The 72,089-nt window shown below is 43.7% G+C and overlaps 1 protein-coding gene across 1 annotated transcript; it reads right to left on the reverse strand.

Annotated features, from left to right (window-relative positions):
* Nucleotides 1–1,277: 1,277 nt before the first annotated feature.
* LOC121549617 (decorin-like) lies at nucleotides 1,278–27,585 on the reverse strand. The gene is made up of 8 exons (XM_041861401.2): nucleotides 27,142–27,585; nucleotides 15,807–16,045; nucleotides 9,484–9,596; nucleotides 7,415–7,628; nucleotides 6,226–6,339; nucleotides 5,088–5,181; nucleotides 3,647–3,785; nucleotides 1,278–3,362 (listed from the first exon to the last, which is right to left on the reverse strand). The coding sequence occupies exons 2-8, from the start codon at nucleotides 16,024–16,026 to the stop codon at nucleotides 3,162–3,164; spliced, it is 1,095 nt and encodes a 364-aa protein (XP_041717335.1). The 5' UTR covers nucleotides 16,027–16,045; nucleotides 27,142–27,585; the 3' UTR covers nucleotides 1,278–3,161.
* Between the last annotated feature and the right edge of the window lie 44,504 nt (nucleotides 27,586–72,089).

Below are 72,089 nucleotides of genomic sequence, written 5' to 3' on the forward strand. Positions count from 1 at the left end.
TTGGTATCTCAGTGTGTGTAGATGACCCAAATCTGCAAGGAATCATGGAGGCTTTACAGACATCTCTTACGCTGTGAATGATATCAATACAAGGAATCATGGAGGCTTTACAGACATCTCTTACGCCATGAATGATATCCATACTGTTCATATTAAAGTAAATATACTATAATCGGGTTTGTTAAATGGTCAAGGGAAGAAACTTGTTTAAAAGTGTATATCTTTGTTGTTATCAGATGGCAAATACCTTCCATTAGTTCATAGGTCCAGGGCATGCTGCCTTGTGTGTGGGAGTGATTCATGAAAAAGACTGAAGAGTGTCCCCTATAGAGCAGACCTGTTTTCGGGGAGAAATCTTTTTTTTTTTTTACCACAGTTATCTGGGTGTCACTGGCCTTGTATCAAATCTGTCAGCTATTAGATTATATACCGTATTTACGATCTATCTTGATACCCAACACTATTCAACCACAACCATAGACAATTTACATTTTACTTGATTGGTTGTCACTTTTAAATATTTAATATCAAATCCAGAAATGTAGCTAATATCCACTGAAGTGATGTGAGTTTTAACAAATCTATTGCCGTCAGCTGTTTGTTGATATAATATTTTTCTGGAGCATCCACATTCCCTCACTCTTACTGTTTACTTTGGATCTTGTTTTGTTTCAGACCACCATTCCCCTCCCTGAACTTCTCTGAAAACCCCACAACAGAGAGCCAGCACAACAATAGTTCTGGCAACGACAGAAAACATTGCCCCTTATAAATACACCTTTCAATTCAGACCTGATAGCCCATTAATCCTCTATAGCCATAGCCTACAGCTGTTGCTTGCACAAAAACACGTATGCCTACTTGTTATGAGTGCCTTTGAAATTTTAAGAGTGTTCTAAGAGTCTCTCCAGCACTCATAGCATTTGGTGTGTGAGTGTAGAATATTACAGTGTGAATACTTTCTCACCTGCTTTCTCCGGTGTCTCACCTGTTCCTCCTCACGACCTTGTTCACCTGGAAACTCTGTCCATCACTGTGAAGTCTATACTGTGCCATAGATATTACAGCGCCATCTAGTGACAGGGCAAGTAGCGCCCTCCACACACCTACCATAGAGTTGGTTAGAGGGCGCACTTGTCACAAAACTAATGCTATAACAGAAGCAATAATGGCAAAGATAGGGGGTGGGCCCTCTTTCCAACTCTATGACAATGACACACACAATGTGGACATACCAAGGGTTATGACCTCTGATGGCGACACCCTCAGAAAAATGCTGCTTTTTAATTGGTATTTTTATTTGGTTCAGGACACCTTAGGCGGAGCCCCTGCTTGGAAAAAAGAGAGGAACATCTTTATTGTTGATATATTAAGTCTGGACTACTGTAAGTGATTGTGCTTTTAAGCAATGAGAGTTTTTTTTTATACAGCATTTATATACAGCGTCTATACATACAAACATTCACACTAACATGGGCACTGAAGGCATGACAGTCCGCCTGCATCCTCCAATACTCTTCAGACTTTAAAAAAGAAAGGCAAAGAAAAATAGAAGAGAAGCAAAACGGGCATTAGCATGGCATTCCAGAAACCACAACCTCGCTTCAAGTCAAAAGAAGAAAAGCATGCGTATATATCTTTGGGCATGGCTTCTGTTTCGGAACGTACATATTGTTTATTCTACATCTTTAAGAGCTATTTTCATCTTGGTTGTATGAGCTGATATTACATGACAGAGGGGGAATGGAATGTGAAAAAGAAGAAAAAAATCTTAAAACTGTTGTGACATTTAGTAAAAACAACAACTTTAAACCATCACTGAAGCAAGCAGGCAATCGACTACAATGTGAAAGAAAGAAAATCGGAATTCTTTCAAAGAGTACGACATATTGTAACGGTACACTTTGAACGCTAGCTACTACACAGGTAATATACTCTAGTACATTCTAGTATCCTAGCTGGAGTTAATGTTATTAAGACACACATTAACCCTTCGCTGCCCGCTCCGCAGGTCAGCTTACCTACTGTAATTGTCACAGAATTATGCACGTAAAGGCTTGTGGCCCAATTCAGATTTTTCGGATGTTTTTACGGCCAATCTCAACAAGTTGACATGTGTGAGTTATTAAAAGGTTAATCGTGTACATATTTTCAAAGTGGTCATAGATATTTTTTGTGTTGTACAAAATATTTTGTTGTCTTTCATAATGTTTCTTTCACAAACAAAATAAAATTCCAGTCATGCAATCTGAGGGTACACACTCCGAAACCATTGCACAGACTTCTGTTAAAGGACGATTCCGCCACTTTTCAACCCCATATTCATTATCTCCAGCACCATACCAGTATCTACATGTGTGGAAACGGCACGTTGTTTTGTCTATGATCTGTGGTTAAAAAAGATAAGAAGAAAGGTCTAAAAAAAGGCTTCTCTGTGACATCACAGGGTAAGATTAAAAGTAAAAATAAAAAAGTGATTTTCAAAACCTGCAACGAGTTTCTAGCCAGAGGGATGTTATTGTCTTGATGATGTCATTGGGTATAACTTTTTAACTTGATATATTTTTTTCTACAAAACGTAGGAATGTGCCGTTTTCACATATGTAGACAATGATATTGTGCTGGAGATAATGAACATGACGTTGACAAGTGGTGGAGAGCCCCTTTAAGTTGAGCTTTTTGACAGATAACTACTGTACCATGATGTAGTGTAACAGTATTTAATGAGTTGACAGTTTATTGTGTATGGGAGACCTGCTACAGGATAATGCCAGTGATTACTGTTTTAGAATATGAAATGTATGTACGGTACATGGACTATTATAAATCAAATGTTTGCATACAGAGCTGGTTTGAGTTATTACTAAGCCATCTAAGGAAGGTTTGGTGCTGAGTATTGTAAATGTTCTGTCTTTTCTCATGAAAACATTAAGTACAGTGACTGTTAAAACTGTATTGGATGTTCGTTATGGTTTTTAGATAACGACTCCAAATAACTTGGTTTGGGTGAATTTTTGTATAAAATGGGGATAAAGTTGCCGATCAGTGTTGTGGGGTGGGTGGGGTGCTGCAGTTCACATACACACACACACACACACACACTTACACACTTACACACACACACTCTCTTTCTCTCTCTCTGGGGGGGGAGTACTTTTTTTCTACTTCTTCCTGTAGTTGCCCAGCTGGATGGCGGAGCGGTCGAACACACAGCGGAAGGTGATGGGCTGCACCTCCCAGTAAGGGACGGGGTTGGAGAACAGGCTGATACCAGAGTACATGGCCTTCTTGGTATTGTAGCCTGGTGGGCAGAAGTCCTCGGTGCCCACCACTCCTATCTTGTTGCTGTGGAGGTAGATCACCTGGGAAGATATCAATCACAATGGGTGGTTAGGGGGATGGATGTATGGGAATGAACATTGCATATATAGAAATGTAATGTATAAAGCTAACACAATTCCTTTTGTTGAATGGATTCTGTGTTAATCAACTTATTTCTATTTTATTTCATCATCATCATCAGATTGGTCTGTAATGGTTACGCCCTCCTGAGAAAACCCTGTGTGAGGTGGAATATTCATGGACATGACGCCTCTACCCATTCTCCCAGGTGTGATGGGACACCTGTGTGTCCGGTGGAACCCACCTGGATGTACTTGTGGTCAGGCAGACCTGCGGGCACGGTGGTCAGGGCATTGTTGTCCAGGTGAAGCTCTCTGAGGTGAGGAACCATGGCCAGAGAACCGTTCTCCACCTGGCTGATCTCATTGTAGCTTAGACCCAGCCTAGGAGACAAACCAGCCAATGGGGAGAGACACAGAATGTGTCAGAGCTAATGGGAAAGAGACACGGTGTGTAAAAGAGCCAATGAGACAGAGGTACAGAAGAGGAGGGATAGAAGAGGGCACGAAGCCCTGAGCTGTCCCTACAAGTCCCAAAGTTTGTGTGGTACAGAATGTATAAAAACAAATTAGAGAAAAAGGAAAGAAAACATCCAATGGGAAAGACACAAACTGGTTTTCAGCCAATAAAAACCATGGGCAGAATGTATACTAGCAAATGACAAAGAGGCTTTACTTGTACCAAGGGACCACCGCCCAACTTCGTCGACAAAATGAAATACACGCTAGTGAACGTGTTGCCGATCCAGAAAATGGAAAATAATATTATTAGTGAATCCTGTAGCTCTTCCAAAATAAACTGCCTTGTACTGCATGAAAGTATTTTTCTGTTGTTTAGTCTCCGTATTTTGGCAGGAATCTTTTCCTACCCTCAAAGCGGTGACCTTATAAACCCAGTTATTTCATTTTCAGAAACCTTACTTTCATATGCATTTTGTTAAAACTCATCACATAATGCCTTGATAAATCAACGTCCTCAACGTTTTAATGAGAGCCAGAGAGAGAGAGAGCCAGAGAGAGAGAGCGCCAGAGAGAGAGAGAGAGAGAGAGAGAGAGAGAGAGAGAGAGAGAGAGAGAGAGAGAGAGAGAGAGAGAGCTCTGACAGGCACAGCCACAGGGAGTGAGAGAGAACCAGGAGTTGGGAGTTGGGTTCTCTGAGTGAGTCTGTTTGGTTGGCTTAGATCTAGTGCTGGTGTATAGCTCTTTCTCAAGCCCTGGCTTCACAAATACAGCAGTGGACTCCAATTGCACACATTGCAGAACTCACTCAGAGTTGAGCAGAGTGGACTACTGAGTGAAGACGAAGGGAGAGAGAGAGAGAGAGCGAGAGAGAGAGAGAGAGAGAGGCAGAGAGAGAGAGAGCGAGAGAGAGAGAGGCAGAGAGAGAGAGGCAGTGAGAGAGAGAGAGAGAGAGAGAGAGAGAGAGAGAGAGAGAGAGAGAGAGAGAGAGAGAGAGAGAGAGAGAGAGAGAAACACATACTAGGGGTTTGTTTGACACTGGCACTGTTGTCTAGAGATGACCCAATATCCCACTACAGGAGGATGTTAATCAGGTCTTTTGACACACTCGTAACAAAGAGTAAAAAATAATACTGTAAGCATGCTTTGTCCTCGTCAAGAGCACTTATGAAATTGTTTTTTAAAACGTTTTTTAAACATTGAGTAGAAGTATGGAAACATCATTACTTAGCCAGGTTCTTGAGGCCCTTCAGGTTGCCCGCCTGCACCTTGGTGATCTTGTTGCTGTCCAGGTGGAGCTCGGAGAGGGAGGGGGGAAGACCTGGCAACCCACAGGAGAGAGACAATGACGAGAGGACAAACAACCGGGGAAACCACAGCAGTTATGGTGAGGGGAAGGTAAGGGGTTCATTTCTATATACAGTATGCCAGTAGGACTGAATCCATACGAATTCTAATGCATCTGAAATGGCACCCTAATCCCTATATAGTGCACTACTTTTGACCAGGTAGTAGTGCACTATAGGGAATAGGGTGCCAGCTCAGACGCAGCCTCTAACATCCAGAGGTTTATCCTTCCTCCCTTCTATTAGTATTAGAGCATTAGATTAGAGGATCTCTCTCTGCGGACTATTCCATCTAAACTGGTTGCCAGATTCCCACAATAGGCCAGACAACATTAGTCTTGCACGCCTTTGAATTAATATGCTGTTTGAGTTTTCCTCTCTTTAAGCCTTTTTGTTCCACACTGTAACCATTTTTCAGTGGAGCCGATGAATCTAAATGTGCATTCTTGCAGTGCAAGATGATTGATGATTTTGGCTGGGGTCGATTGAGTAAGAGATCCTCACTGTTTACTTGAATTCCTTTGTTTTAGCTGGAGTTATTGAGCTGTGAAGTATTCAAACCAGTCCTGGTTGAAAATAGAGATTCAGGCCCTGCACTGTAAAAAAAAAAAAAAAAAAGAGATGTTGATTCAACGTACAATTGTAAGGCATCAAGCTGCAATTGTGAGTTTGCTAAAAAAAAATTCACATACCAACTTATTGTTGTGAGTTTGCTCAACAAAATGTTTGTTGAGCAAACTCACAATCCCATTGCAGCTGGTTGCCTTAGAATTATACAGTATGTTGAATATATATTTTTTTGTTGCAGTGTGGTCAAAATACTTACAGCCTTCCTTCATTGAAATTACATTTTATTTTCCATATTCTTTAGTTGGATCCTTAAAGTGAAATGATCGGAAATTACTGGATAGGTGAAAGCTATGTTATGGATCCCTGCTTATACCTAGCCTTGTGTTAGATTTCCTATGATCCCTTCAAGGGACTGGAAGGAAGGAAGGATGATTTATGATGGGCAGTACCTTTGGGGATCTCTGTCAGGTTGGTGTCTGCAATGCGGATGTAGGAGACCTTCTTCAGGGACCCGAACGCCCCAGCCTCAATCCCTGCACTCTTCAGGGGGTTGGAGCCGAGCTCTGTAAAGAGAAGGAGGGAGAGAGAGACAGAGAGAGAGATAATTAAGAGTCAGAGGAAGCAGAAATAAAGAGAGAGAGAGCAAGAGAGAGATAAACAGAGACAGAGAGGAAGAGAAATAGAGAGGTAGACAATCAGAGGGGAAGAGACAGAAAAAGAAAACAGAGAGAAAAAACAATGATTGACCAGGTCCATTAACCACATTCCAGTCCTGGTGTGTTACGGGAATCTCAACCTGAGTCATGTATAAACATGGTCTGTGGCCGGCATGGGATATTGTCCGTAAGCCCTGTCTCCCTCCTCCTTTAGCCTCGCTGGATTGGCCGATATGTCACATTGGGGATATAATCTGAGGATCAGTGTGTTTTAGGGCATACGGCTCCAGTCCTTTAGCTACGCTGTAATGAGATACTTTACATTCTATGGAACTGGGGGTCCGGAGAGGGAGAAGTTTATCGAGCTGAGGGCCAAGGGAAGCAGAGAGATGGATAGGCGAAAAATTACTGGAGGGGAACTCCAGCAAATATAAATGCATGCGTACACACACACACACACACACACACACACACACACACACACACACACACACACACACACACACACACACACACACACACTCTCTCACCCTCTCTGCTGCTGGCACCCTCAAAAGTCCACTCTCCACTCTGTAAGCAATGAACCAACCCTTCCTCTCTGTAGGCGATTGCTGGCACACTCTAAACACTGACAAGTTGTAATTCATGGTTACGCAAACTTTACATCATCTGTCTCTGACTCCAACTCTGCACTGATTTAGTGTACTAGTTAGCTGTGAACTTGTAAACTTGCTCCTGTCCTATTGCTACTAAACATTCAATTAAGGAAACATGTTCAAGTAACGGTGTGTATGTGTGTGTTAAGGAGTAGACCAGTTCTATCGTATGTAATTTGAGTATCGAACAGGGTATGGGTTGAGTTCATTATGCACCCAACAGAAGAAAACAGACTGGTCATTAAGGCAATCCAGGCAGGCTAAAGCAAGCGCTCAAAGTATCTGAAAGATTTCAAATTGTATTTGAACCCAGGTCTGGTCCATACCCATGACGATGACCTGGGCCATGCCCTCGAAGGAGGCCTTCTTGATCTTAGTGATCTCGTTCTCATGGATGCGAAGCTCCTGCAGGCTCTTGGGCATGTTGGCGGGCAGTTCCTTGAGGTGGTTCTTGGAGAGGTAGAGGCGCTGCAGCTTGCCCAGGGGAATGAAGGCCTTGGGATGGATTGTGGTGATCTGGTTGTTCACCAGGATCAGGGTCTGGGGAGATTGGAGAGAGAACAATCCCTGTTATATCTAAGATAGTGCTAATGTGAATGTTTTGCTGATGATAATTTAATGTGGCTACAACTTCCCGTGGGTGTGTGTGATCATTGTTTATGTGTGTAAAATTAAGTAATTGAAGGCAGACGTTTCATTATATCATAGTGAGGTTGCAAAAATTGCTTCACAACCAGACTGGACTATTTTAGACTATTTTGTACTAGTTGAGAGCATTTTAAATGCTTGACATCAACAAAATAAGATGTTCTAGATTATGTTTGATGACATTTCCCAAGTTTATACTTACTCAATTGAACATACCCAAGGTAACTGAAATTGGAGTTTATTTATTTATTTTTATTACGCCCTTTTTCTCCCCAATTTCCATCTTGTCTCATCGCTGCAACTCCCCAACGGGCACGGGAGGCAAAGGTCGAGTCACGCTTAACCGCGCGCTTAACCCGGAAGCCAGCCGCACCAATATGTTGGAGGAAACATAATTCAACTGACGACCGAGGTCAGCCTACCCACCACAAGGAGTCGCTAGAGCGTGATGAGCCAAGTAAAGCCCCCTGGCCAAACCCTCCCCTAACCCTGACGACACTCTGCCAATTGTGCGCCACCCAATGGGACTCCCGATCACTGCCGGTTGTGACACAGCCTGGGATCGAACCCAGGTCTGTAGTGACACCTCTAGCACGGTGATGTAGTGCCTTAGACCACTGCGCCACTCGGGAGGCCCGTGAGATTGTTTTTTAACGTCTATACAGTAATCACAACACACCCTTGGACCTCGTCTTAAAGAGCACAGGCGCCAGGGTTGTTGTGATTGGAGGCAATTTCGTAGAAATTTCGCAAGAGAAATTGCTGTCTCTCTAGTGGACCATTCTATTCTCACGGCTGCAGATGGGGGTGGAAGAATGGAGAATGCAGAGAATGCAGCAAATGTCCCGCGGAGAGACCAACTAATATACGGGGGTGGAAACAGTGTTGGCCGTTTGACAGAGGTAGGCTATTTATTACAGGTCAGAAAGCTATACACGTGTAGAGAGGTCAGGCGATGGCCCAGAGGAGAATAGTTTCCATTGCACTTGGGGAGTACTGGTACCTGGATTCCTGTGGTTAAAAACAAATGAGTGAAGGTGGATTACAGTGCTATTCCCTTTGGTAGACTATTTTTAGGATCTTTGATCAGAGTTAAACAAGTTAGTTAAACATGTTAGTGTTTTGGAATATGATCAAGAAATCAGCTCTCCAAGAAAAGTATACACGTGGGACACACACACACACACACACACACACCTAAGCTCCCTCTCGTCTCAAGAAAGTCCAGAGATAAATCTGATTTCCACTGCTTTACTCCAGCCAATACTTTTGCGTGTATAATAAGCCTGTTAGGATGTGGTCCAACAAAACATGGCTTCAAGTTCAGCTTTAGTGTTTTCTCTTTAGCTCTCTCCTACCCAAGAAATGCAGGTTTTTACACTCAATCTGGAGTATACTTTGAAGGGATGTTAACATTGCACTCCTTAGAAAAATTATGCATGATTGATACAAAATGGCGAGTTGTGAATCAATGTTTTTTGGAAAATGCAATCGTGAGCTTTGAAAGTAAGGGGCCAATCATTATTTGGTGAAAAGCTGCAACAAAGTGGATGTATTGAGTATTTAGTGGACATTGAGTGTTTAGTGGACATATTGAGTATTTAGTGGATAAATTTAGTGTTTAGTGGAGGGGACATATTGAGTGTTTAGTGGAGGGGACATATTGAGTGTTTAGGGGACATATTGAGTGTTTAGTGGACATATTGAGTGTTTAGTGGAGGGGACATATTGAGTGTTAAACTCTTACGTGGAGTCCCTTCAGAGTCTTGAAGTCGTTCTCCTTGATCTCAGTGATCTTGTTGTTCTGCAGGTCCAGCAGGGTGCTGTCTGCAGGGATCTCATCTGGGATACTCTTCAGCCCTGCAGAGGAAGAGGAAGGAGAGGAGAGATACTCACAGACAGAGACAAAACAGGAAAGGAGAGGAGAGATACTTCTAGGCCAGCCCGTTGAAGCTAGTTTCATAGCTCTATGTGATTTAAATTAATTATTATTCCATTTTTTTAATTCAATTTTACTTTACATTTAATTTCAGAGTTAATGATGTTGAATGAAATGAGGTTTGGCCCAACCCTGCCATGAGCATGTGTGTGTATGATGACGCATGATGAGGAGTGTGTGTGTGTGTGAGAGATGGTGTGCACGCTTGGGCGTGTGTATGGTATGTTTGTCCAGGTGACAAGAAACTTCCTGAGCTGTGCTGCAGCTGTGGCTGCTGGCTGATGGGAAATGGAGTTCGCAGTGGAGCGCGATGGCCCTAGCTCTGGTCGAGAGTTTATGCCGCGTTCACATGCTAGTCGGAACTAGGAAACTCTGAAATTTCAGACTTGCTAACTGGTTGTAGTTATACACAGCATTATCCACATTGAGGCCCCATGGGGAATGGTCACACTACGACCGCCTGCTCTCCAGCTGTCTGCATGTCTACTGACCATCTGACCAGGGCTGGGGTCAATGCCATCTAACGTCAGTTTAGGAATTACAATAAAGAAAAATCCACTAAAAAACTATATTTTGGTGTTTTTTTCATTAGTCCACGGATGATATAGTCCCAAAATGTTTTGCATGTCAGCAGTCAAGTTTTCAAGATATTGGACTTTCAAGAAGCAAAGTGTCACTTGCCACATCATCATGATGATGTGTTTTGCATCAACTACATTGACTTCTACCCTGAAACTGACCACAGAAAGTGAGCACAACAACAGCACTCTGTCTCTGACCTCTGAACTCTAGGCCATCGTCGACCAACCATTATAACAAATAACCCTAAGGAACCAAAGTATGATGTGTTTCATGGTAACAGTCCAGACTTGAGTTGTACCAGATGCGCCATGAGTTAGCATTGAAACAATCTATGGCACACAGTGTGGAAATGGGCCTTGAAATTAATTTCCGCCAATTTCCAGTGTCCACATACCTGGACACTGACCTCATTGCATGCAGTTTGGGTTGGAGAGTACATTGCATTGTTTGGCACTGAGACAGTAAATGGCACCTGTCTATATGACTGGTAAACCAGAACCATATGTTCTGAGGGAGAAGTGTAAGGGAATTATGAGCTGGGGTGAGGTATACACCATGTATATGTATTGGGTACATTATGTATTGTTGTGTAATATGTTATGTTCTATTCTAACTTTTATATTCTATTCTGTTCTGTACTGTTCTATTCTATTCCATTCTATTTTGTTGTGTTCTATTCTATTCTATTCTATTCTATTATGTTATATTCTATTCTATTCTATGATATTGTGTTCTATTCAATTCTATTATATTGTGTTCTATTCCATTCTATTCTATTGTGTTCTATTCCACTCTATTCTATTATATTCTATTGTGTTCTATTCTATTCTGTTGTCTTCTATACTATTCCATTCCATTCTATTATATTCTTTTATATTCTACTCTATTCTGTTCTGTTCTGTTCTATTCCATGGGTATTGTTTTAAATAGAGGGCGAACACAGAGAGCTACCACAAGTCATCTAAACAACACAATGGCTTAGGGTCAAGGTTCACATGGCTGGTTTCCATTCTAGAGGGCGGTGGTTGTCTCTAGAATAAACTGTTTAGTCATTCAGGGCTTAAATGCTGTGTTTTATAAACTCTACATATGCAGACACACTTTGGCTTAAAAGCTTTGAGCACAACCCACTTACACAAACATTCTCTTCAGCTTAGTTGGCTTTTCTATCAGTTTCTCCAACCCCTACCCAGGCCCCACAATCCTCCACACAGCTGTCTGTGGTAGGCTCCCACTGTGCTGCATATCACTCTTGTGCTCCCTCTCTCCATCTCCCACTCCCACTTAATATCTTACATTCTCTCACTCCTCATCTCCTTCTCTCACACTCTATCCCTTCACCCTTCCTTCACGTCTCTTTCTCATCTACTTGCTCCCCTTTTCCATCTCCATCTCCTCTCTCTCTCTCCTTTCTTTCCATCTCCATCTCCTCTCTCTCTCCTCTCTTTCCATCTCCATCTCCTCTCTCTCTCCTCTCTTTCCATCTCCATCTCCTCTCCCTCCTCTCTTTCCATCTCTCTCTCCTCTCTCTCTCTCCTCTCTTTCCATCTCCTCTCTCTCTCCTCTCTTTCCATCTCCCTCTCTCTCTCTCCTCATTTTCCATCTCCATCTCCTCTCTCTCCTCTCTTTCCATCTCCATCTCCTCTCTCTCTCTCCACTCTTTCCATCTCCATCTCCTCTTTCTCTCCTCTCTTTCCATCCCCATCTCCTCTCTCTCTCCTCTCTTTCCATCTCCATCTCCTCTCTCTCCACTTTCCATCTCCATATCCTCTCTCTCTCTCCTTTCTTTCCATCTCCATCTCCTCTCTCTCTCTCTCTTCTCTTTCCATCTCCATCTCATCTCTCTCTCTCCTCTCTTCCATCTCCATCTCTTCTCCTTATCCTCTCTTTCCATCTCCATCTCCTCTCTTTCCATCTCCATCTCATTTCTCTCTCTCCTCTCTTTCCATCTCCATCCCCTCTCTCTCTCCTCTCTTTCCATCTCCATCTCATCTCTCTCTCTCCTCTCTTTCCATCTCCATCTCCTCTCTCTCTCTCTCCTCTCTTTCCATCTCCATCTCCTCTCTCTCTCCTCTCTTTCCATCTCCATCTCCTCTCTCTCATCTCCATCTCCTCTCTCTCTCCTCTCTTTCCATCTCCATCTCCTCTCGCTCCTCTCTTTCCATCTCCATCTCCTCTCTCTCTCTCTCCTCTCTTTCCATCTCCATCTCCTCTCTCTCTCCTCTCTTTCCATCTCCATCTCCTCTCTCTCTCTCCTCTCTTTCCATCTCCATCTCCTCTCTCTCATCTCCATCTCCTCTCTCTCTCCTCTCTTTCCATCTCCATCTCCTCTCTCTCTCTCCTCTATTTCCATCTCCATCTCCTCTCTCTCCTCTCTTTCCATCTCCATCTCCTCTCTCGCTCTCCTCTCTTTCCATATCCATATCCATCTCCTCTCTCTCTCCTCTCTTTCCATCTCCACCTCCTCTCTCTCTCCTCTCTTTCCATCTCCATCTCCTCTCTCTCTCCTCTCTTTCCATCTCCATCTCCTCTCTCTCTCTCCTCTCTTTCCATCTCCATCTCCTCTCTCTCTCCTCTCTTTCCATCTCCATTTCCTCTCTCTCTCCTCTCTTTCCATCTCCATCTCCTCTCTCTCTCCTCTCTTTCCATCTCCATCTCCTCTCTCTCTCTCCTCTCTTTCCATCTCCATCTCCTCTCTCTCCTCTCTTTCCATCTCCATCTCCTCTCTCTCCTCTCTTTCCATCTCCATCTCCTCTCTCTCCCTCCTCTCTCTCCATCACCTCTCTCTACCCCAATCCATCCTTGTTATTCTTCTCTTTCTTTTCCTCTAGCAGCGTGAGGTGAACACATGGCGTTCTGTCAGAGTCAGAGCTGACGTGGTTGGTACGGTAAACAGTTTGGAGAGAGCGTGTCTGTGTGTAGGAGATGGGGGCAGGGGTGAGAGGTCAGTTACTGAGAATCAGGTGGCAGGAAAGTCTGGTTGAGATGTTGTTTAGTCTCAGGGTTTTTGGCCTATGGAAGGATTGGAAGAGAAAGACTGAATAGCAGACCACAGACTTCTGCTATGAGCCACCTGTGTGTAATGGATGTATTTATAAAGGCCTCTGGTCACACTCACTGGTCCCAACCTTTGATAACAAAGGGCTGAATATTCAATATAAAAGGGCTGAATCTTCCATCAAAAGTAAAAACATCTCTAAAAATAAATAATTAAGTGAATTAGTTTGTTCAAACTTGGGAGCATTTCCATAGCAACGTCATAGATAAAATGGCTGGTCAGATCGTCTCAGTGCTCTGCAGATTATGTTTTCATTTAAGAAAGTCGGCTTGGCTGATTCATAAGTAAGTGAGAGGAACCAGAAGCTGAGATAGTACGCTCTGTTCTTGTTGAGATACTGGCATGGTAAGATGACCTCTTGGCAAGTGGAAGACTAGAAAAATAGGAGCTGAATGCAAACATAGTCCCTTTATTGTAGTCATAATTTCAATAAAAGCCGAATGAATGTGATATCAAGGGTATGATCGCCCTCATGCTTTCAGCACATCCAAGCATTAATGGCAACGTTTATGCAATTTCCAGCACTGCAATCCTTTTTTGGGGGGGTCTACTGTAACCTTCGCCCCTTGTGAGGGGAACGTCTGTTCAGTCATTATGGGTCTGATTGTCCCTGAGTTGAGCGTGAGTTTTCCAGTACGTTGTCCATTCACAGCAGACACAATGTAGCTACGCCTGTCAGCAATACTAGTAATGACCCAGTTCAATCAGGGCATTGGGAAAAGGAGTTATTTTGTCATCCACAACACCTGTTGACACATAGGGACCCATTAAATCAAACTGACCTAGACGGGCTAGTTCAAGGTAACTGGGAACATTATATCCCTGTCAGATGAAGGTCTTTGACGACTGTAACATCAACGTGTTTTTAATCTAAACCTTAATGAAACCTGCCCCATGTTCATAAAACCTCATTTCCAAACTCAGCAAGAAAGGAAGCTGTTTTGATAGTACACCACAATGCCTGTAGAGTAATTGCCAAACGTATTTTTAAAATAAATGTACTGTAACTACGTCTGGTGAATGTCTAGACTACTAGCAGTACTTCCTGCTTCATCTCTGCTCTTACACATGTGATAACTGTAGCACGCAGCGCCAGCTGGAAGCCTGCAGAAATAAGGCCTTGTGCTAACTTTTCCTTTTTCTTCCAGGTTTCTAACTGTGAAAGGGGGTGACTTTGGATGGAGAGCAGACCAATCCCCTCCCCTCCCCTCCCCCTCCCCCCCCCTCCCCTCCCCTCCCCTCCCAGGCCTGTGTGTGTGCCAGCAGGTCTGGGGAACAGATGCAGGCTCCAGGCCAGAGGGGCCGGTGCCGGAGATGAGGATCCAGCTCTGGGGCTCTCTCTCCTGGGAGACGTTCAGCGCTAACAGGCCCCGGTGAGGTAATGGAACCAGCCCTTTCCTGATCATCAGTCTCTCCATCTGTCTGTCGGAGTTGGTCTGTCTGTCTGTCTGGCTGTGTGGGTCAGTCTATCTTTCTCTTCCTCCACTGGAACTCACTGTTTTCTTGATCTCTCCCCTCTCTTTCTCTGTCCCTCTCCCTCCTTCTCTTTCACATGTCTCTGTCTCGCTCTGTACAATTTTGTCTGTCTGTTTCTTTCTTTCTCTCTCCTCTCTGTGTATACATCCCAGTCCATCTGTATCTCTCACTCTGTCTTCGTCTGTCTCCAGTATTCCTCCCCTGCTCCTCCCTTTTAAAACAAGAGTAAAGCCAAAAAACGAACCAAACTCGTAGGTGAAGAATTGCAAAGTTATACAAGCTATATAAGATACAGCCAATCAACTGGGTCAGTTACTTCCCTTGGCAGAGCAGTAGGCCTAGAGATGAGTCAGGCCAAAGCTAAAGGGTGGATGAAGCAAACAAACAGGATAATCTCGCAAACAATTAAGAGGATCAAGTAAATCATTTTAATTGTGAAGAAAACAGAGCACTAGGCTAATTCGTGGCAGAGTTCATTTGCCTCCAAAGAGGATGGAGAATGGAGCGATCTGACGGAGAAAAAAACAAGCTTTAGAACATTGGGCTTGTTAAACCGGGGTTAGTTCGAGACTTTCCCAAGCCCCGCTAACCTTTTATATCCCTGAATCTGCAAAAACTATTAGGAAAATGAGAAAAAGGCCAAAGTCACGGCAAAACTATGTCATCGTCGCGGAAGACATGGAAGTTTGCAGCATCTGAGAGCGTTTAAAGTGGTCGGGCTGGGGCGATGTTCTTTTAGGCCAATTAACGAGCTGATAGATCAAACGCCAGACACTCTTTGAACATCCCTCTGAGGATGGAGGGAACACCTCTTGGGGAACGAAGAAGATGTAGCTTGTAAACTAAGGGACTGCCTCAGTTAGGCGAGAGAGGGAGAGAAGAGCTGATGCAACAGGTTGTCCATATTACACTGACAAATTGACCTCAGCTCATGAAAACACATCGAATCACAGAAGTAGAAATGCACTACATACGGTCATGATATTAAATATAATTTATTGGGAGAGTGTCTTACCTAAGTCGGAGCACTGCACCACGCGGAGGTGGCACTGGCAGCGGAAGGGGCACTTGGGTCCTTCGGGCATGGTGGGGACGTCCATCTTGGGCTCGATGGGCACCTCGGGCAGGCCAGAGCCCGCCTCATCCTCCATCATGAAGTCCAGGAAGCCCGACTGGCGGAAGGGCAGTGACCAGCACGCTGTGACCAGGAGCAGAGAGAGACAGGCCGACCTCATGGTGCCTCTGTCCGGGATCCTAGGGGGAGGGAAAAGGTCAGGGCTTAGAGGTCAGAACTACTGTAGAGGGGTGCATGGGTATTGGTGGGTGGTAAAGGATGGGGGCAGAGGTGAGAGGTTGAGGTTCTACTTTTAGCAATAAATAAGCATTTTTTATTGTATTCCTTTGTCCTCCAAGCGTTGCTGACTCTCCCCTCTCCTTCAGTTTGCTCCTCAATTCATGCACCTTGGTTCGAAAGCGAGGTAGTGGCAGTGATCCCTTCCCTAAGATGTCAAGGATAGAAAGAGGCCAACCTAACCTTTCATGCAAGTAACGGGATGTGAGGTGTGTGTGGGGGTGACAGGGTGAGAGGGCAAAGGAGAGAGAAAGGTCTGAGGTGGGAGGCTATAGGCTAGAAGGCCAAGCACCTGGAGTTGCTTTAGTTTGGAACAGGTCAGCAGGGGGAGAATGGCCTAGTTACCTTAAAGTGCAGCTGGGGGTCAAAGGTTAAAGAGGAGAGGTCAGGGCAAAGCCGAGAACATTGGGAAATGTATCAATCTGTAAAATGGAGGACCACCAAGGCTGTACCAAGTGTATGTGCAAATAAAATAGGTCAAAATAACTTCCTTTCACAGGGCAGAAACAGTAAATACATATTCACAATATATGGTAACCATTTGTGAAAAACATCTTGTCAAACCAATGACTGATTACGGTATAATTGTACAGGAAAGTAATTTGTATATATTTAGTGTTTTCCTTGTTTATCTCTCTCCATTTCAAGGCCCACTAAGATTATAGGAAACCAGCCATCTACTCAGTGTGAGAAGTCTTACAGTCTTCTTCTCTGACCGACAAATCATGACCGCAATGGTCATCCATTCCATTCAACTTTGACCCGCTCAAGCCTTCTGGCCAGTCCAGTCACACAGAACACACTCTGTCCAGTGTTATTATTCGGCTCATGATGTTTGTGGTCAAAGTACCACTGTTGAAAGCAAGCAGAGCTACAGACACACACCACCCCTTCAATTACTTTGGGACCAAAGAGAGAGGCGGTTCTGCTGGACCTTTGCATGACAGGCAGATTGCTGGGTAGGTGACTGTGTGTGTGTGTGTGTGTGTGTGTGTGTGTGTGTGTGTGTGTGTGTGTGTGTGTGTGTGTGTGTGTGTGTGTGTGTGTGTGTGTGTGTTTGTCCGGTTCTTAGGGTGGCGTCAGGTCAATGGGAACAGGATCAGGTCTTACGGCGGCTCTCTCTGAACATAAAGGGTAATTATAGGTCTAACCCACACTACAGCCATCACACAGACAGACAGAGCTACAGTACAGCACTCAATGGGAACAGAGTTCTCCAAGCATAGTGTATCATGGTTGGGATCAATTCCATTAAAATTGTTGACATTTTTGATGGATGGATTGAATTCCAACTGTGTGGCATATGGCTCTGCCCATTGTAATATGGGTGGACAAAGACAATAATGATTCAACATGCTGTGACTTCCATTTTCCATGTAGGACTGAGCCTTAGCCTATGGAAACATGTAAGTAAGTAGCCTTGCACAAGCCGGAACTGCTCATAGGGCAGGAGCCTACCTCTTGTTTCTGTAGCGTGAGGCAGCTTGATGTAGAGGTACACCCCCAGGACAGGACACTAGTCTATCACAGAGCCTTACCCCCAATCTATCTCCTTAATGCTGAGTGCCAAGCGAGATGCATCAGGTCCCATTTTTACAGTCTTTGGTATGACTCGTCCAGGGATTGAACTCACGACCTTCCAATCTCAAGGCAGACATTCTAACCACAAGGCCACTGAGTTGTGCTATGCGGAAATGTGTTGAAACACAGAGATAAAACAGATCCAATCTTAGCTTAACAGTCGAGCACAAGAACATGTTGGTCCAATCTTTTCGAACAGGGCAAATCTTGGCTCTAGGTTTAACTTATCTATAAGTCAATATGTAGGGGAATCCATAATGAATACCCTGTCAGTTGTCTTGCCAAGATAGTTAGTATTTTTTAACCTCCATTGGTCTGAGACCTGGAAACCAAATAGAGATAGCAGTAAGGAATGCTGTACTGATTTGCATAAGGGTCATCCCATGAAAAGAGTGCTTTTTGCATCCCTTTGATATTTTAAGTAGATATTGTGCACCAATATTGCATTTTAAAAGCCTGTTATATTAAATGAAGTGCCTTTTACTATAGACCCCATGGAGAATTCAATAAATCAGATTTTTTATATGAATAAAGACTTGCAAATGTGCCGAAATTCAGCATTTTGACATGTCCTTCCGTAAACATAACATGTCAACCCTGTTACCCATAAATAGACAGGCTAGAAATGTTGTAACAATTGCATTCTTTTTTTATGAAGCTTGCATTCAATTGCCACTTCCTGTTGCACACAACACGCTTCCATTCACCCTGTCAGAAGGGGGTTCATGGCTGATTTAAGATGAACTCACACGTTTTTTGGAACAACCCATATAATCCTTGACCCCTAAGCATTGATCCTGATCTCCTCAGTGTTTGGACGTTAGTCACTACTGGAGGTACATGCAGGCAGGCACACACACGCACACGCACACGCACACGCACACGCACACGCACACGCACACGCACACGCACACGCACACGCACACGCACACACACACACACACACACACACACACACACACACACACACACACACACACACACACACACACACACACACACACACACACACACACACACACACACACACACACACACACACACACACACACACAGAGGAATTCATATTAAAAGCAGCCTCCTGTGTGTCCTACCATTTATAAGTGACAATAAACATTCCTGAGACGTGTTAAAACAAAGCAGAGCAGGCTGGAGAGATACTAATCTCCTTGAAGAGGGAGATCTGTCGGTCATGTTTTTATTAAACACTAAAACTATAAGACTGCTAATGAACTCCTATACTGGCACATTAGTAAGAACTGTATAATACTACCTGCTGATTGGTTGGTTATATGGTAACCCAACAGTGACACATCCAATGTGGTACTAGTAATGATCCAAACTGATATACATGTCTAGGTTAGCTTATTTCTTGTGTACAGGCATAGTATGATAAGGTTTTTACACAATTAAGAGATAAATGTGAATAAGGAAACGTTTGAAGCTTGCAAACCATGCAACATTGCCAATCAACATCTTGATTCCAGTTCATTTAATAATAAGGTGTAGTAGCCTAACTGTAATAAATGCATTTCCTTTCTCTAACACATCTGTGTTCTAGAGAGGCTGAGCGATGCCACGAGACCCAGTAATGCAGAAGGGAGCTCGTCATAGTTTGGTTGAACCTGTGCAGGCAGACACATCCCATTAGACATCCCACTGAGCCCCAGGCATTGGCTCTTTATCAGGAGTCTCCTCAAAGATATCCAGGAGAGAGGAGGGGAGAGGAGAGAGGGTGGAGGTACAGCTTCACAAGCATAAAGGAGTGATCTGGCGAGGCACCCCTGGTGCACCTGGAGCATCCATTGGTTAGATCAAAAACGTGCTTCGAAGTGCAAGTCTGTGTGTGAACCTAGAGGGCTGGCACCTTTACTCGTCTTCAATCTCTTCAATCTCCTGTCTTCAGACAATCTCTCTCTCTCTCTCTGAATTCAATTCAATTCAATTTAAGGGCTTTATTGGCATGGAAATCGTATGTTAACATTGTCAAAGCAAGTGAAGTAGATAGTAAAAAAATGTGAAATAAAAAAATAAATATTAACAGTAAACATTACACTCAGAAGTTCCAAAAGAATACAGACATTTCAAATGTCATATTATGTATATATACAGTGTTGTAACAATGTGCAAATAGTTAAAGTACAAATGTCTCTTTCTGTCTGTCTCTCTCTCTCAATTCAATTCAATTTCAATTTAAGGGCTTTATTGGCATGGGAAACGTATGTTAACATTGCCAAAGCAAGTGAAGTAGATACAGTGGGGAAAAAAAGTATTTAGTCAGCCACCAATTGTGCAAGTTCTCCCACTTAAAAAGATGAGAGAGGCCTGTAATTTTCATCATAGGTACACGTCAACTATGACAGACAAAATGAGAAAAAAAATCCAGAAAATCACATTGTAGGATTTTTTATGAATTTATTTGCAAATTATGGTGGAAAATAAGTATTTGGTCAATAACAAAAGTTTCTCAATACTTTGTTATATACCCTTTGTTGGCAATGACACAGGTCAAACGTTTTCTGTAAGTCTTCACAAGGTTTTCACACACTGTTGCTGGTATTTTGGCCCATTCCTCCATGCAGATCTCCTCTAGAGCAGTGATGTTTTGGGGCTGTCGCTGGGCAACACAGACTTTCAACTCCCTCCAAAGATTTTCTATGGGTTTGAGATCTGGAGACTGGCTAGGCCACTCCAGGACCTTGAAATGCTTCTTACGGAAGCCACTCCTTCGTTGCCCGGGCGGTGTGTTTGGGATCATTGTCATGCTGAAAGACCCAGCCACGTTTCATCTTCAATGCCCTTGCTGATGGAAGGAGGTTTTCACTCAAAATCTCACGATACATGGCCCCATTCATTATTTCCTTTACACGGATCAGTCGTCCTGGTCCCTTTGCAGAAAAACTGCCCCAAAGCATGATGTTTCCACCCCCATGCTTCACAGTAGGTATGGTGTTCTTTGGATGCAACTCAGCATTCTTTGTCTTCCAAACACGACGAGTTGAGTTTTTACCAAAAAGTTCTATTTTGGTTTCATCTGACCATATGACATTCTCCCAATCCTCTTCTGGATCATCCAAATGCACTCTAGCAAACTTCAGACGGGCCTGGACATGTACTGGCTTAAGCAGGGGGACACGTCTGGCACTGCAGGATTTGAGTCCCTGGCGGCGTAGTGTGTTACTGATGGTAGGCTTTGTTACTTTGGTCCCAGCTCTCTGCAGGTCATTCACTAGGTCCCCCCGTGTGGTTCTTGTGATCATTTTGACCCACGGGGTGAGATCTTGCGTGGAGCCCCAGATCGAGGGAGATTATCAATGGTCTTGTATGTCTTCCATTTCCTAATAATTGCTCCCACAGTTGATTTCTTCAAACCAAGCTGCTTACCTATTGCAGATTCAGTCTTCCCAGCCTGGTGCAGGTCTACAATTTTGTTTCTGGTGTCCTTTGACAGCTCTTTGGTCTTGGCCATAGTGGAGTTTGGTGTGTGACTGTTTGAGGTTGTGGACAGGTGTCTTTAATACTGATAACAAGTTCAAACAGGTGCCATTAATACAGGTAACGAGTGGAGGACAGAGGAGCCTCTTAAGGAAGAAGTTACAGGTCTGTGAGAGCCAGAAATCTTGCTTGTTTGTAGGTGACCAAATACTTATTTTCCACCATAATTTTTTTTTCTCAATTTGTCTGTCATAGTTGACGTGTACCTATGATGAAAATTACAGGCCTCTCTCATCTTTTTAAGTGGGAGAACTTGCACAATTGGTGGCTGACTAAATACTTTTTTCCCCCACTGTAGTAAACAAAAGTGAAATAAACAATAAATATTAACAGTAAACATTACACTCAGAAGTTTTCTCTCTCTCTCTCTCTCTCTCTCTCTCTCTCTCTCTCTCTCTCTCTCTCTCTCTCTCTCAAATTGACGTTTTGTTTAGGTGGATCCTTGAATGAGTTCTCAGTGCACTTCTAATGACTAATTTCAAAGGGCTTACACTGTTTGTTGACAGCTGTATATGAAAGACTTTGAGAGGGCTGAGGTGCACAATGCAAAGTGTTCAGTGTGCTCTACATGGGTTCTGTTAGTGTCTAGGTATCTAGACCACACAGTGTTGTAGTTGACCCTGCTGTAGGGTAAAGTATCCGGGAAGCAGTTGTTAGAGATCTAAGGACCATTGGATACAGTTAGTTAAATAGTTAACCAAATAGCTACCCGTACTATCTGCACTGACCCTTTTTGCACTAACCTTTTTGTCTCATCACATATGCTGCTGCTACTGTTTATTATCTGTCACTTTATTCCTAGTTACATGTAGCTCAGCTGGTAGAGCACGGCGCTTGTAACGCCAAGGTAGTGGGTTCGATCCCCGGGACCACCCATACACACAAAAAATAAATAATGTATGCACGCATGACTGTAAGTCACTTTGGATAAAAGCGTCTGCTAAATGGCATATTATTATTTAATTACCTCGTACCCCTGCAGATCGACTCCGTACTGGTACCCTGTGTATAGAGCCAAGTTATTGTTACTCACTGTGTATTTATTATTACTTTTACATTTTATTACTTTTCTATTATTTCTCTATTTCTTTCTCTCTGCATTGTTGGGAAGGGCCCGTAAGTAAGCATTTCACTGTTAGTCTACACCTGTTGTTTACAAAGCATGTGATTAATACAATTTGATTTGATTTGATATGATTGTGGTTATTTTACTTGTGTATACTGCAAAGTAAAACATGTATTTGACATCGATAAGAATTATTGTTGTGGATATTGTTTGATGGTTTAGGGAGCTTGAATGGGCAGTATAGCGTGGTACATTACAGTTTACCACTCAAGTTGAGTTAGTCTCATTGACGTACCGTGCAATGCCCACCAAGATGCTTTCGCACATTGGCATATGTTTCTTGAACTCTCTCACCATTCATGCTGTTCCGCTGATGCCCCCATTCACTGAATATGCCCCCAATCATGACAGAGACAACTTTTTGTCTGCTTGTTACAGTAGCAAAGGTAACGGGGCCAGATACTGTTCATAGGCACTCAAGTGGACCTAACCTATCTATTATTTGTCTTTTTAATGAGGTGACAATTAGCGTACGTTAGTCAACTTGTGTCATCTTGTCAACATCACCGTGATTACTAGAACGAGATTGATTAGTGACACCATTGACAACAAACACGTAAATAGCGACACAGTGACGTCTATCCGGAGCAGATTTGACGGTCAACTATAAACTGGCACATATTACGGTGACCTTATTTGGACAGCCTCAGTCTCAGCAGGACACCGTACAGGAAATGCACTGTAACTAGGTGTAGTGCTAGCTGTGAGCGAAGTCTTTAATGTTGCGGATGGCGTAACGTGAGACATGTTATTTAGTTCCCGGATCAGTAGGGAACCCGCTGCAATGAGGGCCTAGAGAGTTTTAACAGTTCTGAGATCAGTGGTTATTTTCCAGCCTTCAAAGTTTGTGTGCTCCATAAAATGTGTAAAAGGAGATGTGTCTTCATGCTGTGTATGTGTATGTGTGTATGTGTGTGTGTGTGTGTGTGTGTGTGTGTGTGTATCTGACTGCCTGTGGTGTGTTCAATAATCGAAATGTGGAAAGGTAGGAGCAGTCAAAAGACTCCCTCTCCTCTCCTCTCCTCTCCTCTCCTCTCCTCTCCTCTCCTCTCCTCTCCTCTCCTCTCCTCTCCTCTCCTCCTCCTCCTCCTCCTCCTCCTCCTCCTCCTCCTCCTCCTCCCCTCCTCTCCTCCTCCTCCTCCTCCTCTCATTCTCTGTAAGGCCTGAGGCCTGTGTTTTGTCAGAGCAAGTCTGATCTTTCTCTCTGAGCGGAGGGGTGGAGTTTGACACTTCCTTTCGTTGCAGCAGCCTTGTCAACCCCCTCCCTCCCTCCCTCTCATCCCCCTCTCCTTCCCCCCCTAACCACTTTCTCAGAAAATCTAGACACACTTCTGACAAGTCTCAGGCAGCAAGCAGATTACAGTAGAGACACCATGTAACATCTCTGACTCATTATTCCCTCCACACCTCTCGCTCTCTCTCTCTCTCTCTCTCCCCCTCTGTCTCTCTCTCTCTCCCCCTCTGTCTCTCTGTCGCTCTCTTTCCATCTCTCTCTCTCTCTCTCGGACACCATTCAGCTGTATTCCATCCATGCCACATGTACAGTATGTAGGCCATCATCAACCCATGCTCATACTTTTCCACCATACCTTTCCAAACTTGTGCAGCATTTGAGAGAGGATGACATAGACGGTATGTTGTATTTGTTTTGTGTCTGAGTGAGTGATAGGAGACAGATCTCAATACAACCATTCCAACCCTCCTAGCCTCCTACCCCCTACCACTACCTCTACCCTCCATGACTCCATTCTACTCCAACTCCCCTTGACCGGGGTCTCCATCTTCTGTCTCCAGAGGGCCTGTCAGTAACGAATCAAGGGGAGGTATTTACAAGGCTACGGGATGTCTGAAACTCATCAGCAACTCAACGTGTCAACCCCTCCCCAACCAGACCCAGATACCCAGACAGTTTTAACCATTTCCAGTCCTCAAGACCCAGTTTGTCTGTCTGCGTGATTCGTCTGCCTTTCCATATTGAAATCCTACTAACGGGTCTCCATTTGTCATTGTTCTTGCCCTAAAGACATTTCCAAAGACATCTGAGTTCAAGAGAGTTTATATATACGTGGAGAAAACCAGAAATCCATCCAATAAACAACTTTTATGTGAAATTATGAGCAGATTGGGCACTACAGATAACGTACCAGAGCTTTGTCAACAGGAAATGCCTGCACCACTAACCCCTTCAGTGGTCACAATACTTCCCTAACAGAGTGATTTCCCCACGTCAAACCCAGAAACTCTCTCTGGACCCATTACAAGACCAACGTCTGCGAGCATTGCATTTATTTTGGGAGAACTCCAAAGAAGTTCAGAAATTGGGTCATAAAACCACATATATCGTTGACAGACCGCAGAGACCACAGAAAGCCCTGAACCGTCTGTGCTGTTTTGGACCGTTGTATGAGAAAGCCAGTGAATGGTTAAACCGCGTTTGAACCGTTCCATGAGAAGTATTGTGGTCCTCTGTAGCTCAGCTGGTAGAGCACGGCGCTTGTAACGCCAAGGTAGTGGGTAACGCCAAGGTAGTGGGTTCGATCCCCGGGACCACCCATACACAAAAATGTATGCACGCACGACTGTAAGTCGCTTTGGATAAAAGCGTCTGCTAAATGGCATATTATTATTATTATTATTGTATGGATGCCATTTATTAATCACACTTGTATTATCTACAGCCTGTATTGAACAGATGCCTACTCTGCTGACCATCCTACTCTTCTCTTTCTCCCTTTTTCTCTCTTTTTCTCTCTCCCTCCAACTCCCATAGGGTAAGACATTCTTTCTTTGACCCTTTGGTAATAAAATAGCTTTTTGGACAGAGCACTACAGGAGAATGGAACATTATATTATTCCAATGAGGAAAATAATCGTTTGTGGCTAACGTCCATCTTTCAGCTTATTGTTCTCTCTCGGCCCGGACAGTTACAGTGAGTCCAGACGGGAAAATGTGGCCCCTGGACTCAAACCTGGGCCTTGCTTCTAAAGACCTGTCTCTCTGTTCTCACACAGAGCTAATCAAACTACACTGTACAAGTTAGTCCAAACAAACGAGACTTAAACATCAACGACTCTATCAACATGTCACAACATGTTTAGGTTGAGGTTGTCAAGAGCACTGGGGGTGGACTAGGAAAACAAGTCCATCTTCCACCTCATATCCCCTTCCTCTCCACTCTGTAACTCCAGTTCAGCCCTGTAAAAAAACTCCCTCTGTGTTGGAGGATGTTAGGAGTTAGCTGGGAGTTTTGCGGTGGCTTGCAGGGAAGTCAAACCTCTCTGTGATAGAGGAAGCTAATACTGTTACTGGATTAATAAGGCTTTCGGTTGCCAGGTACTGTTTTTTCTTTTCCCCTTTCTTCAACTTCAAAGCAGGTCCTCCCTTTAATTTTGGTTGCCCTGGGCGATTTGGGTCTGCAGCGCTTCCATCAAAATAGAGTGCTCACGAGGCAGGCTGAAACGGTGCGTTAACGTTGATGTGAAACAGAACAGCAGTACAACAAGTTAAATAAACCAATTCAGATCGATTTGTTTTAGTCTAAAATGCCCTGGATGGGTTTATTCTGGCATGAACTGCTGCAAGTGAACGGCAATGGCTTGAGGCAATACAAAGAAATCCTTGTTGTTGTTGATGTGTTTTTATTTCGCTTGTAGGATCTCCAAGAGCCAGAGGGAGAGTACAAAAGAGAAAAAGCAATGAATTAAAAGTGCTACAACTGAAGAAAAGGACACTGGTAAACTGAATGGGTTTTCCACCAGGGCCAGTAACTGAGAAGAGAGGACAGAAATCCCTCCAGGGACTTCACATCAAAGAAACACCTCTTTCTCTCTATCCCTCTGCCCTGCTCACACAGAGACACAACACATCTGAATGCATGTCAAACCATAAACTAACACCACTGGACAGTTTGATGTAAGGGAAAACCACATGTACAACCACAAACCAACTAACTGACAAAACAGCTCACTTGCCCAAGCGCCTTGACCGCTAGCCAAGGGATAAACCAATAAAGCACAGGAAAGATAACATGGTATCCTCTTGTGGATGAATAGGGTAGGGTTTTTTAATACATTGGCATGGGAGTGAAGTGCTAGCATCAAAAGTACTACCACACCCCCTCCCTATAGCTGGTGCTGTCTTCATCATACTGTAGGCTATCACATGGTCTGGTATGGGAATGATTAGCTATGGTCTCTCATCCCTGAGGCAATCCTGTTGTGACTAAGACCTGGCAACGCATCTAGCTTATAGGGAGCGCGCACACACACACACACACACACACACACACACACACACACACACACACACACACACACACACACACACACACACACACACACTAACCCTACGCACACACAAAACAAATGCGCAATATCATGTACAAATGCATCACTTTCATGATATGCCTGGGATGACTCATGTCGTACATTCTAATTGCCTGTATATGCCAAAGCATCGAAATGAACAACCGTTCATGACCAGTTCAACCACAAAATCACTGCACACAGAGTCTGGCGATAGAGTTAAGGAATGAAGGAACATCAAAAGAGCATCCACTTCACAGAACCTACCAAGCCATTAGAAAACCTCACACCACAAGTACAGCATCACCACTTTACTAACCAAGTCTGCACGTTTGAGACCCCCGAAACTCAATAACCCCAATTTCCAATCCCTCTCAACAATTCCCCTCACAATCCACCTCTCTTCCCACACTCCCCAGAGCCTATAATCCAGTCTTTTCTGGGTTTTCCCCCCAAGATCCATCCCCTCTATCCATCAGTGGGTTATCCTACCTGTGCTCTTTAGAAGCGTGTGAGAAAGAGCGAGAGAGTTAGAGTGCGCCGAGGTCAGATGTTCTTCCAAATATCCAGTTGGGGCTAAAGGCTGAAGCAATTTGAGCCTTCTGCACTGTGCTGCGAGGGCCGGGCGATAATTGCACTGAGAGCGCGTGCAGCCAAGACCAAGCAGGTGTGCTCTGTCACGACCGAAGGGGAGGAGGAAGGGGCTGAGAGAGGAAGAGAGAGAGGGAGGGAGCTCCTGTTAAATTGAGACACTTGGTGGAGAAAACTTCCCGCTCCAAAAGCAGCTGGAAATAGAGGGAGAGAAAGGGGAAGAAGATTTAAAAATGAACAGTCACAGAGCGAGGGAGAAAGGAAGAGGAGAGTGGAGGAAAGAAAGGAGGGAGAGAGAGGCAGGGTTAAGGCAATAAGCAGTGACTAGGCTGGCAGGCTCCCATTCAGAGCCATCTGGTAATGATAGGTCCTCCAGAGCTCAGTCCAAAAATGCTAGCTACTCTCTCTCACTAACTTCCCTCTCTCTCTCTCTCTCTCTCTCTCTCTCTCTCTCTCTCTCTCTCTCTCTCTCTCTCTCTCTCTCTCTCTCTCTCTCTCTCTCTCTCTCTCTCTCTCTCTCTCTCTCTCTCTCTCTCTCTCTCTCTCTCTCTCTCTCTCTCTCTCTCTCTCTCTCTCTCTCTCTCTCTCTCTCTCTCTCTCTCTCTCTCTCTCTCTCTCTCTCTCTCTCTCTCTCTCTCTCTCTCTCTCTCTCTCTCTCTCTCTCTCTCTCTCTCTCTCTCTTTACTTTGGGGAAATTCTAACTAATTTAACACAGCTGACTTCCCCTCTGCATTTGTTTAACCCTGCACAAGCATTCAGTCCACCCTCCGCCTTCACCCCTGTCCCCAAATCTTGATTGGGTCGGTGTATTCATTTACGCTTAACCAAAAAGGGACAGGGGGAACGTTCCAATTAGGAGGAAGAGGAGGGGGATCTTAGATCTTAGTTCTCCACATCCCCTGGTTTACCCTCCATGTGTCACATCTACTTTAGGTCTATAATTTCCCCCTCTTTCTGGGCTCAGGGTTGGTCTGTCCGACTAACATGTGTGTTATTTTAGTCCAAAGGCTAATGTGAAGGATTTAATACTCTTTCAATAGTTCAGATTACTGCCCCAGACCTATGAAGTGCAGTCAGAACCGAGCGCTTTAGAGCTCTGTGGAGCTTGGACTGGCTCTGCTTAGTTACTCTTGGGTTACACTTACAATGAAGAGAGAGAGAGAGAGAGCAAGAGAGAAGGAGAGCTTTCAAGAATACTTTCTACAGTACAGAGATGAGTACAGAGAGAAATATGACTAACACATTATGAATGCATTTGAAGACATGTAGGTTGTTATAAACAGCTACAGTGGGGGAAAAAAGTATTTAGTCAGCCACCAATTGTGCAAGTTCTCCCACTTAAAAAGATGAGAGAGGCCTGTAATTGTCATCATAGGTACACGTCAACTATGAAAGACAAAATGAGAAAAAAAAATCCAGAACATCACATTGTAGGATTTTTAATGAATTTATTTGCAAATTATGGTGGAAAATAAGTATTTGGTCAATAACAAAAGTTTCTCAATACTTTGTTATATACCCTTTGTTGGCAATGACACAGGTCAAACGTTTTCTGTAAGTCTTCACAAGGTTTTCACACACTGTTGCTGGTATTTTGGCCCATTCCTCCATGCAGATCTCCTCTAGAGCAGTGATGTTTTGGGGCTGTCGCTGGGCAACACGGACTTTCAACTCCCTCCAAAGATTTTCTATGGGTTTGAGATCTGGAGACTGGCTAGGCCACTCCAGGACCTTGAAATGCTTCTTACGAAGCCACTCCTTCGTTGCCCGGGCGGTGTGTTTGGGATCATTGTCATGCTGAAAGACCCAGCCACGTTTCATCTTCAATGCCCTTGCTGATGGAAGGAGGTTTTCACTCAAAATCTCACGATACATGGCCCCATTCATTCTTTCCTTTACACGGATCAGTCGTCCTGGTCCCTTTGCAGAAAAAACAGCCCCAAAGCATGATGTTTCCACCCCCATGCTTCAAAGTAGGTATGGTGTTCTTTGGATGCAACTCAGCATTCTTTGTCCTCCAAACACGACGAGTTGAGTTTTTACCAAAAAGTTATATTTTGGTTTCATCTGACCATATGACATTCTCCCAATCCTCTTCTGGATCATCCAAATGCACTCTAGCAAACTTCAGATGGGCCTGGCTTAAGCAGGGGGACACGTCTGGCACTGCAGGATTTGAGTCCCTGGTGGCGTAGTGTGTTACTGATGGTAGGCTTTGTTACTTTGGTCCCAGCTCTCTGCAGGTCATTCACTAGGTCCCCCCGTGTGGTTCTGGGATTTTTGCTCACCGTTCTTGTGTTTTGACCCCATGGGGTGAGATCTTGCGTGGAGCCCCAAATCGAGGGAGATTATCAGTGGTCTTGTATGTCTTCCATTTCCTAATAATTGATCCCACAGTTGATTTCTTCAAACCAAGCTGCTTACCTATTGCAGATTCAGTCTTCCCAGCCTGGTGCAGGTCTACAATTTTGTTTCTGGTGTCCTTTGACAGCTCTTTGGTCTTGGCCATAGTGGAGTTTGGAGTGTGACTGTTTGAGGTTGTGGACAGGTGTCTTTTATACTGATAACAAGTTCAAACAGGTGCCATTAATACAGGTAATGAGTGGAGGACAGAGGAGCCTCTTAAAGAAGAAGTTACAGGTCTGTGAGAGCCAGAAATCTTGCTTGTTTGTAGGTGACCAAATACTTATTTTCCACCATAATTTGCAAATAAATTCATAAAAAATCCTACAATGTGATTTTCTGAATTTTTTTTCCTCAATTTGTCTGTCATAGTTGACGTGTACCTATGATGAAAATTACAGGCCTCTCTCATCTTTTTAAGTGGGAGAACTTGCACAATTGGTGGCTGACTAAATACTTTTTTCCCCCACTGTAAAAGCTGTTATGAATGCATTATGGGTGTGATAGATAAGGCACTACGCATTCATAATGCTTTATACAACTTTGGTCCATAGAAAGTTTTAGCGAGCATTATTACAGAAATGATGGAACTGGATAAGTTAAAGCTAATTGGAGGAAACCTTGCTTCCACCCATCCAGTTCTTTCATTGATCACTGTGTGACAGTGAAAAGCTAGAAGGATGTATTGAAGGAAGCATCCTGTACATTTAACAAGGACTTAGAAATGAATGATATGTACCTAATGATATGTACCTCTTGGGCTCCCGAGTGGCGCAGCGGTCTAAGGCACTGTATCTCAGTGCTTGAGACGTCACTACAGACCCCCTGGTTTGATTCCAGGCTGTATCACAACCGGCCGTGATTGGGAGTCCCATAGGGCGGCGCACAATTGGCCCAGCGTCGTCTGGGTTTGGCCGGTATTGTCACGGTTTCGGCCGAGGCTGCCTCTCTTCCTTGTTCGGGCAGGCTTCGGCGTTCGTTGTCTCTGGAATTCTAGCTGCCATCGTTGCATGTTTCTATGTTCGTTTGCTTTTGTCTGTTTGTTGTGACACCTGTTATCGTTTAGGTTAATTAGCGTCCTATAAGTTACTCGTTGTGTTTGTCCAGTGTTGTGTGTGATTGCTTTATTGTCTGTCGTGCGTTACTGGACGTGTTTACATTATTCGCTCGGTTGAGCTATCTCTCCACTGTGTTGGAGCGTTTTACGCACCTGTGTAGTGCGCCCGTTTGTTTTGTCCGCCTACGTGCGGAGTTTCGCCTTCGGGCCAGTTTGTTCATTTTCCCTTGTGGAATTTCACTAAAGTATTTTGGACTGTACTTCGGTGTCCTGCGCTTGATTCCACCACTACACCCACCTACAGCATCACTGACAGGTATAGGCCGTCATTGTAAATAAGAATTTGTTCTTAACTGACTTGCCTAGTTAAATAAAATTGTTTCTTGAGGAATATAACTTAGAAATGTCTCATGACCTTAGTTCAACTGGCGTACCTCACCAGAACCCAAAATATAAGCTTGTTTTACTCAAATGTTTGTAAACAAAGTAAATGTAAACAAACACTATATTGCCTTATTTTTGGATTTCCCCTTTATGGCCTGGGGACAGGCAAAGCATTGCAAAGTTCATGCTAGCTACTGACCTAAAGCCATAGTGTTAATGGTACATAGACCAACGATGACCAAAGTCAATTTATTCTACAAGCTCCATAAAGCATACATGAATGATGATGTATCCAGACTCCCACTCTAAGAACTACACCGTAACAATAGCCATGAATTATTTCAACAACATTGTATTTCAACATCTCATGCTGCAGAGATCTCAGAGTTGGGGCTTATGGTCATTGATGAGTGACTGTATAGAGGGAACGTGTGGTAGAAACAAAGAGCAGGTCAAATGAATGACAGAACAAGGAACATCTACAAAGGACTGCTGTATCCTTCCTGAATTCAGCCTCCACCGAATGTATGCTAGCATTAGATGCTCTCTCTCTCTCTCTCTCTCTCTCCCTCTCTCTCTCCCTCTAACTCACTTTCTTTCTCTCTCTCTCTCCCTCCCTTTCAGCCTCTCATGCAAGGCTCAGATCAAAGGGATCTGATAAAATGGCTGAACTTTAGCTAGTAAGACTTCCTCTCTAAAGGGAAGTACAGCATTCCAGCCATATCCCATCTCAATAATCCTTCTCTTTCCCAAGCTAAGGAAAGAAGGACCACCCACATGGACATTGGTCATGACTAAGGTATCAGTATGACTGTCTTAAACACACAATCACTCAGAAACCAACCCAACAAACTGAACCCTAAAAACACCCATTCTCAAAATACAAAGCAGGTAACATTGAAAAGGTATTTTTACTTGTTGAGTTAAACGACTTGTTAAATGGTCGTCATTGTACTGTCTTGGATTCAGATTTTGGTCGAGTTTCTTACTTTTTTGTAGGGTCAGGTAAGGTTCAACTGAACTACAGAGCCAGTTTTTCTAAAGTTATCTATCTGGATTTCGCCTATCGGATAGGATTAAATGCATAGAAATATGTGGTCCTCTGTAGCTCAATTGGTAGAGCATGGCGCTTGTAACGCCAGGGTAGTGGGTTCGATCCCCGCGACCACCCATACGTAAAAATGTATGCACACGTGACTGTAAGTCACTTTGGATAAAAGCGTCTGCTAAATGGCATATTATATATAAATATAATGAATAGAACAGTCGAATCATTGACTTGAATGGGGACTCCCGTTCTATTCATTCTCTTTCTATGCATTTAATCCCATCCAAAAGGCAAAATCCAGATAGATAACGTTTGAAAAACTTCTCCCAGGAATCTAGGGGGAGGAGGGGGCAAGAGAGTCAGACAGAGATATAGGAAGAGTGGATCATGGTCTTTGGCATTGTGTGGAGGTCTTGGACAAGGCCTCTGGATGGAGAGGGCCACGAATACAAACACTGAGATCATACCTTCTGTGAAAAGGGGCTCGGAGGGGAGAGGGATGGAGGGGAAGAGAGTGAGTGGAAAGGAGAGGGGTGGGGATGGAAAGAGGAGTGGTGGATGGTGAGAGAGGGAGGAGGGGCAGAGGGATATAGGGAGAAAACTTAGAAGTGGAGGAAAGAAGAGGAGAGAACTGTAAGCAGGTCATTATTTTTGACCTTCAGTGAAATAGCTCAGTTCATATGGCCTCCAGATGGTCTTAAGGTTAAAAATGACTGAGTGGCTCAAGGAAGGATCTATACCTGTAGTCACTGATATAGGGGTTGTACTGGGATCATCAGGGGTTGTCACAAAAGTCTCTGTTTTTTGTAAACCTACAGCTTCTCACTATCAAACCCCAGGGATAACGTTTGGTTGGACAGTAGAGACCCCTAGTCCTCTGAGGAGTCAACTCCAATGTTCCCCTACCTCTGCTACAAGACCATGGTGCTTGCCTATGGAGCTGTGAGGGGAACGGCACCTCCGTACCTTCAGGCTCTGATCAGTCCCTACACCCAAACGAGGGCACTGCGTTCATCCACCTCTGGCCTGCTGGCTCCCCTACCTCTGCGGAAGCATAGTTCCCGCTCAGCCCAGTCAAAACTGTTCGCTGCTCTGGCACCCCAATGGTGGAACAAGCTCCCTCACGACGCCAGGACAGCGGAGTCACTCACCACCTTCCGGAGACATTTGAAACCCCACCTCTTTAAGGAATACCTGGGATAGGATAAAGTAATCCTTCTACCCCCACCCCCCCCCTTTACTCCAACCCACCCCCCCCAAAAAATAAAATAAATAATAATAATAATAATTGTAAAGTGGTTATCCCACTGGCTATAAGGTGAATGCACCTATTTGTAAGTCGCTCTGGATAAGAGCGTCTGCTAAATGACGTAAATGTAAATGTAAATGTCTACTTTTTTCTGTGTGGTGTGTGTGTGTTTACGTGTGTGTGTTTACGTGTGTGTGCGTGTGTGTGACCAGGCAGGTAAGGTTTTGGCCGAGGTCGATTCGTCCTCGCTCCACTGCAGACAGATAGGCTCTAAATGATTTGGAAGAGAACTCGGGGCTAAACGAACACCTCTCTTTCCATTACTCAACATTCTCCCTCCCTCCCCCTCCCTCTATCTCTCACATTTCTCCCTCCCTCCTTCCTTTTATCTTTCTGTCTCTCATTCTCTCCCTTCAGTCTTCTCTTTCTTTCTTTCTTTCTCCCTCCCTCCCTCTTCTCTCCACCGCTTCTTCCCTTCTTTGTCCCTGTCCCTGTCCCTCCCTCTTCCCTTATAAAATCACACTCTTTCCACGCCAGCTTGCCATGACACTGCGAGGCTGTTGCCTCCATCAAGCCCAGACTCCCTTCAGCCTCAATCCTCGTCTCATTCCTCTTGATTAGAACAGAGCAGGGTTGGAAACTGACTCACTACAACATGGTTACCCTCTGTGGGTCAAATCATTTACCACAGCAAAAATATGACAAGATACTATTAAAAGAATATCTATTAAAGACGATTGTGATGTTAGTCTCTTGAGAGGCTACTGTCTGATGTTGGGAAATAACCTTAGGCAAGAAGGAAGTGGAGTTCAAAATGGAGGCTTGATTGGGTATCAAAACAGGGTTGGAATATTGGCTTTGTGAAGACTACCTGTCGAAACAGGTTCATATACCCTTTTCTCTGTAGCTATTTGTTTTATTCATTGCTTTGATCTTCAAGTGAATCCTTTTAATTAATACTTGTCAATGACACCCACCCACCATCACTCCCAACCTGACAGTAGTCTGGATCTTTGTGATTACATCTACTTTAAGCCATCGATAAGCGTGACAGTGCCAAGATTGGTGTTTGCGTACATTAGTCCTGGATGGCATGCTTCCTGAGTCTGGCATGTCTTCAAATCAAGTTATTAATGATTCGTTATTAATTAATTCAGGTATGTGAAGACATTGGTGAAGCATACCAACCCAGCCTCTTTTGGGCGTCAATTAGGTAATTTAGACCCAGTTAGCTTGATATCCTGACACCTGCGTGCCCTGAAGGATCTGCTGTGAAATACAGGCCCATATCACGCCTCAATAATCACTAAATGGGTGTGATATAACTGTGATAAGTGGTAAATATCACACAGGAAGTAAGAGATGTATGTCCTCCTTCAGCAGAACTTTATAGGGTGTTTGGGGTATGATGAATGTGGATGCTCTGTTTTGCAGATGGTATGGTTACAGTACTGACAGTGCAATGATGATTAATTGACATTACGCTAATCTGTTGCACATCTTTACAGAACAAGGGCCTTTCCAGGGATTGGCTGAGGCACAACATCTTGGTGGGATCATTGTGTCCCTATGAAGGTGGTTTATTGACCTCTGACATTTTGTGGTCAACTACGTAACCGCTCTCAGTCGCTAACAGGAATGACATGACGTTTCACTTAGAGCGAATAAAAGAAATGTCTGATGGGGCTAGATTTCCACTGCCAGTAGTGATGGTCTTTGAATGACTGCATCTGGGTGACACATTTACATTTGACATTTTAGTCATTTAGCAGACGCTGTTATGCAGAGTGACTTACAATAGTGAGTGCATACATTTTTTAAAATTATTTTTTTATACAAAGACAAATTATTTCTAATGGACTCCACAGGGCAAGGGCTTCAAATTGGTTTCCAGTTTCTCAACATCTCAAGGTGACTGGGAAATTTTGATTTAGGTCTTTATACATCTCTATTCATGTAAATAATCGCTATAGACACCAAAACTCTCCTACGTTATCATTCTGGAATGAGGTGTTTGCAATACACATACTACAGTACTAATTGATTAACAATGGGAACCAAGCAGAGTTTTCAGAACTGCAACAGAAGCTTCTTTCAGAAATCCCATCTTTGACTTCTTAAGCATTATAACAGGAGCAATGCAGAGGAGCTCTGTCAGACTCATCTCTAGACCCGGAGAAAGTCTACTGTGATGGGCTTAACTGACGTCAGAAACTCACCAGGGAAGAGAGGGACAAAAAACAGACTCTGCAAACCAATGGTAGGAGCTGTAGTAGCAATGACAGTCCATCGGCGTGGCGATAAAAAAGAGAACAATCAAGTTCCGAGCCAAAAGTACTGTGGGAAGTGACCTTTTTTGGGCCAATCGGAGTGGCGCTGTGCGACACAGCATTCGTATGCTAATCACTCCGGAGGAATCCCGTCCCGTTGGGTTCATAACTAGAGTAAACCTCCTGAGTCGTGCACACACACACACAAGCACACACACACACAAACACACACACTGTCCCTGGCATTGTACTAACTGCTGGCATCGATGGCTACTTTTCACGGACGAAGAGGCGAGAGTGCCGAATTCACAGTCTGATAAACCATTATGGTGAAATAAAACGCACCAGCTATGTCATTAGTGGCCTAGTGAAAGCTGCTCACTGAAATGTCTAGGTTTTGAAGGCCATGCCGTTCCCATTAAAATGCATTCATTGTCTTGTATGTTCATACACACATTAATACAGGCCAGTGAACTTGACCCAGAGAAAGTTTCATCGATGAATATCCTTGTAAAATGGATGGTGTTGTTACCTTGGCTAGAGTTGAATTGTATTGACAACTTAACAATAATAGAACGTGAAAGACATGCTGATGTCATCTACAGTATGTCTTCAACAAACATAATATAAATGTTCTTGTATGTTCACATACATGAATATAGAACAATGGACTTGACCCCAAGAAAGTTTCAATAATGAATATCACTGTGAAATGGAGGCCACTGTTACCTTGACTTACTTGACTTCTCAAGTGTAGATTCACTATCTGTATTCATTAGCAAGGTAAGCGTTTGTCAGCTGTGTGTTAGGTTTTTACACAAAGGGCCTTTCAGAGAGACCGGCCTGGCATTCTGCCTCTCCTCTCTCGCCCCACACAGCGTTGAAACACACAGGCCACGGAAACACTCGCTTCGAGCGAGTGCTGCTGTGCTATAAACTTGCCCATTCAATGTGCGACAGAACTTCTCCTTGCCATGGCAACAGGCTTTCGAAGTGAAGGGGGGGCACTACTTCTCGATTGGCAAAGCTTCCCTCACACCCTCTATTAACCAGGAGGACAACGAGGAGGAAAACACAGCTGCTTGGCTGGAGAGGTGCTAGCTGAGGCATTGATTGTGAGGGAATGAGTTTAGAGGAATATTACTTTAAATGCACCTCTCCTTGAGCTAGCTTACAAGTAGCTCATCATGCCTCAATTAAAGGTGTTACACCTAGGATTTGTTTGAATTTTTGCATTGTAATTTCAGAAAATGTCCATAATACATCTGGAATGATAGTTTTCACTATTGATTCCTCCCACCGAAGCAGCGTCTGTTGTCAAACTGGGAAAGCTGTTCTGACTTTGTGGCTGTGTTGTCTAGTGGAAATTCCTGGTTGCTAGAATTCTACAGTGTTGGATCAATTTGAGTAGTGTAGGGAATCATTGTGGACCACCAACTTCAAACAGCAGTTTTGGTAGACCACAGTGGGCACTAAGACATTTCACAGCGATTTAGATGGTACAATGATTCCCTACATTATTCAGTGAATATTTTTTTAAACTGAGCGAACAGTGTAGAATTTTAGCAACCAGGAAATTAGTGATTTCCACTAGATACCACAGCCACAAAGTCGGAACAGCTTTCCCAGTTTGACAACAGATGCCGCTCCGGCGGGAGAAATCAGTAGGCGAATATCACAGCCAATCACAACACAGGCGGGTAAGTAATACTGTGAAATCATACCACTATTAGTGGCAGATATATTATGGACGTTTTCTGAAATTACAATGCAAAAATTCAACAACAAAAAATCCTGTGTGTAGCACCTTAAAGTTGAGGGTTCTTAACTTCACCATAAAGGTTTTCATTGCAAAATCCATAAAAGCTCCTCGAGGTAGCTTATAACATCCAATCAGCCTGTTACCAACCCTTAGTAAACTTTTTGAAAAAATATTGTGTTTGACCAGATACAATGCTATTTTACAGTAAACAAATTGACAACATACTTTCAGCACACTTATCGGGAAGGACAATCAACAAGCACAGCACTTACACAAATGACTGATGATTGGCTCTGAGAAATTGATGATAAAAAGATTGTGGGGGCTGTTTTGTTAGACTTCAGTGTGGCTTTTGACATTATCGATCGTAGTCTGCTGCTGGAAAAATGCATGTGTTATGGCTTTACACCCCGTGCTATATTGTGGATAAAGAGTTACCGGTCTAACAGAACACAGAGGGTGTTCTTTAATGGAAGCCTCTCCAACATAATCCAGGTAGAATCAGGAATTCCCCAGGCCAGCTGTTTAGGCCCCTTACTTTTTAAAATCTTTACTAATGACATGCCACTGGCTTTGAGTAAAGCCAGTGTGTCTATGTATAATGATGACTCAACACTATACACGTCAGCTACCACAGCGACTGAAATGACTGCAACACTTAACAAAGAGCTGCAGTTAGTTTCAGAATGGGTGGCAAGGAATATGCTAGTCCTAAATATTTCAAAAACTAAAAGCATTGTATTTGGGACAAATCATTCACTAAACCTTAAACCTCAACTAAATATTGTAATTAATAATGTGGAAATTGAGCAAGTTGAGGTGACTAAACTGCTTGGAGTAACCCTGGATTGTAAACTGTCATGGTCAAAACATATTGATACAACAGTTGCTAAGATGTGGAGAAGTCTGTCTATAATAAAGCGCTGCTCTGCCTTCTTAACAACACTATTAACAATGCAGGTCCTACAGGCTCTACTGTTCAGTAGTGTGGTCAGGTGCCACAAAAATGGATTTAGGAAAATTACAATTGTCTCAGAACAGTGCACCACGGCTGGCCCTTAAAAGTACATGGGGAGCTAACATTAATAATATGCATGTCAAGCTCTCATGGCTCAAAGAGGAAGAGAGATTGACTTCCTCACTACTTGTTTTTGTAAGATGTGTTGACAAGCTGAATGTACCGAGCTGTCTGTTTAAACTACCAGCACACAGTTCAGACACCCATGCATACCCCACAAGACATGCCACCAGAGGTCTCTTCACAATCCCCAAGTCCAGAACAGACTATGGGAGGCGCACAGTACTACATAGAGCCATGACTACACAGAATTATATTCCACATCAGGTAACTGATGCAAGCAGTAGAATCAGATAAAAAAACAGGTAAAAATACACCTTATGATACAGCGGGGACTGTGAAGAGACACACACAAAGGTACAGACACATGCATACGCACACAAGCGCTATCACATGCACTCTACACACACATACATTGTATTGTAGATATGTAGTGGTGTAATAATGTTATATGATGCACAGTTTTATCTTTTGTTTTGTAATGTAAGTGCCCAGGCAGCACCTAATGGGGATCCCTAATAAATACAAATACAAACACAAATCATGCCTCAATAAAGTCCAGGGCTCCTGACTTCAACATGAACTGTCTTGACTTATTGACAAAATGTGTACACTTCTACTCATACATTTATATTACATCTGCTCCGTTTCAATGGTAGGAGTTTACTGTATGATGTAGGGACAGAACACCCAATAAAACTCACAATGGATCTGATTAAAGCACTCGCTCAAAGAAACATCTCAGACGAAAACAATCAATCAATTACCGGATCTCTCAGCTCCTCACAAACCTCTTTATTCCCAGTCCAAGACACAGGACATACTACTGGCAACTTCCGACCACTGTAAACAAGTGCGTTTTTCTAATCAACCTTTCTTTTACAGTCAATCTGTCCTCGGCATGTGGATCACTAAAAGGGGTCCGGGCTGAGAGTTGTCCCTCACATTGCCTTCTGGTGCTTTGTAGTCAGGCAAGGAGTGTAAAGAGCTAATACAGACCAGGTCAATAGCTATGCTCAGTGTTTCCCCTACAGTGAGGGAAAAAAGTATTTGATCCCCTGCTGATTTTGTACGTTTGCCCACTGACAAAGAAATGATCAGTCTATAATTTTAATGGTAGGTTTATTTGAACAGTGAGAGACAGAATAACAACCAAAAAATCCAGAAAAACGCATGTCAAAAATGTTATAAATTGATTTGCATTTTAATGAGGGAAATAAGTATTTGACCCCTCTGCAAAACATGACTTAGTACTTGGTGGCAAAACCCTTGTTGGCAATCACAGAGGTCAGATGTTTCTTGTAGTTGGCCACCAGGTTTGCACACATCTCAGGAGGGATTTTGTTCCACTCCTCTTTGCAGATCTTCTCCAAGTCATTAAGGTTTCGAGGCTGACGTTTGGCAACTCGAACATTCAGCTCCCTCCACAGATTTTCTATGGGATTAAGGTCTGGAGATTGGCTAGGCCACTCCAGGACCTTAATGTGCTTCTTCTTGAGCCACTCCTTTGTTGCCTTGGCCGTGTGTTTTGGGTCATTGTCATGCTGGAATACCCATCCACGACCCATTTTCAATGCCCTGGCTGAGGGAAGGAGGTTCTCACCCAAGATTTGACGGTACATGGCCCCGTCCATCGTCCCTTTGATGCGGTGAAGTTGTCCTGTCCCCTTAGCAGAAAAACACCCCCAAAGCATAATGTTTCCACCTCCATGTTTGACGGTGGGGATGGTGTTCTTGGGGTCATAGGCAGCATTCCTTCTCCTCCAAACACGGCGAGTTGAGTTGATGCCAAAGAGCTCCATTTTGGTCTCATCTGACCACAACACTTTCACCCAGTTCTCCTCTGAATCATTCAGATGTTCATTGGCAAACTTCAGACGGCCCTGTATATGTGTTTTCTTGAGCAGGGGGACCTTGCGGGCGCTGCAGGATTTCAGTCCTTCACGGCATAGTGTGTTACCAATTGTTTTCTTGGTGACTATGGTCCCAGCTGCCTTGAGATCATTGACAAGATCCTCCCGTGTAGTTCTGGGCTGATTCCTCACCGTTCTAATGATCATTGCAACTCCACGAGGTGAGATCTTGCATGGAGCCCCAGGCCGAGGGAGATTGACAGTTCTTTTGTGTTTCTTCCATTTGCGAATAATCGCAACAACTGTTGTCACCTTCTCACCAAGCTGCTTGGCGATGGTCTTGTAGCCCATTCCAGCCTTGTGTAGGTCTACAATCTTGTCCCTGACATCCTTGGAGAGCTCTTTGGTCTTGGCCATGGTGGAGAGTTTGGAATCTGATTGATTGATTGCTTTAAGAGTGTGCTCCTAATCTCAGCTCGTTACATGTATAAAAGACACCTGGGAGCCAGAAATCTTTCTGATTGAGAGGGGGTCAAATACTAATTTCCCTCATTAAAATGCAAATATATTTATAACATTTTTGACATGCGTTTTTCAGGATTTTTGTTGTTGTTATTCTGTCTCTCACTGTTCAAATAAAACTACCATTAAAATTATAGACTGATCATTTCTTTGCCAGTGGGCAAACGTACAAAATCAGCAGGGGATCAAATACTTTTTTCCCTCACTATATATTATTTTAGCAGCGGCAATACAGTGGCTTGCGAATGTTTTCACCCCCCTTTGCATTTTTCCTATTTTGTTGCCTTACAACCTGGAATTTAAATGGATTTTTTGGGGGTTTGTATCATTTGATTTACACAACATGCCTACCACTTTGAAGATGCAAAATAAAAAAAATTGTGAAACAAACATGAAATAAGACAAAAAAACAGAACCCCCCCCCCCCCAATTACAGCTGCAAGTCTCTTGGGGTATGTCTCTATAAGCTTGGCACATCTAGCCACTGGGTTTTTGCCCATTCTTCAAGGCAAAACTGCTCCAGCTCCTTCAAGTTGGATGGGTTTTGCTGGTGTATAGCAATCTTTAAGTTATACCACAGATTCTCAATTGGATTGAGGTCTGGGCTTTGACTAGGCCATTCCAAGACATTTAAATGTTTCCCCTTAAACCACTCGAGTGTTGCTTTAGCAGTATGCTTAGGGTCATTGTCCTGCTGGAAGGTGAACATCCGTCCCAGTCTCAAATCTCTGGAAGACTGAAACAGGTTTCCCTCAAGAATTACCCTGTATTTAGCGTCATCCATCATTCCTTCAATTTTGACCAGTTTCCCAGTCCCTGCCGATGAAAAACATCCCCACAGCTCCCACCACCATGCTTCACTGTGGGGATGGTGATCTCAGGGTGATGAAAGCTCAATTTTAGTCTCATCTGACCAGAGTACCTTCTTCCATATGTTTGGGGAGTCTCCCACATGCCTTTTGGCAAACACCAAACGTGTTTGCTTATTTTTTTCTTTAAGCAATGGCTTTTTTCTGGCCACTCTTCCATAAAGCCCAGCTCTGTGGAGTGTACAGCTTAAAGTGGTCCTATGGACAGATACTCCAATCTCCGCTGTGGAGCTTTGCAGCTCCTTCAGGGTTATCTTTGGTCTCTTTGTTGCCTCTCTGATGAATGCCCTCCTTGCCTGGTCCGTGAGTTTTGGTGGGTGGCCCTCTCTTGGCAGGTTTGTTGTGGTGCCATAATCTTTCAATTTTTTAAATAAATGGATTTAATGGTACTCTGTGGGATGTTCAAAGTTTGATGTTCAAAGTCTTTTAGAAGGCTTTCCATTAGAAGTTGGAACATTTCTACAGGGACTTGTTTCCATTCAGCCACAAGAGCATTAGTGAGGTCGTGCACGGATGTTGGGTGATTAGGCCTAGCTCACAGTCGACGTTCCAATTTATCCCAAAGATGTTCGATGGGGTTGAGGTCAGGGCTCTGTGCAGGCCATTCAAGTTCTTCCACACCGATCTTGACAAACCGTTTCTGTATGGACCTTGCTTTATGCGCAGGGGCATTGTCATGCTGAAACAGGAAAGGGCCTTCCCCAAACTGTTGCCACAAAGTTGGAAGCACAGAATCGTCTAGAATGTAATTGTATGCTGTAGCGTTAAGATTTACCTACACTGGAACTAAGGGGCCTAGGCAAAAACATAGAAAACAGCACCACACCATTATTTCTCCTCCACCAAACTTTCAAGTTGGCACTCTGCATTCCGGCAGCTAGCATTCTCCTGGCCTCTGCCAAACCCAGATTCGTCCGTCGGACTGCCAGAGGGTGAAGCGTGATTCATCACTCCAGAGAAGGCTTTTTCACTGCTCTGTAGTGAGTGTTGCAACTGAGGACAAACAATTTTTACACACTACGCGCTTCAGCACTCGGCGGTCACGTTCTGTGAGCTTGTGTGGCCTATCACTTCGCAGCTGAGCAGTTGTTGCTCCTGTTATTGTTTCCACTTCACAATAACAGCACTTACATTTGACCGGGGCAGCTCTGACTTGTTGGCATCCTATGACGGTGCCACGTTGACAGTCACTGAGCTCTTCAGTAAGGCCATTCTACTGCCTATGGAGATTGCATGACTGTGTGCTTTATTTTATAAACATGTCAGCAACGGGTGTGGCTGAAAGAGACGAATCCACACATTTTAGGGGTGGTAAAACGTTTTCAGTGGACACTTAAATGAGTCAAAAGATTTAAGCCATCCCGTGTAGCTCAGTTGGTAGAGCATGGCGCTTGCAACGGCAGGGTTGTGGGTTCGATTCCCACGGGGGGCCAGTATGAAAAATATATATATATATATGCACTCACTAACTGTAAGTCGCATGACGAGGTGTGAAGGAAGGAGTCAGGCACAGGAGGAAAGTCCAGAGTTTATACCATTTGCATAAATCAAACGCTCCAAGCGTCAAAACGAAACTAACAAGGGAAAACATCCACCTTGGCATAAACACTAAGAATAGTAGCTCAACCGAGCTACACGCTCTCACAACAAACAATCACTCACAAAGACAAGGGGAACAGAGGGAACACTTATACACATACTAATTAGGGGAATGAGCACCAGGTGTGTGTGATTGACAAGACATGACAAGTGGAGTGATGAGAATGGGATCGGCAGTAGCTAGTACTCCGGTGATGACGAACGCCGAAGCCTGCCCGAACCAAGAGGGGGGGCAGCCTCGACGGAAGTCGTGACAGTCACTCTGGATAAGAGCGTCTGCTAAATGACTACAATTAAAAATTCAAAGCATGTAGAAAAGACAATGGACCTATATATTTTTTAAATAAGATCATTGTTGAGAACTAACAATCACCAAAATAAAAACTAGACAGTCAGGGAAAATAAAAAATTCCAAAAATATCATGGACATTTTCCTCTCCGCCACATGGCAAAATGTGTAGAAATGCAGGAAATGTGCTTTGAAACAGCTAAATGTTGTCTATGCAGCCAAGAGGAGTGCCTCGAACAATGTTGGTCGGAGACGAAGCTGTTGACCACGCCCACTAGTATGTTTGAATCACTCAGATAGCATAAGAACACTGCATAAGCAACATGGCATGGCAAAATGTGTAGAATTGCAGGAAATTAGCTTTAAAACTGCAATTCTTTCTCAGCCTCAGGGCAAAATGTGTAATTTTTTCTCTCATCTGTCAGCCCAATGACAAAATGTGTTGAATTGCAGGAAAATGGCTTTAAAACTGTAAAAAGTTATCTCCGCCCCATGGCAAAATGTGTAGAATTACAGGAAAGTAGCTTTAAAACAGCATCATTTTGTCTCTAAAAATGTTGGTCGGAGACGGCGCTGTTGGCCACGCCCACTACCAATGCCCCCCCACGCTAACTTTGCCACCGCTTCCTAGGGGAAACACTGCTAAGCGCCCAGTCTTTCAGATATTACACAGGCCTTGTACCTCTCTAACTGTAGTGGAATAACATATGTAATAACAGAGTAATAAGCCTTTAAGTAAATACAGTTCTGCTGTAGCTTTTTAGGATATATTGTTGCTTTATGCTTGGAATGCAGCATTAACACTGGTTAGTACTGTAATTGTGTATATGTGTGCTTGATACAATGTTATTCCATAATTCTATGGACACTTCAATTTGTCTCGAAACACGCTACTCTATATTTCAAATAAAGATTTGCTTTCTCCTCATCTTAAGTAGTCATTACTCTGTAACACTCCTTTACTATAGTATGAGTATAAATGTGTTGGGTGCACAATCTGCTCTCCAGTCGAGTCTGTTTTTGATTTGTTGGGTCGAAACAGAGCCAGTAGCCAGACAGCAGTCTCTCTGCCAAAGAGGCAGACTCAACACGCCCAGAACCATTTGGAATGATAAAATGAGTTTCTAATATAGCCAGAGCTTCAGAGTGCCAAACTCTTAAACAAAAGAGCTTTCAGACATATCGATATTTTCCCTGTGTCTCATAATGAGATGTCATGGTTACCAAAGTGAAGTCGTAAGTTCACACAATGGACGAGGTACAAAAAGAAAGATGACCTGCATCAATGTTTGCTCAACCTATCACCTACAGCATGTGATCATGACCTTATACTGTAGATCTACTGATTAACACATTTCTGCCTGTTATTGAGTTACAGTAGTCATTACTGGTCCTCATCACATTTATCCAATAATAGGCTAAGAAACAGATAGGAGACTGGAATGAATGGAAGACCTCGCCTCCCAGACCGTGCTCGACAGTAACAAGCATCACTGTGGTCGACGGTCTAACAACAGAACATTAATCATTGGCCTATTTCCTCTTCAGGAGGGATAGGAAGAGGAATGGGGGTGTTTTGAGGGATTCGCGACATCTGGGTTGGAGAGGGTAGGAGAGGTTTATCCATGGGAGGACGGATTCGGTGAACCAGAGAGACAAGAGAGTGCTTTGGCTCTGTACGGCGAAGCGTCCTGTGGGCTTTTGGGAACTCGGGCCACGTGTGATAAATATTAGTTTGTGCTCCTACTACAGAACATCGGTTGGCCATGTTTTATGCATTCCTCCTGGCTAGTACTCCAGAGGCCGTTGCTCTGCAAGGACAGCACACTGTTTGATTACATTGAACCACGTTCAAGGAATGCCTGTGTTTTTATTAAACGCAACGTGTATTCTATCTAATCATGTTGTTTGAAAGAGAATCAGAATTTTAAGTCAATTGTTTCGTTTTTTTGCCTATTGCTTTTTGCTTTTTACCATGAATTCTAACATACATTTTTTTTTAAACCTAGCTAATACATTTTGTATCGTGAAGACAGCAGAGACATATTCCACAGTTAAACTGATTTGTTACATCTACATTCCTTCTGCCTATTGAACCAGTGATTTCCCCAAAGTCAGCAGAAACCAGACTCGGAACAGACTCCAGTGCTAATGATGCTAGCTAAATCAACGGCATCCTTCATATGTGAGTTGCATTAATCCCTTATGAGGCCGTACGTGCTGTGAGATGCTGTGACCTGTAGTCAGCACTTTCTGGGGGGTGGGGGGAGGGAATCCGCCTGGGCTGCTCTAATCATGACCAGGCTTGAAGAGCTAGCCAGGAGGAAGGCAGTGAGCCGTGTCAGTCAAAATGTGATTAAATGGAATGCAATGCACAAGCTAGCCCACAACCCCATACATTGAGCTAAAATAGTATCTGTTTTGATGGACGGAACTATCATAAATCTGTTCATTGATGATATTAGGTAATTAGCCTATATCATCAATCTGGTATCTGATATTAAATGCTCCTAGATAAGTGGTTCAATATGGTACAACACTGGCTTGGTGTCATTTGAGATGTAGGCTTGGTTGGGGATTGGATTACCATATCCAGAGACTGCTAAATACAACATGCTACTTCAGACTGGATTAGGGGGAAAGGGTTTGGCAAATGTATTCCCAGGTGTGTCTTCAGAACTAGTGTTCCTACCTTCAGCTATGAGAAAGAGGCAGGAGGGGGGCGAGGTGAAGTTTCAGGGGTGTGGATAGGGAACGGTTCTTTGGACCAGTCTTCAAACACCCAGCCATCAGAACACCCTGGATGGGTAAAAAAACTAACAGGTTACATCTATGCAGTGGATTCAATAGTTGTAATGTAAGGCATGTAGTAGTAAAGTATACTGTACATAATGGACAAGGAGCTCAAACTACTGGAGTCACTGTTAATTCCAGATCATGGCCATTGAGTTTATTCCCGTCAGAGTATTTCCAAGAGACCCTGTCTGTAATATTGTTTAGCAGTGCTCTAAATTAGCCTTCAACAAGTGGCAAGCCAGGTGACATTGTCATTTCCTCAATGGTGGTCGGTCCTATGTAAGAAGCAAAGTATCACTTGCCACATCATCATGAAGTGACACTTTGCTTCTTGAAAGTCCAATATCTTTAAAACTTGACTGCAAAACATTTTGGGACTGTATTAACAGTGGACACATATATATATTTTTTAATTGTTAAACAAATCAAAATATATTTTATATTTGAGATTCTTCAAATAGCCACCCTTTGCCTTGATGATAGCTTTGCACAATATTGGCATTCTCTCAACCAGCTTCACCTGGAATGCTTTCCAACAGTCTTGAAGGAGTTCCCACATATGCTGAGCACTTGTTGGCTGCTTTTCCTTCACTCTGCTGTCCGACTCATCCCAAACCATCTCAATTGGGTTGAGGTCGGGGGATTGTGGAGGCCAGGTCATCTGATGCAGCACTCCATCACTCTCCTTCTTGGTAAAATAGCCCTTACACAGCCTGGAGGTGTGTTGGGTCATTGCCCTGTTGAAAAACAAATAATAGTCCCACTAAGCCCAAACCAGATGGGATGGTGTATCGCTGCAGAATACTCTGGTAGCCATGCTGGTTAAGTGTGCCTTGAATTCTAAATACATCACAGACAGTGTCACCAGCAAAGCACCGCCACACCATAACACCTCCTCCATGCTTTACGGTGGGAACTGCACATGCAGAGACCATCCATACACCCACACCGCGTCTCACAAAGACAGCGGTTGGAACCAAAAATCTCCAACTTGGACTCCAGACCAAAGGACACATTTTCACCGGTCTAATGTCCATTGCTCGTGTTTCTTGGCCCAAGCAGGTCTCTTCTTCTTATTAGTGTCCTTTAGTAGTGGTTTCTTTGCAACAATTCGACCATGAAGGCCTGATTCACACAGTCCCCTCTGAACAGTTGATGTTGTTGAGATGTGTCTGTGGCTTGAACTCTGTGAAGCATTTATTTGGGCTGCAATTTCTGAGGCTGGTAACTCGAATGAACTTATCGTCTGCAGCAGAGGTAACTCTGGGTCTTCCATTCCTGTGGCGGTCCTCATGAGAGCCAGTTTCATCATAGCGCTTGATGGTTTTTGCGACTGCACTTGAAGAAACTTTCAAAGTTCTTGATTGACTGACCTTCATGTCTTAAACTAATGATGGACTGTCGTTTCTCTTTGCTTATTTGAGCTGTTCTTGCCATAATATGGACTTGGTCTTTTACCAAAAGGGCTATCTTCTGTATACCACCCCTACCTTGTCACAACACAACTGATTGGCTCAAACGCATTAAGAAGGAAAGAAATTCCATAAATTAACTTTTAAGAAGGCACACCTGTTAATTGAAATGCATTCCAGGTGACTACCTCATGAAGAGAATGCCAAGAGTGTTCAAAGCTGTCATCAAGGCAAAGGGTGGCTATTTGAAGAATCTCAAATATAAAATATATTTAGATTTGTTTAACACTTTTTTGGTTACTACATGATTCCCTATGTGTTATTTCATAGTTTTGATGTCTTCACTATTATTCTACAATGTAGAAAATAGTAAAAATAAAGAAAAACCCTTGAATGAGTAGGTGTGTCCAAACTTTTGACTGGTAGTATATATATATATATATATATATATATATATATATATATATATATATATATATATATATAGTTTGAGTGGATCTTTCCTTTAAGTGTTAGCGAAAACTCCCAGGTCTCTCCAAGGAGGGATGGGGTAATTCTACAAAAATAACCCAGTTTCTGCTCACCTTGGCTCCCTAATCAACCACAGCTGTGCTTTGTTAGTTTCACTAATAACACCAGGTGCTCTACTCCCACCACAACACAAAATGGCTGCCCACCCTCCTCCATGGTGAATCCCTCACAGGAAGTCGGGGGAGCAGTCAGGAAGGGTGAAAATGGGACAATAACACACAGTGATTAATAGCAGTAGGGTTGAGGTCAGTTACCAAACTAAGGTATTTGTTTCTCCCAGTTACAGTATTTCCTCTTGATCTGTCTTGGATTTAAATAAAGGAATATCTTTGTCGTGCTTTCATGGAACTTCATGATATTCTCACCAAAGAGAGTTGATGAAGTATGGAAAAAAAAGGGAAACAAAGACAACCAATATAATCTGAGGATTTTGATTATACTATCCGCTAAACTAAACAACTGTGAAATATATTTCAATATACTGATTCCACAAAAAATGACAGAGAATAACATTACTTGGAGAGCGCTACTAAATTCCGGACAGTAATAATATAATATAATATGCCATTTAGCAGACGCTTTTATCCAAAGCGACTTACAGTCATGCGTGCATACATTTTTGTGTATGGGTGGTCCCGGTGCCAGAAGTCTTCAGGAAGAGTATAAATTCTAGCAAATCACCATGGAAAGGCTCATGTTACAATTGCAGCTAACCGTGTTAAAAAAAGCATACACATATTTATTTCACCATTTAACTACAGTGAGTGCAGATTTATCTTAATGGCAATAGGAGGGAAAGAGAAGAGTTCTTTGGTGGAAAAAAACAGGCAGACTGTTAAAGTGTGATGTCTTTAGCAGGCCATCCAGGCTCTCGGGTGTCTTTTGGTACGTCTGGGGTAGAATGTGTGTGAAAGACATTAATGGTGGAGAGCCCCACCATGCCATCAGCAATAGTCCTGGAGAGGAGGCTGCCCTGGCAAGGTGACTCATCACTAACAAGAAGTGGTGTGTGTGTGTGTGTGTGTGTGTGTGTGTGTGTGTGTGTGTGTGTGTGTGTGTGTGTGTGTGTGTGTGTGTGTGTGTGTGTGTGTGTGTGTGTGTGTGTGTGTGAGTGAGTGAGTGAGTGAGTGAGTGAGTGAGTGAGTGAGTGAGTGAGTGAGTGAGTGAGTGAGTGAGTGAGTGAGTGAGTGAGTGAGTGAGTGAGTGAAAAAGTGAAAAAGTGAGAAAGAGTGTGCATATGAGAGAGAGATGAAGAGAGATATAAAGAGAGAGAGAGAGAGAGAGAGAGAGAGAGAGAGAGAGAGAGAGAGAGAGAGAGAGAAAGAAAGAGAAAGAGAGAGAAAGAGAGAGATAAAGAGCGATAAAGAGAGAGAAAGAGAGAGAGAAAGAGAGAGAGATGAAGGAGAGAGAGAGAGAGAGAGAGAGAGAGAGAGAGAGAGAGAGAGAGAGAGAGAGAAAGAGAGAGAGAGATAAAGAGAGAGCTATAAAGAGAGCGGAAGAGAGAGAGAGAGAGAGAGAGAGAGAGAGAGAGAGAGAGAGAGAGCTATGAGAGAGAGTGAGATAGATGAAGAGAGAGATATATATAAAGAGAGAGAGAGAGATAAAGAGAGAGAAAGAGAGAAAGAGAGAAAGATAACGAGATAAAGAGAGAGAGAGAAAAAATACTTGAATCAGTTATAGAACCCATTGCCCTTTATGGTTGTGAGTTCTGGGGTCTGCTCACCAACCAAGAATTCACAAAATGGGACAAACACCAAATTGAGACTCTGCATGCAGAATTCTGCAAAAATATCCTCAGTGTACAACGAAAAACACCAAATAATGCATGCAGAGCAGAATTAGGCCGATACCCGCTAATTATCAAAATCCAGAAAAGAGCCGTTAAATTCTATAACCACTTAAAAGGAAGCAATTCCCAAACCTTCCATAACAAAGCCATCACCTACAGAGAGATTAACTTGGAGAAGATTCCCCTCAGTAAGCTGTTCCTGGGGCTCTGTTCACAAACACAAACAGACCCCACAGAGCCCCAGGACAACCACAACAACAACACAATTAAACCCAACCAAATCATGAGAAAACAAAAAGAGAATTACTTGACACATTGGAAAGAATTAACAAAAAAACAGAGCAAACTCGAATGCTATTTGGCCCTAAACAGAGAGTACACAATGTCAGAATACCTGACCACTGTGACTGACCCAAACTTAAGGAAAGCTTTTACTATGTACAGACTCAGTGAGCACAGCCTTGCTATTGAGAAAGGCCACCGTAGGCAGACCTGGCTCTCAAGAGAAGACAGGCTATGTGCACACTGCCCACAAAATGAGGTGGAAACTGAGCTGCACTTCCTAACCTCCTGCGAAATGTATGACCATATTAGAGACACATATTTCCCTTAGACTACAGAGATCCACAAAGAATTTGACGACTCGTCGACTGATACAGATGATATATGCTTTTCACCACTGGGTCTGGTAAGTGTGGAAAGCGACCTGTTGAAGTCGATAAATGACAAATTGGGTATACTAGAATTGGTCAGTAAGGACGTAAAATAGTTGAAAGCGATTCTTGAAATGAGTGACGAAATGAGCAGCGATAATGGAAACAGAAACCAAAAAATTTAAAGTGACAGTCACTAAGATGGAAACGGAGGTTAGGGAACTTAAAAATGAGAACAACCTTCTGAGAGAAGCCTTACTAGACATCCAAACTAGATCAATGAGAGAAAATCTAGTACTTATGGGTATTCAGGAAAAGGAGGGAGAAATAACCGAGAATATTATGAAGGATTTCCTGCATACAGTGCTTCAAATTCCACTCGAGGCTGTCGATAAAATCCAACTCGAACGTGTACACCGTTTCGGACAAAGAGGACAGAAATATGATCGCCCAATCGTTGCCAAATTTGCATTTTTTAAGGATAAAGCAATGGTTAAAAGCCTAGGAAAAAGACTTGCTGGCACGAAAATAGGCATGAATGATCAGTTCCCGAGGGAGATTGCAGAAAGGCGCAAAGTTCTGTATCCAATCTTCAAGGAAAATAGATTAAAAGGGAAACGTGTGGCACTTGTGGTCGATAAACTATATATTGACAACCAAATGTTCAGAGACACAAAGACTACTCCATGGCTATTCTAAAAGTTGTAATAGAGGAGTCGAATAATGGAACACCCAATACTAGCAATGATAGGGATTGGAATATTAAATAACATTTATAGTAAGTATAGTATTTAAAAAAGGATAAAACGATATAACAAGAAAAGATAACAAGCAGAATAATACATCTTCAAATACAACTAATTAGAACATGGCTTTTTTGGCGGGCAATTGTTGTTTTGGCGGACGGTTGTTGGGGTTGGTCCTGTGTTCTCCCTGGCGTCCTTTCCCCCTTGCGGCAGGTGTGGGATGTGGGTGCATTTGCACGCCCGGCCCATTTCCTCCGCAGTCAACCATGTGGTGTGCATTTTTGTGTTTGGAAAGGTGCGGTGTTAATTGAGTGAGAGGGGAAATGGTTGCATATCCTAGAGCCGACGGGTGTCAATGAGCAGGGGTAGTGAGCGAGAGCTTTCAATTTTGTGTAGATGAGGGATATAAATTTTTAAATATAGTATACATCTAATCAAATGTTTTATTATCATGATGGAAAGATCCCCAACCCTATATCCTGGACACCCACCTGAGTGACCCATACACCAAAGAGAAGTTCCCATCTCTTTTATGGACCTGCTGTGAGTATGCCGCCTAAACAGAGAAATAAAATGCGGTCAGAGACCTACTTGAGCAGCACCGCCCCCTCAAGATTCTGAGCCTGCCTGGCAGGGTTGGTCCTACAAAGCCAGAGCCCCCTGATGGGAGAGCATTATATACAAGGAAATTCTCAAAGCTGCTAATGAGAACCTTGACAACCTTTTGCCTAGCCAGTGGGGATTCTGGTGGGGTACCCCCACCCAGGTAGTGGCAGTGCTGGCAACACTGGCTGCAGTAACCCATGGGGAGGGGGTCACACTCGGACAATCAGGGTTTATCATTGTGGTCCAGGTGGCACAAAATAATCAAAGGTCTGACTGCACGGAGATGCTTGGGAAAAATGGTTACAACGGGGGACCAGAGTGTTTGTGTCTCAGGTGAAGAGCTTGGATCTGATCTCCATCACCTAGGACTTGACATAGATTAAGTAGATTAATCAAATCTCACATTGTTGTCAATTTCTGCTCAATCTTGCATGCTTTCTCAATCAGCTGTAACTGTATGTGCACTCGTAAATCAGGTCCTTTCTCGAGTTGGGCTCTGGGATATAACAACCGTTGAGTATCTGATTTTATGGTGGATTGTGGAGGAGGGGGGTTGAGTGTGTTGGAGTATGTGAGTATGTGCGTGTGTGTTTGTCCAGCATCTGTTGTGGGGGGGTGGGGATGTTGGGGGGGTATGGGATGGACCACGGTAATTATTTGCTAGGATAATAATTGCTTGTCAATAAATTAAATGTAATACAATGGCAATCCGGGTTAAATGTTAAAATCCTATGCATGAACTACCGACATTATTACGCATATTAATTGATAATGATGGAAAATGAGATATGCAAGATATTTGAATAGATATATATTTTTTAATAGTTATATACAGAGGTGACAGCATTGGAAATGCTTTTGGCGGTTAATCTGCTTCTGTTTTGTGCGTGGCACTGTGTGCTGTTTTCGATGGATGGGTCCTGGCCTCTCGGGGCCCTAGGGATCCGGAGGGATGTGGGTGGGATGCCGATCACTGGGATGACGACTCAACTTGGGATGGGGAGGGGCTTTAGCGGGGTAATTAGTGGAGAACAATTGAAGGGATACTTAGTAGCAATGCAAATATCATGGTACAGCTATATGGACACTCAATCATTACGGTATTTTTTATTGGTAAATTTACAAACATATATAATGATAAATAGACTTGAAACTTGTATCTCATTATGGTGTATGGTGAAATAAGTATAGCCAGTTATAATTGTAATGGAAAAAGAAATTCAAAAGGGGTGATGATATTAATTAATAGTAATTTCGATCCGAATGTGCAAATTGTCCAAATAGATACGCAAGGTAGATGGATTATTTTAAATATGTTATTGGACAATAAACAGATATGTCTCATTAACATTTACGGACCAAATAATGATGATCCACACTTCTTTGACAATATACTGTATATAATAAATTATCAACCCTGCAAGCAATTCAAGACAATATTATTATGGTGGGGGATTATAATACTGTTTTAAATAGCTCAATGGACCGTAAAGGAAATCACACCTCAAACAATCACCCACATGCTCTTAAGGAAATTGTGAATGTCATGGATACATTAGAACTAGTAGATATATGGAGGCTTAAATATCCTGATCTAGTGAGATATACATGGCGGAGACTCAATCAAGCTAGTCGTCTTGACTTCTTTCTTATGTCATTCTCATTGGCACCAAAAGTTTAAAAAGTGTTGATAGGGGACAGAATGCAGTCGGACCATCATATAATTGGCATATACCTTACTCTTACTGAATTTCCACGTGGGCGAGGATATTGGAAATTTAATCAAAGCCTATTGGATGATAATGTATTTTTAACTAGAACTAAGGAATTTATAACTTACTTTTTCCGACATAACATAGGTACAGTTGTCACACCCTGGCTCTGGGACTCTATATGTTGAGCCAGGGTGTGTTCATTCTATGGGGTGTATTTCTATGTTGGGGGTTCTAGTTATTCTGTTTCTTTGTTGGCCTGAGTGACTCCCAATCAGAGGCAACGAGTGTCAGCTGTGGCTGGTTGTCTCTGATTGGGAGCCATATTTAAACTGTCTGTTTTCCCTTGGTGTTTGTGGGTTTTTGTTCCAGTTGGTCATTGTTACCTAGGACGTTACGAGTCGTTTTGTTGTTTTGTATCGTGTGTGCACTTTAACTAATTAAAGTATGTTCGCTCAACACGCTGCGCCTTGGTCCTCCTCTATGTATGACGATCGTGACAGAAAAACCCACCATACAAGGACCAAGCAGCGTGTCCAGGAGCAGGCAGCCTGGACATGGAAGGAGATACAGGCCGGGATGGATCGGCGTCCGTGGGAAGAGACGGTGGAGGCGCGCCGGAGAGAGGAGCAGCGGCGCCAAACGGGTCAACGTCGGACAGGCGAGAGGCAACCCCAGAATTTTTTTAGGGGGGGCACACGGCATGGACGACGGGGCTGACGGAGGCAGACAAGGGGCGTATTCAGAGGGCCACCAGGTTACGGGGGTCACTGGTAAAGGAAGGGAAGGAAGGTTTAGAGGCACGGCGAGAGGTACTGGGGTGTGTTACCAATCCGGTCCGGCCCGTTCCAGATCCCGGTATAGAGCCAGTGGTGTGTGTCCCCAGTACGGTCCGGCCTGTCCCTGCTCCACGCACTAAGCCTACGGTGTGCGTCGCCAGCCCTGTCCGGCCTGTCCCTGCTCCTCGCACCAAGCCTACGGTGTGCGTCGCCAGCCCGGTCCGGCCTGTCCCTGCTCCACGCACCAAGCCAGGGGTGCGCATCGTCAGCCCGGCCCGGCCTGTTCCTGCCACTCGCACCAAGTCTACGGTGTGCGTCGCCAGCCCGGCCCGGCCTGTTCCTGCCACTCGCACCAAGCCAGGGGTGCGAGTCGTCAGCCTGGTCCGGCCCGTTCCTACTCCACGCACCAAGCCAGGGGTGCGAGTCGTCAGCCCGGTCCGGCCCGTTCCGGCTCCACGCACCAAGCCAGGGGTGCGCGTCGTCAGTCCAGCACAACCCGTGCCTGGGTCACCGGTGCCTGGTAAGGTACGGTCAACTGCTCCACTACGGAGCTGAAGCTAACCGCTCCTGCTACGTCCAGTTCAGCTCCAGCCAGCGGGGCCAGACCGGACCAGGGGCGCTATGGGGGGTTTATTGGAGGGTGGTGGGCAAGGCCGGAGCCAGAACCGCCGCCGAGGAGGAATGCCCACCCAGCCCTCCCCTGTTTTGTTCTAGTGGAGGCGCGGTCGCAGTCCGCGCCTTTAGGGGGGGGTACTGTCACACCCTGGCTCTGGGACTCTATATGTTGAGCCAGGGTGTGTTCATTCTATGGGGTGTATTTCTATGTTGGGGGTTCTATTTCTTCTGTTTCTTTGTTGGCCTGAGTGACTCCCAATCAGAGGCAACGAGTGTCAGCTGTGGCTGGTTGTCTCTGATTGGGAGCCATATTTAAACTGTCTGTTTTCCCTTGGTGTTTGTGGGTTTTTGTTCCAGTTGGTCATTGTTACCTAGGACGTTACGAGTCGTTTTGTTGTTTTGTATCGTGTGTGCACTTTAACTAATTAAAGTATGTTCGCTCAACACGCTGCGCCTTGGTCCTCCTCTATGTATGACGATCGTGACAACAGTAAATCCCCTTATTGTATGGGACACCTTTAAATGTGCCTTTAGAGGCCATGCAATTCAGTACTCATCTCGAAAACAAAAGCAATTTAGGTCAAAAGAGTTTACACTAACAAAGGAAATAGAAAGTCTAACAGAACAGATAGATGGCAATAAAAACTGCAACATAGAGGCTCAGAATAAATTAGAGGAAAAACTAAAAGAAATGGAGAAACTTATTCAAGAAAGATCAAGTGCAATATATTATAAAAATAAAGCAAACTGGATGGAATATGAGGAAAAATGCACCAAATTCTTTTTTAATCTTCAATATAGGAATGCTACCAAAAAGAATTTCATGAAACTGGTTACAATTGACGGAGTAACCCATGATTCACCAAATGATATTTTGAAGGTGGAAACAAGGTACTTTAAGCATGTGTTTTCGTTTCAGTCACCTCCATCTCCTTTAACTGAAGCTAATTGTAGAGATTTTTTTTCTATTGATAACGTAAAATTAACAGCCAAACAGAAAGACTCATGTGAAGGTGAAATTACAGAGGAGGAACTTCTGGATGCAATTAAAGACTTTAAGTCCGGGAAAACTCCAGGGTTGGATGGCATACCAGTCGAAGTATACCAAACCTTTTTTGATATACTAAGAGGACCATTATTAGCATGTTTTAACCACTCCTATGTAAATGGTAGATTATCTGACACTCAAGAAGAAGGTCTGATCTCATTATTACTGAAAAGGATACAAGTGGAAAATATAAAGATCCAGTCCATTTTAAAAAATGGAGGCCCCTTACACTTCAGTGTTGTGATGCAAAAATTCTAGCAAAATGTATAGCGCATAGAATTAAAAAGGTATTGTCGGATATTATTCATTCTAATCAGACAGGTTTTTTTACATGGAAGATACATTGGAGATAATATAAGGCAAGTATTGGAAACAATAGAACATTATGGAAAATCGGAGAAACCAGGCCTGCTATTCATAGCAGACTTCGAAAAGGCATTTGATAAAGTACGACTGGGGTTTATATATAAATGCCTGGAGCATTTCAATTTTGGTGAATCTCTTATAAAATGGGTCAAAATCATGTATGTAAAATTGTAAATAATGGCTATTTCTCAGAAAGTTTTAAACTGTCAAGAGGAGTGAAACAAGGTTGTCCACTATCGGCATATCTATTTATTGTGGCCACTGAGATGTTAGCTATTAAAATCAGATCCAACAATAATATCAGGGGATTAGAAATCCAGGGCTTAAAAACAAAGGTGTCATTGTACGCTGATGATTCATGTTTTCTTTTAAATCCACAACTAGAATCACTCCACAGCCTCATAGAGGATCTAGATACATTTTCTAACCTCTATGGATTACAACCAAATTATGACAAATGTACTATATTACGTATTGGATCAATAAAAAATCCAATTTTTACATTGTCATGTAGTTTACCAATAAAATGGTCTGATGGTGATGTGGACATACTCTGAATACATATCCCAAAGGAAATAAATGATCTCACTTCAATTAATTATAATAGAAAGTTAGCAACAATAGATAAGATCTTGCTACCATGGAAAGGTGGGTGCCTGTCAATTTGTGGAAAAATCACCCTGATTAACTCTTTAGTATTATCCCAGTTTACCTATTTGCTTATTGTCTTGCCTATGCCTAGCGAACAGTTTTTTAAAATTATATGAGAAAAAAAATATTCCATTTTATTTGGAACGGCAAGCCAGACAAAATTAAACGGGCCTATTTATATAATGAATAACATATGGAAAACATATGGAAATGTCTAATCTACCCAAAATTACAACCAAATAATTGCAGCCTTACCGCAAAAATGGAAGAGGAAAGTGGAAGGAGGAGAAAGTAAGGAACTTGTCTGTCGGCCTTGCAATAAAGAACCTAATTGGTTAAGGAAAACTGTGATAAATAAAAAAGTATATCAGTTTGATTTAAGGACCAAAGGATTGACAGCCATCCCATATAGATTGCAAAATAGTTGGGAAGAGATTTTTGACGTACCGATCCCATGGCATAGTGTTTATGAACTGATACGCAAAACGACACCGGATTCAAAACTTAGAATCTTTCAATTTAAATTATTATATAAAATTCTTGCTACCAATAGAATGTTATTTATATGGGGTATACAATCTTCCCAGCTCTGCAGATTTTGCTGCGAAGAGACAGAATCATTAGATCATTTGTTTTGGTACTGTCCATTTGTAGCTTGTTTTTCGACACAGGTCCAGGAATGGCTAAAGGATTGCAATATTTATCTGGAGCTAACCCTGCAGATAGCACTACTGGGTGATCTGAAAAGTCATAGTCAATCGATCAATAACATAATAATACTATTAGCAAAAATGTTTATTTTCAATTCACAATCTGTAGAAACAATGAGAATGGAAAGGTTCAGAACTTTTGTAAGACATCGCAGTACAGTTGAAATATATATGGCAAATAGAAATCCTATATGGATGGTGTTAAAAGATAGATGGGAGGTGTTGAATGGAATTGAAGGATAGGACTAATAACAACTAACAACAAACAATAACAAGATAACTAATAATGTAGGCACGCTGTGTCCGTAATAGGTGTATGGGTTGTAGGCTGGGAGCTTTTGTGAAGGAGCACAGTTAGAAAGATATGGCATATAGAAGCAAACCGGATGGACATCATGAAAATGATAGGAGAGGTTGAGAGTAGAAGAAGTTCAGGAGAAAGAACAAACAAAATGTAATTATTGTAAAATTGACTGTGTCCATAAAATGTAGATAGTGGGTATGGGCTGGAAGTAGAGGCATAGGCATTGTTGTTCACTAGTTTACTCCAAGTGGGGAAAGGATGGTGGGGTTGGAAAGTAATAAATATTAATATTTTTTTAAAGGATATGTATGTGTATGTATGTATGTATGTATGTATGTATGTATGTATGTATGTGGGTGTGTATGTGTGTGTGTATGTGTGTATATGTACAGTGGGGAAAAAAAGTATTTAGTCAGCCACCAATTGTGCAAGTTCTCCCACTTAAAAATATGAGAGAGGCCTGTAATTTTCATCATAGGTACACGTCAACTATGACAGACAAATTGAGAAAAACAAAATCCAGAAAATCACATTGTAGGATTTTTAATGAATTTATTTGCAAATTATGGTGGAAAATAAGTATTTGGTCAATAACAAAAGTTTCTCAATACTTTGTTATATACCCTTTGTTGGCAATGACACAGGTCAAACGTTTTCTGTAAGTCTTCACAAGGTTTTCACACACTGTTGCTGGTATTTTGGCCCATTCCTCCATGCAGATCTCCTCTAGAGCAGTGATGTTTTGGGGCTGTCGCTGGGCAACACAGACTTTCAACTCCCTCCAAAGATTTTCTATGGGGTTGAGATCTGGAGACTGGCTAGGCCACTCCAGGACCTTGAAATGCTTCTTACGAGCCACTCCTTCGTTGCCCGGGCGGTGTGTTTGGGATCATTGTCATGCTGAAAAACCCAGCTACGTTTCATCTTCAATGCCCTTGCTGATGGAAGGAGGTTTTCACTCAAAATCTCACGATACATGGCCCCATTCATTCTTTCCTTTACACGGATCAGTCGTCCTGGTCCCTTTGCAGAAAAACAGCCCCAAAGCATGATGTTTCCACCCCCATGCTTCACAGTAGGTATGGTGTTCTTTGGATGCAACTCAGCATTCTTTGTCCTCCAAACACGACGAGTTGAGTTTTTACCAAAAAGTTCAATTTTGGTTTCATCTGACCATATGACATTCTCCCAATCCTCTTCTGGATCATCCAAATGCACTCTAGCAAACTTCAGACGGGCCTGGACATGTACTGGCTTAAGTAGGGGGGACACGTCTGGCACAGCAGGATTTGAGTCCCTGGCGGCGTAGTGTGTTACTGATGGTAGGCTTTGTTACTTTGGTCCCAGCTCTCTGCAGGTCATTCACTAGGTCCCCCGTGTGGTTCTGGGATTTTTGCTCACCGTTCTTGTGATCATTTTGACCCCACGGGGTGAGATCTTGCGTGGAGCCCCCAGATCGAGGGAGATTATCAGTGGTCTTGTATGTCTTCCATTTCCTAATAATTGCTCCCACAGTTGATTTCTTCAAACCAAGCTGCTTACCTATTGCAGATTCAGTCTTCCCAGCCTGGTGCAGGTCTACAATTTTGTTTCTGGTGTCCTTTGACAGCTCTTTGGTCTTGGCCATAGTGGAGTTTGGAGTGTTACTGTTTGAGGTTGTGGACAGGTGTCTTTTATACTGATAACAAGTTCAAACAGGTGCCATTAATACAGGTAACGAGTGGAGGACAGAGGAGCCTCTTAAAGAAGAAGTTACAGGTCTGTGAGAGCCAGAAATCTTGCTTGTTTGTAGGTGACCAAATACTTATTTTCCACCATAATTTGCAAATAAATTCATTAAAAATCCTACAATGTGATTTTCTAGAAAAAGAAATCTCAATTTGTCTGTCATAGTTGACGTGTACCTATGATGAAAATTACAGGCCTCTCTCATCTTTTTAAGTGGGAGAACTTGCACAATTGGTGGCTGACTAAATACTTTTTTCCCCCACTGTATATGTATATGTGTGTGTATGTGTGTATGTGTATGTGTATGTGTATGTGCATGTGTATATATATATATATATTTTGTGATGTCACGAGAGGCTACACAGCTTTCAGCGGGATTGCTCAAGTAGTGCAAGGAGACCAGGTTCAACCAAAACAAGGATGTTATTAAAGGTCTTGGGAAACTAACGAAATTATAACACAATTCTGTTCTCTGGTGGCTCTTAAGGGTTAACAGTTCAGGGATGTCTCTTCCACATCCAAAATCATAACTCTCCCTCGCTCAAATAACTTTTCCCCAGCCTTACTGTATTCCACGTTGCAGCTAGTGGCCAACCCAGCAAAACGTCCTTCCAAATGTCCCACACGTATTTCCACAGGTGCATATATCCAAAGGTGAGTATTTCCCAAAGGTAAGTATCTCCAAATCCTTATATTCCTCATGGAAGTGGACGTGCAGCACTCTTGTCCTCCAGAGAGCCCAGCTTGGAGACTGTGTCTCTTCACCCCAAACCTTCAGCTCATCAGCTCCTCATTTGTTTCAGCTGCGTGGGAAGATTGGCCATAGAGGGGTGGAGTTCCCGACCATACCAGCAGATGGAGCCATAGCTGTCTGGGTTTGCAGCCATCTCAGGGGGATGTAACGTCCCTCCAGGACAAAGCCTCTCGTGACATCACACATCCCCCTCCTCGGGACCGACGTCCTCGTCGGGGTAAAGGCAGCGAAGAAGGCATCACGCCGGGAGAGGGCGTCCGCATTGCCGTGGTGCTTGCCAGACTGCTCTCTCTTCAACTCCTCCAACTCTAGGACCAGGGACTCAGCCTCCTGCTGTCTCTCCTTGAGTTTCTTACTGAACGCATCAGCCTTGGTTTTAGCAGAGTTTAGCTTCTGTTGAGCAGCTTTCAGTTCCTTCTCTCTCTCTGCCCCGCATTCTTCATCTTGTACTCCAACACCTTGTACTTCTCCTCTGCCTTCTTCTGGACCTCCTTACTACTGCGCAGGGTCTCCTCACACTCCTCGATGGTCCTGCGCAGCCTCTCCAGCTCCTCCTGTTGCTTAGGGAAGGAGCTCTGTTGGAGTTTAGCCTGGAGGATATCTAACTCTTCTGTCTTCATGTCTAACTGTTGCTTTAACAAACGATACCTCTCAGCGGTCCCCTTCAGACCAGACAGTTCTTTGTCCAGATTCTGTAGCTCCGTCTCTGTGTCGGTCTGGGCACCTGCCATCCCTATCAGAGCCCGGGCGGGAGTGAGTAATTCGGAGGATTGCACCGGAGCCTTCCCAGGATGAGTCTTGCCTCTCCGTTTCCGAGGTACTCGGGTTATCCTCTCCTGAGACTCTCTCCAGAGTGGGTAAAAGGCTGGGCAGTCTCGTCCAATTAGGACAGGGACGGGGAGGGGAATCAACCACCCCGCCGTCGTGTGTATGGTTCCCCGTGTGCTGGTCATTGTAAGTTCAGTAATGGGGTATTCTCTGGTGTCCCCATGGACACAGGAAACTGGGAGGACTTTCCCCGGGGTCAGACACGTTGGGCCCACCAAATCCTTACGCACCAGGGTGGCCCGGCTACCAGAATCCAGTAAGGCCTCCACATCATGGTGATTCACAGTTACCGGGCAGGTGGGGGGTCGATCTGGGCCGCCATCTACGACTCCCAAGAGCGAGGCAACACGGTGTGTGGGTGCTGAGCTGGAGGACTCCGCAGTGGGCATAGGTTCATCGGCTGGTTTCCCACACTGCCAGGAGATATGTCCCATCTCCCCACACCGGTAACACTGTCGAGTTTCCCCCTCCTGGTGTACTCTTCTTGGACCCGCCTGGTTTCTGGCTCCCCCTGGAGCCGGGATAAGTCCTGACGTGGCTGGGTTCGAGACCTTGGGGTCCTTTGGACGGGTTCTTCCCATTTGTGGTGGGGCCGCACTCCTGGGGTCTTTTCGGGAAGCATTCAGCATCTCCGCTGTGGCCTGGTACTTTTCCACAGCTTCCACGGTCAGATCAGCCGTGGTCAAGGCCTGTTGACTGATGAACCGTTTTGCCTCATAAGGCAGGGGCGCGTAGGTAACGATCCACCACAACGGCCTCCACCACCGCCGCTGCTGTATTCCTCTGCGGATCCAGCCATTTCCTTGCGATTCGGACAAGTTCATGCATCTGCGCCCGAGGAGGTTGGTCTGGTTGGAAGGTCCAGCTGTGAAAGCGCTGGGCCATACCAAACTTTGTGAGTCCATATCTGCTGAGGATCTCAGACTTCAGGGCATCATAGTCAGTAACCTGGTCAGGGCCCAGGTCCCGGACAGCATTCAGCGATTCCCCGGTTAGAAAGGGGGCTAACAGCCCAACCCACTGTTGCTTGGGCCAGGCTTCCCTAGTGGCCGTGGCCTCAAATGCATGCAGGTATGCCTCAATGTCATCGGTAGCTCCCATCTTAGATATAAAGTCACTTGCCTTTATTGGGCGGGTATTTTGGACCACCCTCTGTCTCTGCAACTGCAATTCCTCTGCCTTCAGAAGGTTGGCTTTCTTTTGCTCCTCCAAGAGAGCCACGTTTACTTGCATCTGGGCTTGCTGGCCAGCAACAAGGGCTTTCAATATGTCCTCCATTTCAGTCGGCGGGGAGCCTACGGCCAACTTGGAAAACTGGGTGATCAAACCTTCGGTATCCTCCTCTGACATGCACTATTAACGCTTGAGCGTGCCCGTATTCTCCACCATCTGCGATGTCACGAGAGGCTACACAGCTTTCAGCGGGATTGCTCAAGTAGTGCAAGGAGACCAGGTTCAACCAAAACAAGGATGTTATTAAAGGTCTTGGGAAACTAACGAAATTATAACACAATTCTGTTCTCTGGTGGCTCTTAAGGGTTAACAGTTCAGGGATGTCTCTTCCACATCCAAAATCATAACTCTCCCTCGCTCAAATAACTTTTCCCAGCCTTACTGTATTCCACGTTGCAGCTAGTGGCCAACCCAGCAAAACGTCCTTCCAAATGTCCCACACGTATTTCCACAGGTGCATATATCCAAAGGTGAGTATTTCCCAAAGGTAAGTATCTCCAAATCCTTATATTCCTCATGGAAGTGGACGTGCAGCACTCTTGTCCTCCAGAGAGCCCAGCTTGGAGACTGTGTCTCTTCACCCCAAACCTTCAGCTCATCAGCTCCTCATTTGTTTCAGCTGCGTGGGAAGATTGGCCATAGAGGGGTGGAGTTCCCGACCATACCAGCAGATGGAGCCATAGCTGTCTGGGTTTGCAGCCATCTCAGGGGGATGTAACGTCCCTCCAGGACAAAGCCTCTCGTGACATCACAATATATATATATATATATATATATATATATATATATATGTATGTGTGTATATATGTATATATATATATATATACAGTGGGGAGAACAAGTATTTGATACACTGCCGATTTTGCAGGTTTTCCTACTTACAAATCATGTAGAGGTCTGTAATTTTCAAAAATCCAGAAAATCACATTGTATGATTTTTAAGTAATTAATTTGCATGACATAAGTATTTGATACATCAGAAAAGCAGAACTTAATATTTGGTACAGAAACCTTTGTTTGCAATTACAGAGATCATACGTTTCGTGTAGGTCTTGAACAGGATTGCACACACTTCAGCAGGGATTTTGGCCCACTCCTCCATACAGACCTTCTCCATATCCTTCAGGTTTCGGGGCTGTCGCTGGGCAATACGGACTTTCAGCTCCCTCCAAAGATTTTCTATTGGGTTCAGGTCTGGAGACTGGCTAGGCCACTCATGGACCTTGAGATGCTTCTTACGTAGCCACTCCTTAGTTGCCCTGGCTGTGTGTTTCGGGTCGTTGTCATGCTGGAAGACCCAGCCACGACCCATCTTCAATGCTCTTACTGAGGGAAGGAGGTTGCTGGCCAAGATCTCGCGATACATGGCCCCATCCATCCTCCCCTCAATGCGGTGCAGTCGTCCTGTCCCCTTTGCAGAAAAGCATCCCCAAAGAATGATGTTTCCACCTCCATGCTTCACGGTTGGGATGGTGTTCTTGGGGTTGTACTCATCCTTCTTCTTCCTCCAAACACGGCGAGTGGAGTTTAGACCAAAAAGCTATATTTTTGTCTCATCAGACCACATGACCTTCTCCCATTCCTCCTCTGGATCATCCAGATGGTCATTGGCAAACTTCAGATGGGCCTGGACATGCGCTGGCTTGAGTAGGGGGACCTTGCGTGCACTGCAGGATTTTAATCCATGACGGCGTAGTGTGTTACTAATGGTTTTCTTTGAGACTGTGGTCCCAGCTCTCTTCGGGTCATTGACCAGGTCCTGCCGTGTAGTTCTGGGCTGATCCCTCAACTTCCTCATGATCATTGATGCCCCACGAGGTGAGATCTTGCATGGAGCCCCAGACCGAGGGTGATTGACCGTCATCTTGAACTTCTTCCATTTTCTAATAATTGCGCCAACAGTTGTTGCCTTCTCACCAAGCTGCTTGCCTATTGTCCTGTAGCCCATCCCAGCCTTGTGCAGGTCTACAATTTTATCCCTGATGTCCTTACACATCTCTCTGGTCTTGGCCATTGTGGAGAGGTTGGAGTCTGTTTGATTGAGTGTGTGGACAGGTGTCTTTTATAAAGGTAATGAGTTCAAACAGGTGCAGTTAATACAGGTAATGAGTGGAGAACAGGAGGGCTTCTTAAAGAAAAAACGAACAGGTCTGTGAGAGCCGGAATTCTTACTGGTTGGTAGGTGATCAAATACTTATGTCATGCAATAAAATGCAAATTAATTACTTAAAAATCATACAATGTGATTTTCTGGATTTTTGTTTTAGATTCTGTCTCTCACAGTAGAAGTGTACCTATGATAAATATTACAGAACTCTACATGCTTTGTAAGTAGGAAAACCTGCAAAATCGGCAGTGTATCAAGTACTTGTTCTCCCCACTGTATATATATATATATATATATATATATTTTTTTTTTAACATGGGGGATTGGAAGTGATTACATTGATGGAAGTTACAATCTATCTGCAATAAATAAAAAATAAAATAAAAGAATTCGTTAACAAACCCAATTTTGATAAACTCCCTTATCTACTGGGTGAAAAACCACAGTGTGCCATCACAGCAGCAATATTTGTGACCTGTTGCCACAAGAAAAGGGCAACCAGTGAAGAACAAACACCATTGTAAATACAACACATATTTATGTTTATTTATTTTCCCATTTGTACTTTAACTATTTGCACATTGTTACAACAATGGAATGTCTGAGTGTAATGTTTACTGTTAATATTTATTGTTAATTTCACTTTTGTTTACTATCTACTTCACTTGCTTTGCGAATGTTATCATACGTTTCCCATGCCAATAAAGCCCTTAAATTGAAAATTGAATCGAAATTGATAGAGAGAGAGAGAGAGAGAGAGAGAGAGAGAGAGAGAGAGAGAGAGAGAGAGAGAGAGAGAGAGCAAGAGAGTAAGTAAGTGTACATATTTGTGTTTACAATGTGTCTGAGTCAGTGTCAGTGTAGTGTAGTGGTCGGAGACATGGAGGGGAGTTGCAGTGAGATTAGTAGAAGAACAGCATCTAGTAAAGATGAGGTCAAGCGTATTGCCTGCCTTGTGAGTAGGGGGGGACGGTGAGAGGGTGAGGTCAAAAGAGGAGAGGAGTGGAAAGAAGGAGGCAGAGAGAAATGAGTTAAAGGTAGACGTAGGGAGGTTGAAGTCACCCAGAATTGTGAGGAGTGAGCCATCCTCAGGAAAGGAACTTATCAAGGCGTCAAGCTCATTGATGAACTCTCCAAGGGAACCTGGAGGGCGGTAAATGACAAGGATGTTAAGCTTGAATGGGCTAGTGACTGTGACAGTATGGAATTCAAATGAGGAGATAGACAGATGGGTCAGGGGAAAAAGAGAGAATGTCCACTTGGGAGAGATGAGGATTCCTGTGCCACCACCCCGCTGACCAGATGCTCTCGGGATATGCGAGACAACATGGTCAGATGAGGAGAGAGCAGTAGGAGTAGCAGTGTTTTCAGTGGTAATCCATGTTTATGTCAGCGCCAAGAAGTCGAGGGACTGGAGGGTAGCATAGGCTGAGATGAACTCTGCCTTGTTGGCCGCAGAACGGCAGTTCCAGAGTCTGCCGGAGACCTGGAACTCCACGTGGGTTGTGTGTGCAGGGACCACCAGGTTAGAGAGGCAGCAGCCACGCGGTGTGAGGCGTTTGTATAGCCTGTGCGGAGTGGAGAGAACAGGGATAGACAGAGGCATAGTTGACAGGCTACAGAAAATGGCTACAATAATGCAAAGGAGATCGGAATGAAATGAACTAAACATCTGGGAAAGCGAGAGAGCGGGGCCTCCCTCACTTACGTTTCACTGAAACACCCAAATATAACTCTCCCAACTTCCACCTCAGAAACTATAATTGTTGTAAACTACAGCGGTTCAATGTTTTCTAGGAATAGACTAACTTAGTTTATTCAGCTAGCTAACTTGGTACAGTATTCTTCAGTGAAAACCGTCCAGGGCACCTAGTCATATGATGCCACAGCCAACTAGCATGCTGGGCTCCAACAAAACGGTTTAGCACCAATACTCGGCCACAACAAACCACCAGTGTGTCAACACGCCAAACAGATCATTCGTGTCCGTGTCTAACGTTGTCGGTTAGTCCCGACAGCTTGAGCGAGTCCGTCGTCGACTTATTCAGCTAGTTAGTTAGCTAGAATAGTTAGCATACTAGCTAGCCATTGCTTTCTGCCAATGAAGAAACCCGTCCTCCCACGGCACGAACACACAGAGAGAGCCAAGCTAACGTTAACTAGTCACCCATGTCCCGAATTCCCTTGAATGACTCTGGCTACCAGTATGTAAAAACAAAACACAAATGTAGGTTATAACTTACCCCTAGCAGCTACTGTTAGCTAGCCAAGTGCAAAGCTAGCCACTGAATTGATTCAGTCAGTTCGCGTCTGTTCGCTAGGTCGTTCCAGCTATTGTTTAGTAGCTATCCAGGTAGCAACAAGCTAGCTACATTTCGAGCACAGTAGCTACTTACTACCTAACGTTAACGCTTCAGACAATGAGGTTAGAAAAACAGCTGAATGGTAGGCATTATTGTATGTAATTATTGTAGGCAGCTAGCTGGCGTAATTACAGGTACTCTCAAGCGTGAAACAACTATCCACAGTTGCTAATAGTTGCCAGTAGCTACCCGCTAGCTAGTCCAGGTACTGGGTTAGCTAGCCTCGTGCTTCACCGGGCTCAGCCGAATACAATACCTAAAATAATTACATACAATAACCCACGATAACTACCTACAATACCTAACTACAATCTAACTACATACTCCCCCCACCACACACACACACACACACACGTCTCAGGCCCACCCCCACCACCACACACATACACATGGCAAAAATCACAATCTCTCCCGCAAGACACACCACCCAGATGAGGAAACGCATTAGGCAACATCTGAGGAATGCACCAATCCAGAGGAGAGATAAACTCTGGTCATTTGAGGGACAGAGAGGGGGAGACAACAGCACTAAGAAGCGCTATGGGACTTTGGGTCTTAGTTATTTCTTGTCATTTATCATAGCGCAGAGATCTCACATAAATAATCCAAGCTTGTTAGAGAGGCGAGGACAGTGTGTACACAGGAAGTCACGAGTGCCAGAGCAAATGTTCTTAATAAAACAGCACATCCTCTCCAATCACGATATTTTCTAATTGTTTGGAGAAGGATCTGTGTGTAATGAAGCCTAGCATGACAGGGATCAGACTAGAGTTGAGTCTAAAGCCTTTATTCTACATGTTTGACATTCAAAGTAATCCATTTTTGTAGTAGAAATCTCTAGTCCTATATACATTTTTGTTCAGGCCCCATTGTGTCCGTGGCGATAGCATTTCCCATTCGACATGGTCCTCGGCCTCGGCTGTCTTCCGTTTGTGCCACGTATCAGCATTCCGGACTGCTTATTGCTACCAGAACACTGCGACGCTATCGATTTGATCACTGACTTGGCCGGGCTCCTGCCTCTTAGGTCTGAAATCCCGGCAACATCCCTGGAAAACAAATCAAGCACTTTAGCCAACATCTTGAACCGTTAGGCTATGATGTGCAAACCCAACCTGATTGTGCTTTATTCAAATATATGTCTTATCGTTTAGTTGAAGTTCAAGTTATCTTTATTGTCCCAATTGTGAAATTTGTTGTGCAGTCAGGATTCATCAATAAAAACAACATTAAAAACAGTGACAACCATACAACAGATATACACATAAGATAAATAATAAATCATGAGATCGGTTTACATGCCAACCATGTGGCTTTGCTACAATTCTCTATGAAACTGTACTAGTCAGCTGTTGCAATGATATCCATCTATGCTACTGTACCTAAAGTAGCTTTCATTTATACTTTTTTTGGTTGTTTAGGGATATTCCTTTTTTGGTTGTTTAGGGAGAATCCATTTTTGGTTGTTTAGGGAGAATCCATTTTTGGTTGTTTAGGGAGAATCCGTTTTTGGGTTGTTTAGGGAGAATCACCTGTCACTCTCTTTCCTCTGTACTCTCTGACTGGATCCCATTGTCTCTTAAACAGACTGCTTTACTTAACACTTCTCCTCGATGACTACTGATCTGCAATGACTTGGGGGATAAAAACAACCAATCCCTTTCAGATTGAAGGGCATTGAGTGAAGGAGTCAAGTAAACCAAGTAAGATTATTATTACGTAGCCTCTGTCTCTTGTTGAGGAATGTCCATTTTGTGAGTTGAAGGGACGAGGGGAAGCTGCTGATCATTTCATCAGTAACCTAATGTAGCAGGCGTAAAAAGACGCCTGAGCAGAGTCCCCACATCCATTTTTCAGGGGAAACGGAAGTTAGGTTGAAAAAACAGTATCCCTGAAAACCGGAAACACGCTTTCTTCCGACCCCGCGGACAGTGTTCCATCAGTGGACGAGATATCCTGCTCATCATTAGCCTGTCTTAGCATAGCTTAAGTGTCAGTGGCTGTAATGAATATAAGGTCAGCCATCTTTCTTCACCTCGCGTTGAGACAAGCCCAGTCTTGAGCTCCAATGGGTGCCCTGATTGAGCCCAGAGTGCCTGGTAATTCGCAGAGCCAGACAAAACACTTCCCTTTGTGTATGTTAGGGCCAGGCGCCAGACAGACAGCGATGGGGACTGTTTTTGTCTTCTTCCTCTGAGAGGTTTATTAGTCTCCTGTTCTGTCCACATCCATCATTGTGTCTTTTAATGGGAGCACTCCAACTTCCCTTTTTAGCCCCTAGACTGTGTTTCTTTAAAGAGTTAGTGCGGTACAGTACGGTGCAGTTGGGATGCTTGTAACAGAACGTTGTGTGACTGACCAGTACGGGAACCAGAACAAAATCAAAACAAACATGAGGGGATTTCATTTAGTTGACGTTCCTCCCCGTCTTCGCCATATCGCAGATTAAACATCGAGTAGAAATGTTCACGCTGCACGCTTCGTCCCATCTCGTTCCACAGAGAGTTTAAGATAATGTTTGTGTGTTTTGATTTAAGCCCATGGATTTTTCATTTCCCATGTTATTATCTAATGTGTCATGCTAATTTTTTATGCCTGTTCAATTCCTCAATGACATCAGCCATAACTATTGTAGCATATCGGATCTCCCCCCTGTGCTTGGAGTGCAGCCATGTGATAGGAATTCCAGAACACAATGGGGAAAAGACCTGGGGATGGAAATGGGATTAGAACCACTGGCAGTAGGAACACTTTGTGCAGGACCATAATAAGTACAGCGGTCAAAAGAGAGAACACTTCTCGGCTCGTGAACACCTGTGACGTGCAGAGGTGCATGTTGGGAAAACCAGACCACAGGGATAAAACCATCTAACAACAACTTGAAAATCTACCACACTGTTTCCTTTTACATACTGGAGAGAGAGAGAAACAGTTATTAATGGTAGGAGAGAGGGAGCGAGAGAGGGAGCGAGAGAGTGAGCGAGCAAAAGAAAGAGAGAGAGAGAGAGGTTGCTTTGGGCCAGAGAGTAGGCGTTGTTCACATCTGTTCAATCTTTATAATGGATCTGTGGTTAATGGCAACCCTGGAACGATTCAAAAATGGTTTATTAACCATTCACTGGCTTTCTTATATAACAGTCCAAAACGCCACAAACGTTTCAGGGCTCTCTGCGGTCTTTCCAATGAAATCTAAGTCTTGGTGAAAATAAGTGAATTATTTTCAGTGATGAACTGTAAAGAATAGTATTGGTCACAGAGAGACCAAGTCTTTCTCAAAGCACAAAGATACCAACACGAACCTCTAGGGCACTCCTAACCCAAAGATCTGTTGTCCTGCCGACCTGTCTCTCCATGCTAGATACCTGTCTTCACAAGATAGACTGGCGGGCCAGGGGAACCAGTCTGTTTCTTTTGGAGCCGTCTCAGTTTACCCAAGAGTCGCCTCTAATTCTTTCCACATATTTCACATTTTCATAACCAGGATCCTGTGGAGTCGTGGGAACGGCCTTTCCTCTATGAACAACCAGAGGGTGGGAAAGATGACCAGACATAACTGGACAGACAGATGGTCAGTGTGTTTCCATCACCTCTGTTGTGGCCATCAAAATCCCCATATTACTTACAGAAACTGACCAACACCTCATAGACTGACCACTAGGCACACACTGCTTGAATCAACATTGAAATGATGTTGAACCAATGTGGAATAGACGTTGAATTGACGTCAGACATTTGCCGTACAGGTGAAAACCTCAACTGTTTGACCATGTCAAACTCATCTATGTGGAAGACAAAAAAAATCCTAATTCTTTGGCATAACATTCAGATGGTTGTGTTGATACATGAGTATACCTACTGGCAAGGATGTGAACTTGTGGCTCCTCATCCAATTCACTTCCATAGTGATGTTATACTGAAGCTTTACAGCCTCATACTAGCAAAGAGTAGGTCCCCTCACAGCAGTAGCCTAGTTAGAACTTTTTATCGGTAGTGCTAACTCCTCTGAAGTTAGCCCCAGCTCAGGGACTGTACAGTTTTAAAGGCCCTTGACCACAGAGGGAACTGGAGGGCTAATGAGCAGTAATAGAGGCCAGGGCTAGCCTAGCACTGACTCAGAGAACATCTTGGTTTCATTGGAGCTCAAAGAACACAGGAAGTAAACAGTGAGCGGTTACACAAAGAGACATGCACAGAGGAGGAGGGGAGGACAGGACAGTAAAAAAGAGAGGGAGAGATTTAAAGAGGAGGGAGACGCAATAGAACAGAAAAAAGAGCAGAAAAGACCCACAAAAAGAAGCCAAGTAAGACTGGCAAGTAAGACTGATGGATTGGAGTGAACAAGGAGAGAGGGTTTACATCTTCAACCCTCTCCTAATCTAAGTCAGAGTTTCCAGAGAAAAGAGAGCAAGCAGGCAGAGGCACAGAGGCTGATACAGCAACGGGGCGACCTAGCCTCACAGCAGCTACACTGCTGACCTGCTTCTCATGGTACTGTTACAGGGCTACTCCATTGAAGAGAGGCCAGTAAGCCTTAGCACAGGATTAGGTTATGTGTCCTACATTCAATCAATGTCCCTGGAGTTAGACTACAAACCATTCTGCTTGTGCTGTGAGAATGTACTGTACATTTGGTTATTTAGTTGATTAAATCATGATAACTGAGCAGGGGGAAAAGCAAATTAACTTCTCTCAGGGGAAGAGTCTGTAAGATATTTTGACTGGATGGTGTCCAAGA

Source organism: Coregonus clupeaformis, chromosome 4 (genome assembly GCF_020615455.1).
Source record: "Coregonus clupeaformis isolate EN_2021a chromosome 4, ASM2061545v1, whole genome shotgun sequence".
Classification (NCBI taxonomy): Eukaryota; Metazoa; Chordata; class Actinopteri; order Salmoniformes; family Salmonidae; genus Coregonus; species Coregonus clupeaformis.

Coding starts and splice junctions, on each gene's coding strand:
- LOC121549617 (XM_041861401.2), bottom strand. CDS start 16,026: ATGAGGTCGGCCTGTCTCTCTCTGCTCCTGGTCACAGCGTGCTGGTCA. Junction 5,182..6,225: donor CCTGACAGAGATCCCCAAAG/GTACTGCCCATC, acceptor GTGGGTTGCCAG/GTCTTCCCCCCTCCCTCTCC. Junction 3,786..5,087: donor GGCCTCAAGAACCTGGCTAA/GTAATGATGTTT, acceptor TTTGTCTCCTAG/GCTGGGTCTAAGCTACAATG.